We start from the raw sequence: 61,300 nt of genomic DNA on the forward strand, positions 1-61,300 counted from the left end.
TAGTGCTTTCAAATTTGAGACATTTAACATGGGGCTCAATGGCAGCTCTATAGGCACGTCAAAAGTCACTTTCACCTAGAAACTCCATTCACACTTTTTATTATTCAGCTTACTGTGGAGACACATGCTGGAACTTTTTTTTATTTTTATGTTTTGTAGTTTATGAGTTATTTAACTTAAACGCCCAATGCATTCTTAATGGCAATAGCACAAACTTTGGCATGCTGCTAGTCCTACATACTTACACCTAGCAACCCCATTCTAGCCTACTTAGGTTCATCTTACGGTGGACATGTTTGCCTGAAAAGGAATCTTTGAAATGTTTCATAGTTTTAGAAATATAGTGCTTTCAAATTTGAGACATTTAACATGGGGCTCAATGGCAGCTCTATAGGCACGTCAAAAGTCACTTTCACCTAGAAACTCCATTCACACTTTTTATTATTCAGCTTACTGTGGAGACACATGCTGGAACTTCTTTTTATTTTTATGTTTTGTAGTTTATGAGTTATTTAACTTAAACGCCCAATGCATTCTCTATGGCAATAGCACAAAATTTGGCATGCTACTAGTCCTACATACTTACACCTAGCAACCCCATTCTAGCCTACTTAGGTTCATCTTACGGTGGACATGTTTGCCTGAAAAGGAATCTTTGAAATGTTTCATAGTTTTAGAAATATAGTGCTTTCAAATTTGAGACATTTAACATGGGGCTCAATGGCAGCTCTATAGGCACGTCAAAAGTCACTTTCACCTAGAAACTCCATTCACACTTTTTATTATTCAGCTTACTGTGGAGACACATGCTGGAACTTTTTTATATTTTTATGTTTTGTAGTTTATGAGTTATTTAACTTAAACGCCCAATGCATTCTCTATGGCAATAGCACAAAATTTGGCATGCTACTAGTCCTACATACTTACACCTAGCAACCCCATTCTAGCCTACTTAGGTTCATCTTACGGTGGACATGTTTGCCTGAAAAGGAATCTTTGAAATGTTTAATAGTTTTAGAAATATAGTGCTTTCAAATTTGAGACATTTAACATGGGGCTCAATGGCAGCTCTATAGGCACGTCAAAAGTCACTTTCACCTAGAAACTCCATTCACACTTTTTATTATTCAGCTTACTGTGGAGACACATGCTGGAACTTTTTTATATTTTTATGTTTTGTAGTTTATGAGTTATTTAACTTAAACGCCCAATGCATTCTCTATGGCAATAGCACAAAATTTGGCATGCTACTAGTCCTACATACTTACACCTAGCAACCCCATTCTAGCCTACTTAGGTTCATCTTACGGTGGACATGTTTGCCTGAAAAGGAATCTTTGAAATGTTTCATAGTTTTAGAAATATAGTGCTTTCAAATTTGAGACATTTAACATGGGGCTCAATGGCAGCTCTATAGGCACGTCAAAAGTCACTTTCACCTAGAAACTCCATTCACACTTTTTATTATTCAGCTTACTGTGGAGACACATGCTGGAACTTTTTTATATTTTTATGTTTTGTAGTTTATGAGTTATTTAACTTAAACGCCCAATGCATTCTCTATGGCAATAGCACAAAATTTGGCATGCTGCTAGTCCTACATACTTACACCTAGCAACCCCATTCTAGCCTACTTAGGTTCATCTTACGGTGGACATGTTTGCCTGAAAAGGAATCTTTGAAATGTTTCATAGTTTTAGAAATATAGTGCTTTCAAATTTGAGACATTTAACATGGGGCTCAATGGCAGCTCTATAGGCACGTCAAAAGTCACTTTCACCTAGAAACTCCATTCACACTTTTTATTATTCAGCTTACTGTGGAGACACATGCTGGAACTTCTTTTTATTTTTATGTTTTGTAGTTTATGAGTTATTTAACTTAAACGCCCAATGCATTCTCTATGGCAATAGCACAAAATTTGGCATGCTACTAGTCCTACATACTTACACCTAGCAACCCCATTCTAGCCTACTTAGGTTCATCTTACGGTGGACATGTTTGCCTGAAAAGGAATCTTTGAAATGTTTCATAGTTTTAGAAATATAGTGCTTTCAAATTTGAGACATTTAACATGGGGCTCAATGGCAGCTCTATAGGCACGTCAAAAGTCACTTTCACCTAGAAACTCCATTCACACTTTTTATTATTCAGCTTACTGTGGAGACACATGCTGGAACTTTTTTATATTTTTATGTTTTGTAGTTTATGAGTTATTTAACTTAAACGCCCAATGCATTCTCTATGGCAATAGCACAAAATTTGGCATGCTACTAGTCCTACATACTTACACCTAGCAACCCCATTCTAGCCTACTTAGGTTCATCTTACGGTGGACATGTTTGCCTGAAAAGGAATCTTTGAAATGTTTAATAGTTTTAGAAATATAGTGCTTTCAAATTTGAGACATTTAACATGGGGCTCAATGGCAGCTCTATAGGCACGTCAAAAGTCACTTTCACCTAGAAACTCCATTCACACTTTTTATTATTCAGCTTACTGTGGAGACACATGCTGGAACTTTTTTATATTTTTATGTTTTGTAGTTTATGAGTTATTTAACTTAAACGCCCAATGCATTCTCTATGGCAATAGCACAAAATTTGGCATGCTACTAGTCCTACATACTTACACCTAGCAACCCCATTCTAGCCTACTTAGGTTCATCTTACGGTGGACATGTTTGCCTGAAAAGGAATCTTTGAAATGTTTCATAGTTTTAGAAATATAGTGCTTTCAAATTTGAGACATTTAACATGGGGCTCAATGGCAGCTCTATAGGCACGTCAAAAGTCACTTTCACCTAGAAACTCCATTCACACTTTTTATTATTCAGCTTACTGTGGAGACACATGCTGGAACTTTTTTATATTTTTATGTTTTGTAGTTTATGAGTTATTTAACTTAAACGCCCAATGCATTCTCTATGGCAATAGCACAAAATTTGGCATGCTACTAGTCCTACATACTTACACCTAGCAACCCCATTCTAGCCTACTTAGGTTCATCTTACGGTGGACATGTTTGCCTGAAAAGGAATCTTTGAAATGTTTCATAGTTTTAGAAATATAGTGCTTTCAAATTTGAGACATTTAACATGGGGCTCAATGGCAGCTCTATAGGCACGTCAAAAGTCACTTTCACCTAGAAACTCCATTCACACTTTTTATTATTCAGCTTACTGTGGAGACACATGCTGGAACTTTTTTTTATTTTTATGTTTTGTAGTTTATGAGTTATTTAACTTAAACGCCCAATGCATTCTCTATGGCAATAGCACAAAATTTGGCATGCTACTAGTCCTACATACTTACACCTAGCAACCCCATTCTAGCCTACTTAGGTTCATCTTACGGTGGACATGTTTGCCTGAAAAGGAATCTTTGAAATGTTTCATAGTTTTAGAAATATAGTGCTTTCAAATTTGAGACATTTAACATGGGGCTCAATGGCAGCTCTATAGGCACGTCAAAAGTCACTTTCACCTAGAAACTCCATTCACACTTTTTATTATTCAGCTTACTGTGGAGACACATGCTGGAACTTTTTTATATTTTTATGTTTTGTAGTTTATGAGTTATTTAACTTAAACGCCCAATGCATTCTCTATGGCAATAGCACAAAATTTGGCATGCTACTAGTCCTACATACTTACACCTAGCAACCCCATTCTAGCCTACTTAGGTTCATCTTACGGTGGACATGTTTGCCTGAAAAGGAATCTTTGAAATGTTTCATAGTTTTAGAAATATAGTGCTTTCAAATTTGAGACATTTAACATGGGGCTCAATGGCAGCTCTATAGGCACGTCAAAAGTCACTTTCACCTAGAAACTCCATTCACACTTTTTATTATTCAGCTTACTGTGGAGACACATGCTGGAACTTTTTTATATTTTTATGTTTTGTAGTTTATGAGTTATTTAACTTAAACGCCCAATGCATTCTCTATGGCAATAGCACAAAATTTGGCATGCTACTAGTCCTACATACTTACACCTAGCAACCCCATTCTAGCCTACTTAGGTTCATCTTACGGTGGACATGTTTGCCTGAAAAGGAATCTTTGAAATGTTTAATAGTTTTAGAAATATAGTGCTTTCAAATTTGAGACATTTAACATGGGGCTCAATGGCAGCTCTATAGGCACGTCAAAAGTCACTTTCACCTAGAAACTCCATTCACACTTTTTATTATTCAGCTTACTGTGGAGACACATGCTGGAACTTTTTTATATTTTTATGTTTTGTAGTTTATGAGTTATTTAACTTAAACGCCCAATGCATTCTCTATGGCAATAGCACAAAATTTGGCATGCTACTAGTCCTACATACTTACACCTAGCAACCCCATTCTAGCCTACTTAGGTTCATCTTACGGTGGACATGTTTGCCTGAAAAGGAATCTTTGAAATGTTTCATAGTTTTAGAAATATAGTGCTTTCAAATTTGAGACATTTAACATGGGGCTCAATGGCAGCTCTATAGGCACGTCAAAAGTCACTTTCACCTAGAAACTCCATTCACACTTTTTATTATTCAGCTTACTGTGGAGACACATGCTGGAACTTTTTTATATTTTTATGTTTTGTAGTTTATGAGTTATTTAACTTAAACGCCCAATGCATTCTCTATGGCAATAGCACAAAATTTGGCATGCTACTAGTCCTACATACTTATACCTAGCAACCCCATTCTAGCCTACTTAGGTTCATCTTACGGTGGACATGTTTGCCTGAAAAGGAATCTTTGAAATGTTTCATAGTTTTAGAAATATAGTGCTTTCAAATTTGAGACATTTAACATGGGGCTCAATGGCAGCTCTATAGGCACGTCAAAAGTCACTTTCACCTAGAAACTCCATTCACACTTTTTATTATTCAGCTTACTGTGGAGACACATGCTGGAACTTTTTTTTATTTTTATGTTTTATAGTTTATGAGTTATTTAACTTAAACGCCCAATGCATTCTCTATGGCAATAGCACAAAATTTGGCACGCTACTAGTCCTACATACTTACACCTAGCAACCCCATTCTAGCCTACTTAGGTTCATCTTACGGTGGACATGTTTGCCTGAAAAGGAATCTTTGAAATGTTTCATAGTTTTAGAAATATAGTGCTTTCAAATTTGAGACATTTAACATGGGGCTCAATGGCAGCTCTATAGGCACGTCAAAAGTCACTTTCACCTAGAAACTCCATTCACACTTTTTATTATTCAGCTTACTGTGGAGACACATGCTGGAACTTTTTTTTTGTTTTATGTTTTGTAGTTTATGAGTTATTTAACTTAAACGCCCAATGCATTCTCTATGGCAATAGCACAAACTTTGGCATGCTGCTAGTCCTACATACTTACACCTAGCAACCCCATTCTAGCCTACTTAGGTTCATCTTACGGTGGACATGTTTGCCTGAAAAGGAATCTTTGAAATGTTTCATAGTTTTAGAAATATAGTGCTTTCAAATTTGAGACATTTAACATGGGGCTCAATGGCAGCTCTATAGGCACGTCAAAAGTCACTTTCACCTAGAAACTCCATTCACACTTTTTATTATTCAGCTTACTGTGGAGACACATGCTGGAACTTTTTTTTATTTTTATGTTTTGTAGTTTATGAGTTATTTAACTTAAACGCCCAATGCATTCTCTATGGCAATAGCACAAAATTTGGCATGCTACTAGTCCTACATACTTACACCTAGCAACCCCATTCTAGCCTACTTAGGTTCATCTTACGGTGGACATGTTTGCCTGAAAAGGAATCTTTGAAATGTTTCATAGTTTTAGAAATATAGTGCTTTCAAATTTGAGACATTTAACATGGGGCTCAATGGCAGCTCTATAGGCACGTCAAAAGTCACTTTCACCTAGAAACTCCATTCACACTTTTTATTATTCAGCTTACTGTGGAGACACATGCTGGAACTTTTTTTTATTTTTATGTTTTGTAGTTTATGAGTTATTTAACTTAAACGCCCAATGCATTCTCTATGGCAATAGCACAAAATTTGGCATGCTACTAGTCCTACATACTTACACCTAGCAACCCCATTCTAGCCTACTTAGGTTCATCTTACGGTGGACATGTTTGCCTGAAAAGGAATCTTTGAAATGTTTCATAGTTTTAGAAATATAGTGCTTTCAAATTTGAGACATTTAACATGGGGCTCAATGGCAGCTCTATAGGCACGTCAAAAGTCACTTTCACCTAGAAACTCCATTCACACTTTTTATTATTCAGCTTACTGTGGAGACACATGCTGGAACTTTTTTTTATTTTTATGTTTTGTAGTTTATGAGTTATTTAACTTAAACGCCCAATGCATTCTCTATGGCAATAGCACAAAATTTGGCATGCTACTAGTCCTACATACTTACACCTAGCAACCCCATTCTAGCCTACTTAGGTTCATCTTACGGTGGACATGTTTGCCTGAAAAGGAATCTTTGAAATGTTTCATAGTTTTAGAAATATAGTGCTTTCAAATTTGAGACATTTAACATGGGGCTCAATGGCAGCTCTATAGGCACGTCAAAAGTCACTTTCACCTAGAAACTCCATTCACACTTTTTATTATTCAGCTTACTGTGGAGACACATGCTAGAACTTTTTTTTATTTTTATGTTTTGTAGTTTATGAGTTATTTAACTTAAACGCCCAATGCATTCTCTATGGCAATAGCACAAACTTTGGCATGCTGCTAGTCCTACATACTTACACCTAGGAACCCCATTCTAGCCTACTTAGGTTCATCTTACGGTGGACATGTTTGCCTGAAAAGGAATCTTTGAAATGTTTCATAGTTTTAGAAATATAGTGCTTTCAAATTTACAATGGGGCTCAATGGCAAAAATGATGAAAAACGGCGTGCTATAGTATGCCGTAAGATATGGAATATAGCCCATGGTCCAAAATGATGAAAAACGAGGATAATTTTCTTTTTCAAAAAACGATGGGCTATAACCCATCGTTTTTTTCATTTTTTTTACTTTTTTCAAATCCTCAAAAATGATGAAAAACGGCGTGCTATAGTATGCCGTACGATATGGGCTATATCCCATATCCTCGCGGTGTATAGCGGTGTATGAGAATGGGTGTTGCGGAGGATGAGAGCATTCCTCTCATCCTCCGCAACACAATGCATTCTCTATGGCAATAGCACAAACTTTGGCATGCTACTAGTCCTACATACTTACACCTAGCAACCCCATTCTAGCCTACTTAGGTTCATCTTACGGTGGACATGTTTGCCTGAAAAGGAATCTTTGAAATGTTTCATAGTTTTAGAAATATAGTGCTTTCAAATTTGAGACATTTAACATGGGGCTCAATGGCAGCTCTATAGGCACGTCAAAAGTCACTTTCACCTAGAAACTCCATTCACACTTTTTATTATTCAGCTTACTGTGGAGACACATGCTGGAACTTTTTTTTATTTTTATGTTTTGTAGTTTATGAGTTATTTAACTTAAACGCCCAATGCATTCTCTATGGCAATAGCACAAACTTTGGCATGCTGCTAGTCCTACATACTTACACCTAGCAACCCCATTCTAGCCTACTTAGGTTCATCTTACGGTGGACATGTTTGCCTGAAAAGGAATCTTTGAAATGTTTCATAGTTTTAGAAATATAGTGCTTTCAAATTTGAGACATTTAACATGGGGCTCAATGGCAGCTCTATAGGCACGTCAAAAGTCACTTTCACCTAGAAACTCCATTCACACTTTTTATTATTCAGCTTACTGTGGAGACACATGCTGGAACTTTTTTTTATTTTTATGTTTTGTAGTTTATGAGTTACTTAACTTAAACGCCCAATGCATTCTCTATGGCAATAGCACAAACTTTGGCATGCTGCTAGTCCTACATACTTACACCTAGCAACCCCATTCTAGCCTACTTAGGTTCATCTTACGGTGGACATGTTTGCCTGAAAAGGAATCTTTGAAATGTTTCATAGTTTTAGAAATATAGTGCTTTCAAATTTGAGACATTTAACATGGGGCTCAATGGCAGCTCTATAGGCACGTCAAAAGTCACTTTCACCTAGAAACTCCATTCACACTTTTTATTATTCAGCTTACTGTGGAGACACATGCTGGAACTTTTTTTTATTTTTATGTTTTGTAGTTTATGAGTTATTTAACTTAAACGCCCAATGCATTCTCTATGGCAATAGCACAAAATTTGGCATGCTACTAGTCCTACATACTTACACCTAGCAACCCCATTCTAGCCTACTTAGGTTCATCTTACGGTGGACATGTTTGCCTGAAAAGGAATCTTTGAAATGTTTCATAGTTTTAGAAATATAGTGCTTTCAAATTTGAGACATTTAACATGGGGCTCAATGGCAGCTCTATAGGCACGTCAAAAGTCACTTTCACCTAGAAACTCCATTCACACTTTTTATTATTCAGCTTACTGTGGAGACACATGCTGGAACTTTATTTTTATTTTTATGTTTTGTAGTTTATGAGTTATTTAACTTAAACGCCCAATGCATTCTCTATGGCAATAGCACAAACTTTGGCATGCTGCTAGTCCTACATACTTACACCTAGCAACCCCATTCTAGCCTACTTAGGTTCATCTTACGGTGGACATGTTTGCCTGAAAAGGAATCTTTGAAATGTTTCATAGTTTTAGAAATATAGTGCTTTCAAATTTGAGACATTTAACATGGGGCTCAATGGCAGCTCTATAGGCACGTCAAAAGTCACTTTCACCTAGAAACGCCATTCACACTTTTTATTATTCAGCTTACTGTGGAGACACATGCTGGAACTTTTTTTTATTTTTATGTTTTGTAGTTTATGAGTTATTTAACTTAAACGCCCAATGCATTCTCTATGGCAATAGCACAAAATTTGGCATGCTACTAGTCCTACATACTTACACCTAGCAACCCCATTCTAGCCTACTTAGGTTCATCTTACGGTGGACATGTTTGCCTGAAAAGGAATCTTTGAAATGTTTCATAGTTTTAGAAATATAGTGCTTTCAAATTTGAGACATTTAACATGGGGCTCAATGGCAGCTCTATAGGCACGTCAAAAGTCACTTTCACCTAGAAACTCCATTCACACTTTTTATTATTCAGCTTACTGTGGAGACACATGCTGGAACTTTTTTATATTTTTATGTTTTGTAGTTTATGAGTTATTTAACTTAAACGCCCAATGCATTCTCTATGGCAATAGCACAAAATTTGGCATGCTACTAGTCCTACATACTTACACCTAGCAACCCCATTCTAGCCTACTTAGGTTCATCTTACGGTGGACATGTTTGCCTGAAAAGGAATCTTTGAAATGTTTCATAGTTTTAGAAATATAGTGCTTTCAAATTTGAGACATTTAACATGGGGCTCAATGGCAGCTCTATAGGCACGTCAAAAGTCACTTTCACCTAGAAACTCCATTCACACTTTTTATTATTCAGCTTACTGTGGAGACACATGCTGGAACTTTTTTTTATTTTTATGTTTTGTAGTTTATGAGTTATTTAACTTAAACGCCCAATGCATTCTCTATGGCAATAGCACAAAATTTGGCATGCTACTAGTCCTACATACTTACACCTACCAACCCCATTCTAGCCTACTTAGGTTCATCTTACGGTGGACATGTTTGCCTGAAAAGGAATCTTTGAAATGTTTCATAGTTTTAGAAATATAGTGCTTTCAAATTTACAATGGGGCTCAATGGCAAAAATGATGAAAAACGGCGTGCTATAGTATGCCGTAAGATATGGAATATAGCCCATGGTCCAAAATGATGAAAAACGAGGATAATTTTCTTTTTCAAAAAACGATGGGCTATAACCCATCGTTTTTTTCATTTTTTTTACTTTTTTCAAATCCTCAAAAATGATGAAAAACGGCGTGCTATAGTATGCCGTACGATATGGGCTATATCCCATATCCTCGCGGTGTATAGCGGTGTATGAGAATGGGTGTTGCGGAGGATGAGAGCATTCCTCTCATCCTCCGCAACACAATGCATTCTCTATGGCAATAGCACAAACTTTGGCATGCTACTAGTCCTACATACTTACACCTAGCAACCCCATTCTAGCCTACTTAGGTTCATCTTACGGTGGACATGTTTGCCTGAAAAGGAATCTTTGAAATGTTTCATAGTTTTAGAAATATAGTGCTTTCAAATTTGAGACATTTAACATGGGGCTCAATGGCAGCTCTATAGGCACGTCAAAAGTCACTTTCACCTAGAAACGCCATTCACACTTTTTATTATTCAGCTTACTGTGGAGACACATGCTGGAACTTTTTTTTATTTTTATGTTTTGTAGTTTATGAGTTATTTAACTTAAACGCCCAATGCATTCTCTATGGCAATAGCACAAAATTTGGCATGCTACTAGTCCTACATACTTACACCTAGCAACCCCATTCTAGCCTACTTAGGTTCATCTTACGGTGGACATGTTTGCCTGAAAAGGAATCTTTGAAATGTTTCATAGTTTTAGAAATATAGTGCTTTCAAATTTGAGACATTTAACATGGGGCTCAATGGCAGCTCTATAGGCACGTCAAAAGTCACTTTCACCTAGAAACTCCATTCACACTTTTTATTATTCAGCTTACTGTGGAGACACATGCTGGAACTTTATTTTTATTTTTATGTTTTGTAGTTTATGAGTTATTTAACTTAAACGCCCAATGCATTCTCTATGGCAATAGCACAAACTTTGGCATGCTGCTAGTCCTACATACTTACACCTAGCAACCCCATTCTAGCCTACTTAGGTTCATCTTACGGTGGACATGTTTGCCTGAAAAGGAATCTTTGAAATGTTTCATAGTTTTAGAAATATAGTGCTTTCAAATTTGAGACATTTAACATGGGGCTCAATGGCAGCTCTATAGGCACGTCAAAAGTCACTTTCACCTAGAAACTCCATTCACACTTTTTATTATTCAGCTTACTGTGGAGACACATGCTGGAACTTTTTTTTATTTTTATGTTTTGTAGTTTATGAGTTATTTAACTTAAACGCCCAATGCATTCTCTATGGCAATAGCACAAAATTTGGCATGCTACTAGTCCTACATACTTACACCTAGCAACCCCATTCTAGCCTACTTAGGTTCATCTTACGGTGGACATGTTTGCCTGAAAAGGAATCTTTGAAATGTTTCATAGTTTTAGAAATATAGTGCTTTCAAATTTGAGACATTTAACATGGGGCTCAATGGCAGCTCTATAGGCACGTCAAAAGTCACTTTCACCTAGAAACTCCATTCACACTTTTTATTATTCAGCTTACTGTGGAGACACATGCTGGAACTTTATTTTTATTTTTATGTTTTGTAGTTTATGAGTTATTTAACTTAAACGCCCAATGCATTCTCTATGGCAATAGCACAAACTTTGGCATGCTGCTAGTCCTACATACTTACACCTAGCAACCCCATTCTAGCCTACTTAGGTTCATCTTACGGTGGACATGTTTGCCTGAAAAGGAATCTTTGAAATGTTTCATAGTTTTAGAAATATAGTGCTTTCAAATTTGAGACATTTAACATGGGGCTCAATGGCAGCTCTATAGGCACGTCAAAAGTCACTTTCACCTAGAAACGCCATTCACACTTTTTATTATTCAGCTTACTGTGGAGACACATGCTGGAACTTTTTTTTATTTTTATGTTTTGTAGTTTATGAGTTATTTAACTTAAACGCCCAATGCATTCTCTATGGCAATAGCACAAAATTTGGCATGCTACTAGTCCTACATACTTACACCTAGCAACCCCATTCTAGCCTACTTAGGTTCATCTTACGGTGGACATGTTTGCCTGAAAAGGAATCTTTGAAATGTTTCATAGTTTTAGAAATATAGTGCTTTCAAATTTGAGACATTTAACATGGGGCTCAATGGCAGCTCTATAGGCACGTCAAAAGTCACTTTCACCTAGAAACTCCATTCACACTTTTTATTATTCAGCTTACTGTGGAGACACATGCTGGAACTTTTTTATATTTTTATGTTTTGTAGTTTATGAGTTATTTAACTTAAACGCCCAATGCATTCTCTATGGCAATAGCACAAAATTTGGCATGCTACTAGTCCTACATACTTACACCTAGCAACCCCATTCTAGCCTACTTAGGTTCATCTTACGGTGGACATGTTTGCCTGAAAAGGAATCTTTGAAATGTTTCATAGTTTTAGAAATATAGTGCTTTCAAATTTGAGACATTTAACATGGGGCTCAATGGCAGCTCTATAGGCACGTCAAAAGTCACTTTCACCTAGAAACTCCATTCACACTTTTTATTATTCAGCTTACTGTGGAGACACATGCTGGAACTTTTTTTTATTTTTATGTTTTGTAGTTTATGAGTTATTTAACTTAAACGCCCAATGCATTCTCTATGGCAATAGCACAAAATTTGGCATGCTACTAGTCCTACATACTTACACCTACCAACCCCATTCTAGCCTACTTAGGTTCATCTTACGGTGGACATGTTTGCCTGAAAAGGAATCTTTGAAATGTTTCATAGTTTTAGAAATATAGTGCTTTCAAATTTACAATGGGGCTCAATGGCAAAAATGATGAAAAACGGCGTGCTATAGTATGCCGTAAGATATGGAATATAGCCCATGGTCCAAAATGATGAAAAACGAGGATAATTTTCTTTTTCAAAAAACGATGGGCTATAACCCATCGTTTTTTTCATTTTTTTTACTTTTTTCAAATCCTCAAAAATGATGAAAAACGGCGTGCTATAGTATGCCGTACGATATGGGCTATATCCCATATCCTCGCGGTGTATAGCGGTGTATGAGAATGGGTGTTGCGGAGGATGAGAGCATTCCTCTCATCCTCCGCAACACAATGCATTCTCTATGGCAATAGCACAAACTTTGGCATGCTACTAGTCCTACATACTTACACCTAGCAACCCCATTCTAGCCTACTTAGGTTCATCTTACGGTGGACATGTTTGCCTGAAAAGGAATCTTTGAAATGTTTCATAGTTTTAGAAATATAGTGCTTTCAAATTTGAGACATTTAACATGGGGCTCAATGGCAGCTCTATAGGCACGTCAAAAGTCACTTTCACCTAGAAACGCCATTCACACTTTTTATTATTCAGCTTACTGTGGAGACACATGCTGGAACTTTTTTTTATTTTTATGTTTTGTAGTTTATGAGTTATTTAACTTAAACGCCCAATGCATTCTCTATGGCAATAGCACAAAATTTGGCATGCTACTAGTCCTACATACTTACACCTAGCAACCCCATTCTAGCCTACTTAGGTTCATCTTACGGTGGACATGTTTGCCTGAAAAGGAATCTTTGAAATGTTTCATAGTTTTAGAAATATAGTGCTTTCAAATTTGAGACATTTAACATGGGGCTCAATGGCAGCTCTATAGGCACGTCAAAAGTCACTTTCACCTAGAAACTCCATTCACACTTTTTATTATTCAGCTTACTGTGGAGACACATGCTGGAACTTTATTTTTATTTTTATGTTTTGTAGTTTATGAGTTATTTAACTTAAACGCCCAATGCATTCTCTATGGCAATAGCACAAACTTTGGCATGCTGCTAGTCCTACATACTTACACCTAGCAACCCCATTCTAGCCTACTTAGGTTCATCTTACGGTGGACATGTTTGCCTGAAAAGGAATCTTTGAAATGTTTCATAGTTTTAGAAATATAGTGCTTTCAAATTTGAGACATTTAACATGGGGCTCAATGGCAGCTCTATAGGCACGTCAAAAGTCACTTTCACCTAGAAACGCCATTCACACTTTTTATTATTCAGCTTACTGTGGAGACACATGCTGGAACTTTTTTTTATTTTTATGTTTTGTAGTTTATGAGTTATTTAACTTAAACGCCCAATGCATTCTCTATGGCAATAGCACAAAATTTGGCATGCTACTAGTCCTACATACTTACACCTAGCAACCCCATTCTAGCCTACTTAGGTTCATCTTACGGTGGACATGTTTGCCTGAAAAGGAATCTTTGAAATGTTTCATAGTTTTAGAAATATAGTGCTTTCAAATTTGAGACATTTAACATGGGGCTCAATGGCAGCTCTATAGGCACGTCAAAAGTCACTTTCACCTAGAAACTCCATTCACACTTTTTATTATTCAGCTTACTGTGGAGACACATGCTGGAACTTTTTTATATTTTTATGTTTTGTAGTTTATGAGTTATTTAACTTAAACGCCCAATGCATTCTCTATGGCAATAGCACAAAATTTGGCATGCTACTAGTCCTACATACTTACACCTAGCAACCCCATTCTAGCCTACTTAGGTTCATCTTACGGTGGACATGTTTGCCTGAAAAGGAATCTTTGAAATGTTTCATAGTTTTAGAAATATAGTGCTTTCAAATTTGAGACATTTAACATGGGGCTCAATGGCAGCTCTATAGGCACGTCAAAAGTCACTTTCACCTAGAAACTCCATTCACACTTTTTATTATTCAGCTTACTGTGGAGACACATGCTGGAACTTTTTTTTATTTTTATGTTTTGTAGTTTATGAGTTATTTAACTTAAACGCCCAATGCATTCTCTATGGCAATAGCACAAAATTTGGCATGCTACTAGTCCTACATACTTACACCTACCAACCCCATTCTAGCCTACTTAGGTTCATCTTACGGTGGACATGTTTGCCTGAAAAGGAATCTTTGAAATGTTTCATAGTTTTAGAAATATAGTGCTTTCAAATTTACAATGGGGCTCAATGGCAAAAATGATGAAAAACGGCGTGCTATAGTATGCCGTAAGATATGGAATATAGCCCATGGTCCAAAATGATGAAAAACGAGGATAATTTTCTTTTTCAAAAAACGATGGGCTATAACCCATCGTTTTTTTCATTTTTTTTACTTTTTTCAAATCCTCAAAAATGATGAAAAACGGCGTGCTATAGTATGCCGTACGATATGGGCTATATCCCATATCCTCGCGGTGTATAGCGGTGTATGAGAATGGGTGTTGCGGAGGATGAGAGCATTCCTCTCATCCTCCGCAACACAATGCATTCTCTATGGCAATAGCACAAACTTTGGCATGCTACTAGTCCTACATACTTACACCTAGCAACCCCATTCTAGCCTACTTAGGTTCATCTTACGGTGGACATGTTTGCCTGAAAAGGAATCTTTGAAATGTTTCATAGTTTTAGAAATATAGTGCTTTCAAATTTGAGACATTTAACATGGGGCTCAATGGCAGCTCTATAGGCACGTCAAAAGTCACTTTCACCTAGAAACGCCATTCACACTTTTTATTATTCAGCTTACTGTGGAGACACATGCTGGAACTTTTTTTTATTTTTATGTTTTGTAGTTTATGAGTTATTTAACTTAAACGCCCAATGCATTCTCTATGGCAATAGCACAAAATTTGGCATGCTACTAGTCCTACATACTTACACCTAGCAACCCCATTCTAGCCTACTTAGGTTCATCTTACGGTGGACATGTTTGCCTGAAAAGGAATCTTTGAAATGTTTCATAGTTTTAGAAATATAGTGCTTTCAAATTTGAGACATTTAACATGGGGCTCAATGGCAGCTCTATAGGCACGTCAAAAGTCACTTTCACCTAGAAACTCCATTCACACTTTTTATTATTCAGCTTACTGTGGAGACACATGCTGGAACTTTATTTTTATTTTTATGTTTTGTAGTTTATGAGTTATTTAACTTAAACGCCCAATGCATTCTCTATGGCAATAGCACAAACTTTGGCATGCTGCTAGTCCTACATACTTACACCTAGCAACCCCATTCTAGCCTACTTAGGTTCATCTTACGGTGGACATGTTTGCCTGAAAAGGAATCTTTGAAATGTTTCATAGTTTTAGAAATATAGTGCTTTCAAATTTGAGACATTTAACATGGGGCTCAATGGCAGCTCTATAGGCACGTCAAAAGTCACTTTCACCTAGAAACGCCATTCACACTTTTTATTATTCAGCTTACTGTGGAGACACATGCTGGAACTTTTTTTTATTTTTATGTTTTGTAGTTTATGAGTTATTTAACTTAAACGCCCAATGCATTCTCTATGGCAATAGCACAAAATTTGGCATGCTACTAGTCCTACATACTTACACCTAGCAACCCCATTCTAGCCTACTTAGGTTCATCTTACGGTGGACATGTTTGCCTGAAAAGGAATCTTTGAAATGTTTCATAGTTTTAGAAATATAGTGCTTTCAAATTTGAGACATTTAACATGGGGCTCAATGGCAGCTCTATAGGCACGTCAAAAGTCACTTTCACCTAGAAACTCCATTCACACTTTTTATTATTCAGCTTACTGTGGAGACACATGCTGGAACTTTTTTATATTTTTATGTTTTGTAGTTTATGAGTTATTTAACTTAAACGCCCAATGCATTCTCTATGGCAATAGCACAAACTTTGGCATGCTGCTAGTCCTACATACTTACACCTAGCAACCCCATTCTAGCCTACTTAGGTTCATCTTACGGTGGACATGTTTGCCTGAAAAGGAATCTTTGAAATGTTTCATAGTTTTAGAAATATAGTGCTTTCAAATTTGAGACATTTAACATGGGGCTCAATGGCAGCTCTATAGGCACGTCAAAAGTCACTTTCACCTAGAAACTCCATTCACACTTTTTATTATTCAGCTTACTGTGGAGACACATGCTGGAACTTTTTTTTATTTTTATGTTTTGTAGTTTATGAGTTACTTAACTTAAACGCCCAATGCATTCTCTATGGCAATAGCACAAACTTTGGCATGCTGCTAGTCCTACATACTTACACCTAGCAACCCCATTCTAGCCTACTTAGGTTCATCTTACGGTGGACATGTTTGCCTGAAAAGGAATCTTTGAAATGTTTCATAGTTTTAGAAATATAGTGCTTTCAAATTTGAGACATTTAACATGGGGCTCAATGGCAGCTCTATAGGCACGTCAAAAGTCACTTTCACCTAGAAACTCCATTCACACTTTTTATTATTCAGCTTACTGTGGAGACACATGCTGGAACTTTTTTTTATTTTTATGTTTTGTAGTTTATGAGTTATTTAACTTAAACGCCCAATGCATTCTCTATGGCAATAGCACAAAATTTGGCATGCTACTAGTCCTACATACTTACACCTACCAACCCCATTCTAGCCTACTTAGGTTCATCTTACGGTGGACATGTTTGCCTGAAAAGGAATCTTTGAAATGTTTCATAGTTTTAGAAATATAGTGCTTTCAAATTTACAATGGGGCTCAATGGCAAAAATGATGAAAAACGGCGTGCTATAGTATGCCGTAAGATATGGAATATAGCCCATGGTCCAAAATGATGAAAAACGAGGATAATTTTCTTTTTCAAAAAACGATGGGCTATAACCCATCGTTTTTTTCATTTTTTTTACTTTTTTCAAATCCTCAAAAATGATGAAAAACGGCGTGCTATAGTATGCCGTACGATATGGGCTATATCCCATATCCTCGCGGTGTATAGCGGTGTATGAGAATGGGTGTTGCGGAGGATGAGAGCATTCCTCTCATCCTCCGCAACACAATGCATTCTCTATGGCAATAGCACAAACTTTGGCATGCTACTAGTCCTACATACTTACACCTAGCAACCCCATTCTAGCCTACTTAGGTTCATCTTACGGTGGACATGTTTGCCTGAAAAGGAATCTTTGAAATGTTTCATAGTTTTAGAAATATAGTGCTTTCAAATTTGAGACATTTAACATGGGGCTCAATGGCAGCTCTATAGGCACGTCAAAAGTCACTTTCACCTAGAAACGCCATTCACACTTTTTATTATTCAGCTTACTGTGGAGACACATGCTGGAACTTTTTTTTATTTTTATGTTTTGTAGTTTATGAGTTATTTAACTTAAACGCCCAATGCATTCTCTATGGCAATAGCACAAAATTTGGCATGCTACTAGTCCTACATACTTACACCTAGCAACCCCATTCTAGCCTACTTAGGTTCATCTTACGGTGGACATGTTTGCCTGAAAAGGAATCTTTGAAATGTTTCATAGTTTTAGAAATATAGTGCTTTCAAATTTGAGACATTTAACATGGGGCTCAATGGCAGCTCTATAGGCACGTCAAAAGTCACTTTCACCTAGAAACTCCATTCACACTTTTTATTATTCAGCTTACTGTGGAGACACATGCTGGAACTTTATTTTTATTTTTATGTTTTGTAGTTTATGAGTTATTTAACTTAAACGCCCAATGCATTCTCTATGGCAATAGCACAAACTTTGGCATGCTGCTAGTCCTACATACTTACACCTAGCAACCCCATTCTAGCCTACTTAGGTTCATCTTACGGTGGACATGTTTGCCTGAAAAGGAATCTTTGAAATGTTTCATAGTTTTAGAAATATAGTGCTTTCAAATTTGAGACATTTAACATGGGGCTCAATGGCAGCTCTATAGGCACGTCAAAAGTCACTTTCACCTAGAAACGCCATTCACACTTTTTATTATTCAGCTTACTGTGGAGACACATGCTGGAACTTTTTTTTATTTTTATGTTTTGTAGTTTATGAGTTATTTAACTTAAACGCCCAATGCATTCTCTATGGCAATAGCACAAAATTTGGCATGCTACTAGTCCTACATACTTACACCTAGCAACCCCATTCTAGCCTACTTAGGTTCATCTTACGGTGGACATGTTTGCCTGAAAAGGAATCTTTGAAATGTTTCATAGTTTTAGAAATATAGTGCTTTCAAATTTGAGACATTTAACATGGGGCTCAATGGCAGCTCTATAGGCACGTCAAAAGTCACTTTCACCTAGAAACTCCATTCACACTTTTTATTATTCAGCTTACTGTGGAGACACATGCTGGAACTTTTTTATATTTTTATGTTTTGTAGTTTATGAGTTATTTAACTTAAACGCCCAATGCATTCTCTATGGCAATAGCACAAACTTTGGCATGCTGCTAGTCCTACATACTTACACCTAGCAACCCCATTCTAGCCTACTTAGGTTCATCTTACGGTGGACATGTTTGCCTGAAAAGGAATCTTTGAAATGTTTCATAGTTTTAGAAATATAGTGCTTTCAAATTTGAGACATTTAACATGGGGCTCAATGGCAGCTCTATAGGCACGTCAAAAGTCACTTTCACCTAGAAACTCCATTCACACTTTTTATTATTCAGCTTACTGTGGAGACACATGCTGGAACTTTTTTTTATTTTTATGTTTTGTAGTTTATGAGTTACTTAACTTAAACGCCCAATGCATTCTCTATGGCAATAGCACAAACTTTGGCATGCTGCTAGTCCTACATACTTACACCTAGCAACCCCATTCTAGCCTACTTAGGTTCATCTTACGGTGGACATGTTTGCCTGAAAAGGAATCTTTGAAATGTTTCATAGTTTTAGAAATATAGTGCTTTCAAATTTGAGACATTTAACATGGGGCTCAATGGCAGCTCTATAGGCACGTCAAAAGTCACTTTCACCTAGAAACTCCATTCACACTTTTTATTATTCAGCTTACTGTGGAGACACATGCTGGAACTTTTTTTTATTTTTATGTTTTGTAGTTTATGAGTTATTTAACTTAAACGCCCAATGCATTCTCTATGGCAATAGCACACAATTTGGCATGCTACTAGTCCTACATACTTACACCTACCAACCCCATTCTAGCCTACTTAGGTTCATCTTACGGTGGACATGTTTGCCTGAAAAGGAATCTTTGAAATGTTTCATAGTTTTAGAAATATAGTGCTTTCAAATTTACAATGGGGCTCAATGGCAAAAATGATGAAAAACGGCGTGCTATAGTATGCCGTAAGATATGGAATATAGCCCATGGTCCAAAATGATGAAAAACGAGGATAATTTTCTTTTTCAAAAAACGATGGGCTATAACCCATCGTTTTTTTCATTTTTTTTACTTTTTTCAAATCCTCAAAAATGATGAAAAACGGCGTGCTATAGTATGCCGTACGATATGGGCTATATCCCATATCCTCGCGGTGTATAGCGGTGTATGAGAATGGGTGTTGCGGAGGATGAGAGCATTCCTCTCATCCTCCGCAACACAATGCATTCTCTATGGCAATAGCACAAAATTTGGCATGCTACTAGTCCTACATACTTACACCTAGCAACCCCATTCTAGCCTACTTAGGTTCATCTTACGGTGGACATGTTTGCCTGAAAAGGAATCTTTGAAATGTTTCATAGTTTTAGAAATATAGTGCTTTCAAATTTGAGACATTTAACATGGGGCTCAATGGCAGCTCTATAGGCACGTCAAAAGTCACTTTCACCTAGAAACTCCATTCACACTTTTTATTATTCAGCTTACTGTGGAGACACATGCTGGAACTTTATTTTTATTTTTATGTTTTGTAGTTTATGAGTTATTTAACTTAAACGCCCAATGCATTCTCTATGGCAATAGCACAAACTTTGGCATGCTGCTAGTCCTACATACTTACACCTAGCAACCCCATTCTAGCCTACTTAGGTTCATCTTACGGTGGACATGTTTGCCTGAAAAGGAATCTTTGAAATGTTTCATAGTTTTAGAAATATAGTGCTTTCAAATTTGAGACATTTAACATGGGGCTCAATGGCAGCTCTATAGGCACGTCAAAAGTCACTTTCACCTAGAAACGCCATTCACACTTTTTATTATTCAGCTTACTGTGGAGACACATGCTGGAACTTTTTTTTATTTTTATGTTTTGTAGTTTATGAGTTATTTAACTTAAACGCCCAATGCATTCTCTATGGCAATAGCACAAAATTTGGCATGCTACTAGTCCTACATACTTACACCTAGCAACCCCATTCTAGCCTACTTAGGTTCATCTTACGGTGGACATGTTTGCCTGAAAAGGAATCTTTGAAATGTTTCATAGTTTTAGAAATATAGTGCTTTCAAATTTGAGACATTTAACATGGGGCTCAATGGCAGCTCTATAGGCACGTCAAAAGTCACTTTCACCTAGAAACTCCATTCACACTTTTTATTATTCAGCTTACTGTGGAGACACATGCTGGAACTTTTTTATATTTTTATGTTTTGTAGTTTATGAGTTATTTAACTTAAACGCCCAATGCATTCTCTATGGCAATAGCACAAAATTTGGCATGCTACTAGTCCTACATACTTACACCTAGCAACCCCATTCTAGCCTACTTAGGTTCATCTTACGGTGGACATGTTTGCCTGAAAAGGAATCTTTGAAATGTTTCATAGTTTTAGAAATATAGTGCTTTCAAATTTGAGACATTTAACATGGGGCTCAATGGCAGCTCTATAGGCACGTCAAAAGTCACTTTCACCTAGAAACTCCATTCACACTTTTTATTATTCAGCTTACTGTGGAGACACATGCTGGAACTTTTTTTTATTTTTATGTTTTGTAGTTTATGAGTTATTTAACTTAAACGCCCAATGCATTCTCTATGGCAATAGCACAAACTTTGGCATGCTGCTAGTCCTACATACTTACACCTAGCAACCCCATTCTAGCCTACTTAGGTTCATCTTACGGTGGACATGTTTGCCTGAAAAGGAATCTTTGAAATGTTTCATAGTTTTAGAAATATAGTGCTTTCAAATTTGAGACATTTAACATGGGGCTCAATGGCAGCTCTATAGGCACGTCAAAAGTCACTTTCACCTAGAAACTCCATTCACACTTTTTATTATTCAGCTTACTGTGGAGACACATGCTGGAACTTTTTTATATTTTTATGTTTTGTAGTTTATGAGTTATTTAACTTAAACGCCCAATGCATTCTCTATGGCAATAGCACAAACTTTGGCATGCTGCTAGTCCTACATACTTACACCTAGCAACCCCATTCTAGCCTACTTAGGTTCATCTTACGGTGGACATGTTTGCCTGAAAAGGAATCTTTGAAATGTTTCATAGTTTTAGAAATATAGTGCTTTCAAATTTGAGACATTTAACATGGGGCTCAATGGCAGCTCTATAGGCACGTCAAAAGTCACTTTCACCTAGAAACTCCATTCACACTTTTTATTATTCAGCTTACTGTGGAGACACATGCTGGAACTTTATTTTTATTTTTATGTTTTGTAGTTTATGAGTTATTTAACTTAAACGCCCAATGCATTCTCTATGGCAATAGCACAAACTTTGGCATGCTGCTAGTCCTACATACTTACACCTAGCAACCCCATTCTAGCCTACTTAGGTTCATCTTACGGTGGACATGTTTGCCTGAAAAGGAATCTTTGAAATGTTTCATAGTTTTAGAAATATAGTGCTTTCAAATTTGAGACATTTAACATGGGGCTCAATGGCAGCTCTATAGGCACGTCAAAAGTCACTTTCACCTAGAAACGCCATTCACACTTTTTATTATTCAGCTTACTGTGGAGACACATGCTGGAACTTTTTTTTATTTTTATGTTTTGTAGTTTATGAGTTATTTAACTTAAACGCCCAATGCATTCTCTATGGCAATAGCACAAAATTTGGCATGCTACTAGTCCTACATACTTACACCTAGCAACCCCATTCTAGCCTACTTAGGTTCATCTTACGGTGGACATGTTTGCCTGAAAAGGAATCTTTGAAATGTTTCATAGTTTTAGAAATATAGTGCTTTCAAATTTGAGACATTTAACATGGGGCTCAATGGCAGCTCTATAGGCACGTCAAAAGTCACTTTCACCTAGAAACTCCATTCACACTTTTTATTATTCAGCTTACTGTGGAGACACATGCTGGAACTTTTTTATATTTTTATGTTTTGTAGTTTATGAGTTATTTAACTTAAACGCCCAATGCATTCTCTATGGCAATAGCACAAAATTTGGCATGCTACTAGTCCTACATACTTACACCTAGCAACCCCATTCTAGCCTACTTAGGTTCATCTTACGGTGGACATGTTTGCCTGAAAAGGAATCTTTGAAATGTTTCATAGTTTTAGAAATATAGTGCTTTCAAATTTGAGACATTTAACATGGGGCTCAATGGCAGCTCTATAGGCACGTCAAAAGTCACTTTCACCTAGAAACTCCATTCACACTTTTTATTATTCAGCTTACTGTGGAGACACATGCTGGAACTTTTTTTTATTTTTATGTTTTGTATTTTATGAGTTATTTAACTTAAACGCCCAATGCATTCTCTATGGCAATAGCACAAACTTTGGCATGCTGCTAGTCCTACATACTTACACCTAGCAACCCCATTCTAGCCTACTTAGGTTCATCTTACGGTGGACATGTTTGCCTGAAAAGGAATCTTTGAAATGTTTCATAGTTTTAGAAATATAGTGCTTTCAAATTTGAGACATTTAACATGGGGCTCAATGGCAGCTCTATAGGCACGTCAAAAGTCACTTTCACCTAGAAACTCCATTCACACTTTTTATTATTCAGCTTACTGTGGAGACACATGCTGGAACTTTTTTATATTTTTATGTTTTGTAGTTTATGAGTTATTGTGGGCTCGCCACAGCGAGCACACACTAGTTACTCTCAGTTTATATTTATTCCAATTTCCGCCACTTTTTTTGGCACCCTACTACTTCCACATACTTTATGCTAGAAATTTAGTTCAAACTTCAAACTGTTCAGCTCTTTGCAGTTATTATTGCTCCAATTAGAATTTTTACAAAGTTTTATACTTTTTATACTTTTTAACTTTTTAACTTTTTTTTTACATTCTTTATAGTGAGAGTCGATGGAAGAAAGGTCCCATTTTTCACAGTTAACTTTTTTGAGCTCTTATTACTCCGTCATACTTTCACTTTGAAACTTCATTCAAACTTTATAATGTTCATCTATCTTTGAACTTTCATTGGTGAAAAAGTTGTTTTGAAAAAGTTTATACTTTTTAAAATATTTAACTTTATTTATAGTTTTTTCCTCCCATTGACAATGTATGGGATTTATCTCTAAATCAACCTCACTTTTGCAGCCTCATTACTCTGGCATACTTTGTCGTAGAAACGTGATTTAAACTTTAGAAAGCTCACACGACTCTGGACTTTTTCGTGGTTCAAACCGTATTCGAATACGTTAAACGGTTTTTCCGAAATCGCAGTTCAATCGCAGGCCGTTTCGCCTAATTAGTGCCAACTTAGAGTGCGGGCTTCTTTCACTAGAGTGCGTAGAACAGAAAATCTTTCCTTGAAAATTTACCAAACAAATTGCCGTCCCGGCCAAAATATTCACTTTACACGCATGTTCTTTGGTCATTTTGTAGCCACACATGTCCTCTTTCACACAATGTGACCACCAAAACACAGAGACATACAGAATGTGAACTACGACCTTTTAAGTGACACAAATACAGTCAATCTGCTCATTGACATCCATTGTAGAAATCTTACGAGGAAATTATCGCGATGACAATTCTTAACTCGCTCTTATAACCACATTTTCGATCGTACCAACACCACAATCGCACATGGTGTACCTCAATATCTCAGGCCACTCACAGCGAAAGAATTATTTGCATTTGACTTTTACTTTTTGCGATAGAGCAATTTGTTCGGGCATAGTTTCCCCCCATTCAAGACCATTCAAGACCATTCAAGATCAAGACCTTCAAGTTGCGCGCCACTTGTTTGTCTTTTACACTTCCACAGCTGAGACATATAAGAGCTTAATTACAGGGCTGAAATTAAAGTTACAAGATCTCAATGAGTTGCTCTGCGATACCTTGTGGGCTTGTAGGTCTGCTATTTGTGCAATTGGATGGCCTTTACACAGCTCTCGCAAGAGCACGCACGCACGCATGCACGCACGCACACACACACCCTGTCTTCCTATTGGCTGGCCTTTACACAGCTCTCGCAAGTGCACGCACGCACGCACGCACGCACGCACGCACACACACACACACACACACACACGTTTATAAAAAAATATTTAAAAAAAAAAATAAAAAAAAAATAAAAATAAATAAAACTTAAAAAACTTAAAAAAATTAAAGAAAATTAAAAAAAAATAAAAAAAATAAAAAAAAATAAAAAAAATAAAAAAAATGAAAAAAATGAAAAAAATGAAAAAAAATGAAAAAAATGGAAAAAATGGAAAAAAATGAAAAAAATGAAAACTTAAAAATATTCTTTTTTCTTTTTTACTTAAAAAGAAAAAACTTAAATTTTTTAGATTTTTTTATATGTATACTCCATTGGATTTACTCTTTTTTTTCTTTTTCTTTTTTACCTTTTCTTAATTCATCAAGAATACATTGTAAAGCATTATTCATACATTACAAATAATTAGTAGACAGTAATACTTTACTTACTTTATTCTGCCACTTTTTGGGCATCGTACTACTTCCACATACTTTATTCCGCTTTATGCAGTTATTTATGCTTATTCTTTTTACCAATTTTTATACATTCTTTTTTAAACTTTTCTTTTAGCTTTAATACATTTTCTACTGTACATTATATACATTGCGTCTTTTGGCGAGCCCACGCAGTTTCTGCAGGGAACTGCTTTCTAGTTTAACTTAAACGCCCAATGCATTCTCTATGGCAATAGCACAAAATTTGGCATGCTACTAGTCCTACATACTTACACCTAGCAACCCCATTCTAGCCTACTTAGGTTCATCTTACGGTGGACATGTTTGCCTGAAAAGGAATCTTTGAAATGTTTCATAGTTTTAGAAATATAGTGCTTTCAAATTTGAGACATTTAACATGGGGCTCAATGGCAGCTCTATAGGCACGTCAAAAGTCACTTTCACCTATAGAAACTCCATTCACACTTTTTATTATTCAGCTTACTGTGGAGACACATGCTAGAACTTTTTTTTATTTTTATGTTTTGTAGTTTATGAGTTATTTAACTTAAACGCCCAATGCATTCTCTATGGCAATAGCACAAACTTTGGCATGCTACTAGTCCTACATACTTACACCTAGCAACCCCATTCTAGCCTACTTAGGTTCATCTTACGGTGGACATGTTTGCCTGAAAAGGAATCTTTGAAATGTTTCATAGTTTTAGAAATATAGTGCTTTCAAATTTGAGACATTTAACATGGGGCTCAATGGCAGCTCTATAGGCACGTCAAAAGTCACTTTCACCTAGAAACTCCATTCACACTTTTTATTATTCAGCTTACTGTGGAGACACATGCTGGAACTTTTTTATATTTTTATGTTTTGTAGTTTATGAGTTATTTAACTTAAACGCCCAATGCATTCTCTATGGCAATAGCACAAAATTTGGCATGCTACTAGTCCTACATACTTACACCTAGCAACCCCATTCTAGCCTACTTAGGTTCATCTTACGGTGGACATGTTTGCCTGAAAAGGAATCTTTGAAATGTTTCATAGTTTTAGAAATATAGTGCTTTCAAATTTGAGACATTTAACATGGGGCTCAATGGCAGCTCTATAGGCACGTCAAAATTCACTTTCACCTAGAAACTCCATTCACACTTTTTATTATTCAGCTTACTGTGGAGACACATGCTGGAACTTTTTTTTATTTTTATGTTTTGTAGTTTATGAGTTATTTAACTTAAACGCCCAATGCATTCTCTATGGCAATAGCACAAACTTTGGCATGCTGCTAGTCCTACATACTTACACCTAGCAACCCCATTCTAGCCTACTTAGGTTCATCTTACGGTGGACATGTTTGCCTGAAAAGGAATCTTTGAAATGTTTCATAGTTTTAGAAATATAGTGCTTTCAAATTTGAGACATTTAACATGGGGCTCAATGGCAGCTCTATAGGCACGTCAAAAGTCACTTTCACCTAGAAACTCCATTCACACTTTTTATTATTCAGCTTACTGTGGAGACACATGCTGGAACTTTTTTATATTTTTATGTTTTGTAGTTTATGAGTTATTTAACTTAAACGCCCAATGCATTCTCTATGGCAATAGCACAAAATTTGGCATGCTACTAGTCCTACATACTTACACCTAGCAACCCCATTCTAGCCTACTTAGGTTCATCTTACGGTGGACATGTTTGCCTGAAAAGGAATCTTTGAAATGTTTCATAGTTTTAGAAATATAGTGCTTTCAAATTTGAGACATTTAACATGGGGCTCAATGGCAGCTCTATAGGCACGTCAAAAGTCACTTTCACCTAGAAACTCCATTCACACTTTTTATTATTCAGCTTACTGTGGAGACACATGCTAGAACTTTTTTTTATTTTTATGTTTTGTAGTTTATGAGTTATTTAACTTAAACGCCCAATGCATTCTCTATGGCAATAGCACAAACTTTGGCATGCTACTAGTCCTACATACTTAACTTACACCTAGCAACCCCATTCTAGCCTACTTAGGTTCATCTTACGGTGGACATGTTTGCCTGAAAAGGAATCTTTGAAATGTTTCATAGTTTTAGAAATATAGTGCTTTCAAATTTACAATGGGGCTCAATGGCAAAAATGATGAAAAACGGCGTGCTATAGTATGCCGTAAGATATGGAATATAGCCCATGGTCCAAAATGATGAAAAACGAGTATAATTTTCTTTTTCAAAAAACGATGGGCTATAACCCATCGTTTTTTTCATTTTTTTTACTTTTTTCAAATCCTCAAAAATGATGAAAAACGGCGTGCTATAGTATGCCGTACGATATGGGCTATATCCCATATCCTCGCGGTGTATAGCGGTGTATGAGAATGGGTGTTGCGGAGGATGAGAGCATTCCTCTCATCCTCCGCAACACAATGCATTCTCTATGGCAATAGCACAAACTTTGGCATGCTACTAGTCCTACATACTTACACCTAGCAACCCCATTCTAGCCTACTTAGGTTCATCTTACGGTGGACATGTTTGCCTGAAAAGGAATCTTTGAAATGTTTCATAGTTTTAGAAATATAGTGCTTTCAAATTTGAGACATTTAACATGGGGCTCAATGGCAGCTCTATAGGCACGTCAAAAGTCACTTTCACCTAGAAACGCCATTCACAATTTTTATTATTCAGCTTACTGTGGAGACACATGCTGGAACTTTTTTTTATTTTTATGTTTTGTAGTTTATGAGTTATTTAACTTAAACGCCCAATGCATTCTCTATGGCAATAGCACAAAATTTGGCATGCTACTAGTCCTACATACTTACACCTAGCAACCCCATTCTAGCCTACTTAGGTTCATCTTACGGTGGACATGTTTGCCTGAAAAGGAATCTTTGAAATGTTTCATAGTTTTAGAAATATAGTGCTTTCAAATTTGAGACATTTAACATGGGGCTCAATGGCAGCTCTATAGGCACGTCAAAAGTCACTTTCACCTAGAAACTCCATTCACACTTTTTATTATTCAGCTTACTGTGGAGACACATGCTGGAACTTTATTTTTATTTTTATGTTTTGTAGTTTATGAGTTATTTAACTTAAACGCCCAATGCATTCTCTATGGCAATAGCACAAACTTTGGCATGCTGCTAGTCCTACATACTTACACCTAGCAACCCCATTCTAGCCTACTTAGGTTCATCTTACGGTGGACATGTTTGCCTGAAAAGGAATCTTTGAAATGTTTCATAGTTTTAGAAATATAGTGCTTTCAAATTTGAGACATTTAACATGGGGCTCAATGGCAGCTCTATAGGCACGTCAAAAGTCACTTTCACCTAGAAACGCCATTCACACTTTTTATTATTCAGCTTACTGTGGAGACACATGCTGGAACTTTTTTTTATTTTTATGTTTTGTAGTTTATGAGTTATTTAACTTAAACGCCCAATGCATTCTCTATGGCAATAGCACAAAATTTGGCATGCTACTAGTCCTACATACTTACACCTAGCAACCCCATTCTAGCCTACTTAGGTTCATCTTACGGTGGACATGTTTGCCTGAAAAGGAATCTTTGAAATGTTTCATAGTTTTAGAAATATAGTGCTTTCAAATTTGAGACATTTAACATGGGGCTCAATGGCAGCTCTATAGGCACGTCAAAAGTCACTTTCACCTAGAAACTCCATTCACACTTTTTATTATTCAGCTTACTGTGGAGACACATGCTGGAACTTTTTTATATTTTTATGTTTTGTAGTTTATGAGTTATTTAACTTAAACGCCCAATGCATTCTCTATGGCAATAGCACAAAATTTGGCATGCTACTAGTCCTACATACTTACACCTAGCAACCCCATTCTAGCCTACTTAGGTTCATCTTACGGTGGACATGTTTGCCTGAAAAGGAATCTTTGAAATGTTTCATAGTTTTAGAAATATAGTGCTTTCAAATTTGAGACATTTAACATGGGGCTCAATGGCAGCTCTATAGGCACGTCAAAAGTCACTTTCACCTAGAAACTCCATTCACACTTTTTATTATTCAGCTTACTGTGGAGACACATGCTGGAACTTTTTTTTATTTTTATGTTTTGTAGTTTATGAGTTATTTAACTTAAACGCCCAATGCATTCTCTATGGCAATAGCACAAACTTTGGCATGCTGCTAGTCCTACATACTTACACCTAGCAACCCCATTCTAGCCTACTTAGGTTCATCTTACGGTGGACATGTTTGCCTGAAAAGGAATCTTTGAAATGTTTCATAGTTTTAGAAATATAGTGCTTTCAAATTTGAGACATTTAACATGGGGCTCAATGGCAGCTCTATAGGCACGTCAAAAGTCACTTTCACCTAGAAACTCCATTCACACTTTTTATTATTCAGCTTACTGTGGAGACACATGCTGGAACTTTTTTATATTTTTATGTTTTGTAGTTTATGAGTTATTTAACTTAAACGCCCAATGCATTCTCTATGGCAATAGCACAAAATTTGGCATGCTACTAGTCCTACATACTTACACCTAGCAACCCCATTCTAGCCTACTTAGGTTCATCTTACGGTGGACATGTTTGCCTGAAAGGGAATCTTTGAAATGTTTCATAGTTTTAGAAATATAGTGCTTTCAAATTTGAGACATTTAACATGGGGCTCAATGGCAGCTCTATAGGCACGTCAAAAGTCACTTTCACCTAGAAACTCCATTCACACTTTTAATTATTCAGCTTACTGTGGAGACACATGCTAGAACTTTTTTTTATTTTTATGTTTTGTAGTTTATGAGTTATTGTGGGCTCGCCACAGCGAGCACACACTAGTTACTCTCAGTTTATATTTATTTATTCCAATTTCCGCCACTTTTTTTGGCACCCTACTACTTCCACATACTTTATGCTAGAAATTTTGTTCAAACTTCAAACTGTTCAGCTCTTTGCAGTTATTATTGCTCCAATTAGAATTTTTACAAAGTTTTATACTTTTTATACTTTTTAACTTTTTAACTTTTTTTTACATTCTTTATAGTGAGAGTCGATGGAAGAAATGTCCCATTTTTCACAGTTAACTTTTTTGAGCTCTTATTACTCCGTCATACTTTCACTTTGAAACTTCATTCAAACTTTATAATGTTCATCTATCTTTGAACTTTCATTGGTGAAAAAGTTGTTTTGAAAAAGTTTATACTTTTTAAAATATTTAACTTTATTTATAGTTTTTTCCTCCCATTGACAATGTATGGGATTTATCTCTAAATCAACCTCACTTTTGCAGCCTCATTACTCTGGCATACTTTGTCGTAGAAACGTGATTTAAACTTTAGAAAGCTCACACGACTCTGGACTTTTTCGTGGTTCAAACCGTATTCGAATACGTTAAATGGTTTTTCCGAAATCGCAGTTCAATCGCAGGCCGTTTCGCCTAATTAGTGCCAAGTTAGAGTGCAGGGCTTCTTTCACTAGAGTGTGTGAACAGAAAATCTTTCCTTGAAAATCTACCAAACAAATTGCCGTCCCGGCCAAAATATTCACTTTACACGCATGTCCTTTGGTCATTTTGTAGCCACACATGTCCTCTTTCACACAATGTGACCACCAAAACACAGAGACATACAGAATGTGAACTACGGCCTTTTAAGTGACACAAATACAGTCAATCTGCTCATTGACCTCAATTGTAAAATCCTTACGAGGAAATTATCGCGATGACAATTCTTAACTCGCTCTTATAACCACATTTTCGATCGTACCAACACCAGAATCGCACATGGTGTACCTCAATATCTCAGGCCACTCACAGCGAAAAAATTATTTGCATTCGACTTTTACTTTTTGCGATAGAGCAATTTGTTCGGGCATAGTTTCCCCCCATTCAGAACCATTGTAAAATAAGAGATCAAGTTGCGCGCCACTTGTTTGTCTTTTACACTTCCACAGCTGAGACATATAAGGGCTTAATTACAGGGCTGAAATTAAAGTTACAAGATCTCAATGAGTTGCTCTGCGATACCTTGTGGGCTTGTAGGTCTGCTATTTGTGCAATTGGATGGCCTTTACACAGCTTTACACATGCACGCACGCACACACACACCCTGTCTTCCTATTGGCTGGCCTTTACACAGCTCTCGCAAGTGCACGCACGCACGCACGCACGCACGCACGCACGCACGCACGCACGCACGCACACACACACACACGTTTATAAAAAAATATTTTCAAAAAAAATAAAAAAAAATAAAAAAAATAAAAAAACTTAAAAAAATAAAAAAAACTTAAAAAAAAATTAAAAAAATTAAAAAAAAATTAAAAAAATTAAAAAAATTAAAAAAATTAAAAAATTTAAAAAAAATGAAAAAAATGAAAAAAATGAAAAAAATGAAAAAAATGAAAAAAATGAAAACTTAAAAATATTTTTTTTTCTTTTTTACTTAAAAAGAAAAAACTTCTATTTTTTAGATTTTTTTTTTTTTTTTTACATTTAAAGAAAAACTTTAAAAACACTTCTACAACTTCCACATACTTTATTCTGCTTAAACTATAGTTTTTACACATTTTCATACTTTTTTTAACTTTTACTTCAGCTTTAATGCATTTTCTACTTTTCTTTACAATATGCTACAGTCCCGAAATTTTGATTATAGATTTAGAACACCAATGGTAACACCATTACTTATTAAAATTGGATTTCTTTTTTTTAAATTAAAAAATTAAAAACTTTAACTTTTTTTTTAAACTTAAAAAGAAAAAACTTTTAATAAGAAACTTAATATTATTATTTTTTTACATTTAAAGAAAAATCTTAGACCATTATGAATAATCATTGTGTTTATGCTTTTAAAGATAGGCCTATATGCTATTTGCACCTTCTTTTACATGTAAAAGTATGCTATTTCTGTTAAGCTCATGAATGCTTTTATATGTATACTCCATTGGATTTAGTCTTTTTTTTCTTTTTCTTTTTTACCTTTTCTTAATTCATCAATAATACATTGTAAAGCATTATTCATACATTACAAATAATTAGTAGACAGTAATACTTTACTTACTTTATTCTGCCACTTTTTGGGCATCGTACTACTTCCACATACTTTATTCCGCTTTATGCAGTTATTTATGCTTATTCTTTTTACCAATTTTTATACATTATTTTTTTAACTTTTCTTTCAGCTTTAATACATTTTCTACTGTACATTATATACATTGCGTCTTTTGGCGAGCCCACGCAGTTTCTGCAGGGAACTGCTTTCTAGTTTAACTTAAACGCCCAATGCATTCTCTATGGCAATAGCACAAACTTTGGCATGCTACTAGTCCTACATACTTACACCTAGCAACCCCATTCTAGCCTACTTAGGTTCATCTTACGGTGGACATGTTTGCCTGAAAAGGAATCTTTGAAATGTTTCATAGTTTTAGAAATATAGTGCTTTCAAATTTGAGACATTTAACATGGGGCTCAATGGCAGCTCTATAGGCACGTCAAAAGTCACTTTCACCTAGAAACTCCATTCACACTTTTTATTATTCAGCTTACTGTGGAGACACATGCTGGAACTTTTTTTTATTTTTATGTTTTGTAGTTTATGAGTTATTTAACTTAAACGCCCAATGCATTCTCTATGGCAATAGCACAAACTTTGGCATGCTGCTAGTCCTACATACTTACACCTAGCAACCCCATTCTAGCCTACTTAGGTTCATCTTACGGTGGACATGTTTGCCTGAAAAGGAATCTTTGAAATGTTTCATAGTTTTAGAAATATAGTGCTTTCAAATTTGAGACATTTAACATGGGGCTCAATGGCAGCTCTATAGGCACGTCAAAAGTCACTTTCACCTAGAAACTCCATTCACACTTTTTATTATTCAGCTTACTGTGGAGACACATGCTGGAACTTTTTTATATTTTTATGTTTTGTAGTTTATGAGTTATTTAACTTAAACGCCCAATGCATTCTCTATGGCAATAGCACAAAATTTGGCATGCTACTAGTCCTACATACTTACACCTAGCAACCCCATTCTAGCCTACTTAGGTTCATCTTACGGTGGACATGTTTGCCTGAAAGGGAATCTTTGAAATGTTTCATAGTTTTAGAAATATAGTGCTTTCAAATTTGAGACATTTAACATGGGGCTCAATGGCAGCTCTATAGGCACGTCAAAAGTCACTTTCACCTAGAAACTCCATTCACACTTTTTATTATTCAGCTTACTGTGGAGACACATGCTAGAACTTTTTTTTATTTTTATGTTTTGTAGTTTATGAGTTATTTAACTTAAACGCCCAATGCATTCTCTATGGCAATAGCACAAACTTTGGCATGCTACTAGTCCTACATACTTACACCTAGCAACCCCATTCTAGCCTACTTAGGTTCATCTTACGGTGGACATGTTTGCCTGAAAAGGAATCTTTGAAATGTTTCATAGTTTTAGAAATATAGTGCTTTCAAATTTGAGACATTTAACATGGGGCTCAATGGCAGCTCTATAGGCACGTCAAAAGTCACTTTCACCTAGAAACTCCATTCACACTTTTTATTATTCAGCTTACTGTGGAGACACATGCTGGAACTTTTTTATATTTTTATGTTTTGTAGTTTATGAGTTATTTAACTTAAACGCCCAATGCATTCTCTATGGCAATAGCACAAAATTTGGCATGCTACTAGTCCTACATACTTACACCTAGCAACCCCATTCTAGCCTACTTAGGTTCATCTTACGGTGGACATGTTTGCCTGAAAAGGAATCTTTGAAATGTTTCATAGTTTTAGAAATATAGTGCTTTCAAATTTGAGACATTTAACATGGGGCTCAATGGCAGCTCTATAGGCACGTCAAAAGTCACTTTCACCTAGAAACTCCATTCACACTTTTTATTATTCAGCTTACTGTGGAGACACATGCTGGAACTTTTTTTTATTTTTATGTTTTGTAGTTTATGAGTTATTTAACTTAAACGCCCAATGCATTCTCTATGGCAATAGCACAAACTTTGGCATGCTGCTAGTCCTACATACTTACACCTAGCAACCCCATTCTAGCCTACTTAGGTTCATCTTACGGTGGACATGTTTGCCTGAAAAGGAATCTTTGAAATGTTTCATAGTTTTAGAAATATAGTGCTTTCAAATTTGAGACATTTAACATGGGGCTCAATGGCAGCTCTATAGGCACGTCAAAAGTCACTTTCACCTAGAAACTCCATTCACACTTTTTATTATTCAGCTTACTGTGGAGACACATGCTGGAACTTTTTTATATTTTTATGTTTTGTAGTTTATGAGTTATTTAACTTAAACGCCCAATGCATTCTCTATGGCAATAGCACAAAATTTGGCATGCTACTAGTCCTACATACTTACACCTAGCAACCCCATTCTAGCCTACTTAGGTTCATCTTACGGTGGACATGTTTGCCTGAAAAGGAATCTTTGAAATGTTTCATAGTTTTAGAAATATAGTGCTTTCAAATTTGAGACATTTAACATGGGGCTCAATGGCAGCTCTATAGGCACGTCAAAAGTCACTTTCACCTAGAAACTCCATTCACACTTTTTATTATTCAGCTTACTGTGGAGACACATGCTAGAACTTTTTTTTTATTTTTATGTTTTGTAGTTTATGAGTTATTTAACTTAAACGCCCAATGCATTCTCTATGGCAATAGCACAAACTTTGGCATGCTACTAGTCCTACATACTTACACCTAGCAACCCCATTCTAGCCTACTTAGGTTCATCTTACGGTGGACATGTTTGCCTGAAAAGGAATCTTTGAAATGTTTCATAGTTTTAGAAATATAGTGCTTTCAAATTTGAGACATTTAACATGGGGCTCAATGGCACCTCTATAGGCACGTCAAAAGTCACTTTCACCTAGAAACTCCATTCACACTTTTTATTATTCAGCTTACTGTGGAGACACATGCTGGAACTTTTTTATATTTTTATGTTTTGTAGTTTATGAGTTATTTAACTTAAACGCCCAATGCATTCTCTATGGCAATAGCACAAAATTTGGCATGCTACTAGTCCTACATACTTACACCTAGCAACCCCATTCTAGCCTACTTAGGTTCATCTTACGGTGGACATGTTTGCCTGAAAAGGAATCTTTGAAATGTTTCATAGTTTTAGAAATATAGTGCTTTCAAATTTGAGACATTTAACATGGGGCTCAATGGCAGCTCTATAGGCACGTCAAAAGTCACTTTCACCTAGAAACTCCATTCACACTTTTTATTATTCAGCTTACTGTGGAGACACATGCTGGAACTTTTTTTTATTTTTATGTTTTGTAGTTTATGAGTTATTTAACTTAAACGCCCAATGCATTCTCTATGGCAATAGCACAAACTTTGGCATGCTGCTAGTCCTACATACTTACACCTAGCAACCCCATTCTAGCCTACTTAGGTTCATCTTACGGTGGACATGTTTGCCTGAAAAGGAATCTTTGAAATGTTTTATAGTTTTAGAAATATAGTGCTTTCAAATTTGAGACATTTAACATGGGGCTCAATGGCAGCTCTATAGGCACGTCAAAAGTCACTTTCACCTAGAAACTCCATTCACACTTTTTATTATTCAGCTTACTGTGGAGACACATGCTAGAACTTTTTTTTTATTTTTATGTTTTGTAGTTTATGAGTTATTTAACTTAAACGCCCAATGCATTCTCTATGGCAATAGCACAAACTTTGGCATGCTACTAGTCCTACATACTTACACCTAGCAACCCCATTCTAGCCTACTTAGGTTCATCTTACGGTGGACATGTTTGCCTGAAAAGGAATCTTTGAAATGTTTCATAGTTTTAGAAATATAGTGCTTTCAAATTTGAGACATTTAACATGGGGCTCAATGGCACCTCTATAGGCACGTCAAAAGTCACTTTCACCTAGAAACTCCATTCACACTTTTTATTATTCAGCTTACTGTGGAGACACATGCTGGAACTTTTTTATATTTTTATGTTTTGTAGTTTATGAGTTATTTAACTTAAACGCCCAATGCATTCTCTATGGCAATAGCACAAAATTTGGCATGCTACTAGTCCTACATACTTACACCTAGCAACCCCATTCTAGCCTACTTAGGTTCATCTTACGGTGGACATGTTTGCCTGAAAAGGAATCTTTGAAATGTTTCATAGTTTTAGAAATATAGTGCTTTCAAATTTGAGACATTTAACATGGGGCTCAATGGCAGCTCTATAGGCACGTCAAAAGTCACTTTCACCTAGAAACTCCATTCACACTTTTTATTATTCAGCTTACTGTGGAGACACATGCTGGAACTTTTTTTTATTTTTATGTTTTGTAGTTTATGAGTTATTTAACTTAAACGCCCAATGCATTCTCTATGGCAATAGCACAAACTTTGGCATGCTGCTAGTCCTACATACTTACACCTAGCAACCCCATTCTAGCCTACTTAGGTTCATCTTACGGTGGACATGTTTGCCTGAAAAGGAATCTTTGAAATGTTTTATAGTTTTAGAAATATAGTGCTTTCAAATTTGAGACATTTAACATGGGGCTCAATGGCAGCTCTATAGGCACGTCAAAAGTCACTTTCACCTAGAAACTCCATTCACACTTTTTATTATTCAGCTTACTGTGGAGACACATGCTGGAACTTTTTTATATTTTTATGTTTTGTAGTTTATGAGTTATTTAACTTAAACGCCCAATGCATTCTCTATGGCAATAGCACAAAATTTGGCATGCTACTAGTCCTACATACTTACACCTAGCAACCCCATTCTAGCCTACTTAGGTTCATCTTACAGTGGACATGTTTGCCTGAAAAGGAATCTTTGAAATGTTTCATAGTTTTAGAAATATAGTGCTTTCAAATTTGAGACATTTAACATGGGGCTCAATGGCAGCTCTATAGGCACGTCAAAAGTCACTTTCACCTAGAAACTCCATTCACACTTTTTATTATTCAGCTTACTGTGGAGACACATGCTAGAACTTTTTTTTATTTTTATGTTTTGTAGTTTATGAGTTATTTAACTTAAACGCCCAATGCATTCTCTATGGCAATAGCACAAACTTTGGCATGCTACTAGTCCTACATACTTACACCTAGCAACCCCATTCTAGCCTACTTAGGTTCATCTTACGGTGGACATGTTTGCCTGAAAAGGAATCTTTGAAATGTTTCATAGTTTTAGAAATATAGTGCTTTCAAATTTGAGACATTTAACATGGGGCTCAATGGCAGCTCTATAGGCACGTCAAAAGTCACTTTCACCTAGAAACTCCATTCACACTTTTTATTATTCAGCTTACTGTGGAGACACATGCTGGAACTTTTTTATATTTTTATGTTTTGTAGTTTATGAGTTATTTAACTTAAACGCCCAATGCATTCTCTATGGCAATAGCACAAAATTTGGCATGCTACTAGTCATACATACTTACACCTAGCAACCCCATTCTAGCCTACTTAGGTTCATCTTACGGTGGACATGTTTGCCTGAAAAGGAATCTTTGAAATGTTTCATAGTTTTAGAAATATAGTGCTTTCAAATTTGAGACATTTAACATGGGGCTCAATGGCAGCTCTATAGGCACGTCAAAAGTCACTTTCACCTAGAAACTCCATTCACACTTTTTATTATTCAGCTTACTGTGGAGACACATGCTGGAACTTTTTTTTATTTTTATGTTTTGTAGTTTATGAGTTATTTAACTTAAACGCCCAATGCATTCTCTATGGCAATAGCACAAAATTTGGCATGCTACTAGTCCTACATACTTACACCTAGCAACCCCATTCTAGCCTACTTAGGTTCATCTTACGGTGGACATGTTTGTCTGAAAAGGAATCTTTGAAATGTTTCATAGTTTTAGAAATATAGTGCTTTCAAATTTGAGACATTTAACATGGGGCTCAATGGCAGCTCTATAGGCACGTCAAAAGTCACTTTCACCTAGAAACTCCATTCACACTTTTTATTATTCAGCTTACTGTGGAGACACATGCTGGAACGTTTTACTTTGAAATGTCTTGTAGTTTCTGAGTTATTTAACTTAAACGCCCAATGCATTCTCTATGGCAATAGCACAAACTTTGGCATGCTACTAGTCCTTCATACTTAAACCTACCAACCCCATTCTAGCCTACTTAGGTTCATCTTATGGTGGACATGTTTGCCTGAAAAGGAATCTTTGAAATGTTTCATAGTTTTAGAAATATAGTGCTTTCAAATTTGAGAAATTTATAATGGCAGATAGTGGCACGTCAAAAAATCACTTTCACCTAACTCCATTCACACTTTGTAAAATTCAGCTTACTGTGGAGACACATGCTGGAACTTTTTACTTTGAAATGTTTTGTAAATCTATGTTTTGTATGTAATCTAAAGCTTGTAGAATTTTCTCTATTTTGGAAACTTTTGGAAAATGTCTGATAAACATTGGACTGTGTCCTTGAACTGTATTTCTGAAACTGATAGTTTTTTATTCAAAGGATTCTTGTTATTTGTATGAAAGGTAAAAATAAATTGTGGCCCTATTGGGAAACTTGCTGTAAAAATACCTTTCGGTCGTTCCAAGATGTAGCATTCTGCCGTGAACCTGGTTACAGTGAGTTTTAGCAGTCATAAATACCAGAAATGTTCCATTATTAGCATTATTTACATCACAAATATAATTTGCTTTAAGAAGAATCACAGAAAATGTCAGAAATCTGAATTATGTTCATTAAAATCATTACTGTATATTATGCATTAGGACCCAAAAGTCTCAAATAACGTATGTCGATAGTATTACCATGTTCAATTCACTTAACTTATTAAGCCTGATTTAAACTTCGGCAGATCTGGATCCAAAGATCCAGATCTTCAAAAACTGCCCTTATATGGTGTTCCAAGTGTGATTGTATCATTCAGCAGTGCTGAATGATAAATCACACTTGGAACACCATATAAGTGTGCTGAATCAGCACACCTGGGTAAGAAGTTAAGAACCGTTTTGGATGTTAGAATGGTTGATAAATCTGCAGAGATTTAGTTTAAGATAAACTAAATTTAAGGTAACAATAGTCTCTGGCTACGTCCTTCAGCCTGGTGGAGACAATTAAGTACAAAGCAATGAAGACACCTTACAACTCAACTGTAATTCAAATGATGTTTATTCATTAGTGCACTTTCAGTAAAAAACAAACAGCAATGGTACGTCACAAAGATTACATTACTGGTAACAGTTGCTAAACCACAGGTTTAGTCCAATTCAACCCAGAACATATTACGGTCCTCCCACCTTCAGGCGGCTAACGCAGTAGCCATGTATGATATAAATGATGTGCATTACACAGATGACTCATCTGTAAGGGTTGACTATTAAAGCTTTGAATTATGTAAGCTACTTTATATTCTCTCTTGTGGAAAAGGTGCTTCTACTGTACTTTAGTGGGCTCTGTTTGTCTCAGGTGAGTAGAAAACACAAATTGTAGTTTATTTTATGACACCAAGTAAAAAAAAAAGAAATTTGTGCATAATCTCACCTGTATCACCGAAGAGCACCCATCTATAAGAGCCACTGACTGATCCCTGCAGCCCTTCTTTTTTTTCCTATTTTTAAACCAAGTAAAGTGTGTATGTGTATCTGTTTTACTCATGTAATTAAGAAATTTGTGCAGGCAGCACGTTGGAAACAAATAAATAGATACTTAAATTAATTTCTCAACATACCTACAGAACACTGGGTAACAGAAGTGAAATGGAAGCAGGTTGGACTCTCTAACCAAACGTGTTTTGAGTAGGTCTTTTGACAAAGTACTCACAGCACCTAAACAATGACTGTGCTATTAAGTAAAAAAGAATGTACTCATTAGTGAAACTAAACAATAGTCATAATTTAACAGTACCGATATGAAAAGAGAAACAACAGTAGTGAGGACTGGTCTGGGAGGCTGAGTGTTACAGTACATGCTGTACGAGCCATGAACTTACACAGCAAGTTCAAAGACATCAACACATTAAAATGTGCTATAAGTGATATCTTTTGTTTAAAACAAAAAGTATTCTGTTAACCCATTAAAACCGCAAAAGTATGTGTCATTTTAGATTTTTGCGTTGGCTATTCCAAAATAGAGCTTGTACATCTGCTATTTTTGAACATTTTTCAAAAATCTTTAAAGTGTGAGAGCTACTGATTTAGAAGGCATTTGTAGAATCGCCCTCAGGTCTTAATGGGTTAAAACATCCCTATATAAAAAAGCTCTATAATCTGATTCTGTAATCATTCTAGTGTTAGTTCCGTAACAGGGGTCTTCAATATTATATTGTTCAATTCTTTTCACTTCTAATTTTTTTTTTTTTTCCTATATTGAGTTTTCTCTCTCTCTCAGATTAAATTGGTATTCCAATCAGAAAACGTATTTTCTGTTTAGTAAAGAGTTGGAGACGGCTGTTACTGAACAAAATACTCTATGGCTGCGATTCACCTGGGAATATAGAGCTATTGAACACTTAACAAAAACAAATATCACTAAATATCACCTTTAAGATTCATGAGAAATCAAGCATTATGTTCAAAACACGCCTCATAAAACGTACTCGCACACAAAAACATTCTTTTCATCTTTCTACATGGCAACCTGCACTACAATGTCAACTAGAGCCTCCAACAGGAGGGAGGTAGGGCGTACAGACAGTGCATAGCCATGCAGTGCACTTCTGAAATAATAGGGATTTTAGAGATTTTAATAAAATCATTTGGGTTACCACATACCACCGTATGATGGGCGATGATAAAATGTTGTCATTTTTAATTTAGTTCTGTTGATTTAGAACACCAACAGAGATGCTGAGACTGAGAAATTATGCAGTTAGCATACATTACACTGTGCCAACCCTGTAGAGCGGGGCGGCATGGGGAAGGTCAGTGTAATCAGCCAATAGAAAGCTTGGGGATGTTCCATAGAGATGAGATGCACACCCTCTCATTCTCTATCGTGCTTTAACGTAGTAGGAGTGTCTACGAAGGACCTGAAAGTGACAAACAAGATAACATTAAGGTCAGGGTGAGATGATTATTTCAATATTTCCTTAATATGTGAAGCCATATTTATTTACTGTATACTAGCAAGTAGCAACATACCAAACCTCAAATTCGGAGGCGATGGGTTCCCAAACCCATCCTCTAGCATGACAGTGTTACGGTGGGATTGGTGACCTGCCGAAATATGCGACCATTTTGTGGACTTCACATAACGTCAATGTTTGAACATAAATCACTGATGTTTGTTTAGTCCAAAGCAGGTCACCAATTTCACCTTAACACTGAACACTGCTGGAAGACATAGGGCGGAGGGAGGCGAGGAGGCATAAAATCATTGGGATCTGGCTAATGTGTTGAGCATACATGCATTTTAGTATTTACCTGACGGGGTGGTGAGGCCAGGAGGTCTGTACAGGAGTGGCAACGGCAGAGTTGGGGCTCATCAGCATGGCGCTGTAGATGTTGGCCGCTACCACCAGGATGCAGAGGAGGATGGGGCCTATGATGGCTCCCTCCAGACCCAGATAGTAGGCTCCACCTGCCACCGCCAGGCCTGTCAGGTAGGGGTGGCCACCCCTGAGTGAGGGAAACAAACACTTTAAACTTCAACATTTTCAATAAAACTTAAAAGCACCTAAATTACATTGCAGTAAAACTAAAGCCTGATTTACAAGTAAGACGCGTAAACGCAGGAAGCGAACAAAGCTTTTGTGGTAGTCTGACACATGTTCCAATTAGCCTGTCGCCAAGTCCCACCCAAGCCCGTTCTTGGCCAATACCACGTTAGAAACGGTTACTAGGTTAGGATCCTGGTCAAGCTTTCAATGCTGGTCAAAATGGTTTTGCAGTGTCAATAAATATATTTGCTGTACAGCATGTGTGGGTTTGTTTTCTTACCTTATGAGCAAACTAGTTCATTCCATGAATTATTTCGCTCCGTTGTGCAGTTTAATAGTAGCCTACATATTAGAATTAAAAATAGGCTCTCATCTACTTCCATTGTAACGGGGAAACAACTCTCAAACTCACTCTTTTAGAACACTAAGCTGATTATGACCGTTTATGACAGGAAAACTCATGCGGTTTTATTTTTAATAAAACATGTTTTTGTTTTGACTTCGGTGTTGCCACATTGTGTGAGAGATATAAGCCAACCCACCTCCAAAAACAAGCCAACTCTTAAAGCCAAATCAAGAAAAACAAGCCAAAACAAACACAATAATATGACCATATATAATCCTAATAGAAATATTGTATGCATTCATCATTATAAATACTATGTAGGCCTATGTCTATGATAACTAATGTTTTGGTAATGTATTACAGTACTAATTATTAGCCTTAAGCCAAAAGTAGCGGGAAATAAGCAGACTTGGCAACCCCGACAAGTTTGTCTACAAAACGATCTGATTGGTCCAAATCTGTACACACACTCCTGAAGTATAGCCTCGGTCCCAGACTTACCATCCAGACCGTTGGATGTAAACAAAATAATGTATCTGATCTCGTCCACTTGTCGCAAACAACATACACAATTTTGGACGTGTTTGAGGGAGAAGCTTTAGGAGAAATGTCTGGGACTGCAGCTGGGTGCATCTCAAACAGCATGGCGACTTGTTTACAAACGATCGAGGAACACCAGAACCGCTGTATATCTCCAACCAATATAGTTACTTTATAAATCTATCAAAAGACAAAAATAAAACGGCATGAGTTTTCTTGATGTCATAAACTGTCAGAATCAGCTTTTGTTGTGTTCGCTTATGTGCTAACTGACTGATTTTGAGAGCTGTTTCCCGTTACAATGGAAGTCAATGAGAGCCTATTTTTATAGATACTATTAAACTGCACAACGGAGCGAAATAATTCATGGAATGGACTAGTTTGCTCATAACAGGTAAGAAAACAAACCCTCTTTCTGAGGTCCACACATGATGTGTACAGCAAATATATTTATTGACACTGCTTCGCGTGACCAGGATCCTAACCTAGTAACCGTTGCTAACGTGGTATTGGCCAACAACGGGCTTGGGTGGGACTTAGCGACAGGCTAATTTCAGTTCGTATTAGTTTGCTCCCAATCTTTTGCCCTCTGGTGGCTGGCGGGAGGTGTTACACGCACACAGACCGTTTTGGCCATCTACTATAGTTAGTGCTCACTTCGTTCGCAATGAATATAGCATCCGAGCTCCAAGTTCACAACAAATTGTGATGCATTGTGAGCTTGTAGATCTGCTATTTTCAGTGAGTGTAAATTAACCACATGGCAGATAAAGAACTCACAATATGTTGTAACACAACACGTGAGCTTGTAAATCTGCTATTTTCGCCAAACATTTAGTGTACAGAAGGAGGGGGTCTACTATAGAGTCCTGGGGACTCTGCTTACACAGTAGAACAGTTAGTAGATCTACAGCATGCCTGCTGTAAACCGTTGTAAGGTCTACAGTAAGCTGTCCATGTTTAACATAGTCATAGTTTATATGCAGCCACTGAAGGGTTATAAGGGTTTGCGCACAGGTCATTTGAACTGTCTATAAACAATTACGGTTACAAACATTAAAATGAATAAATTGTTAAACTGCTTCTGCACAAGGCTGCAGCACCGATTTATTTCCCAATACCCACCCATGGTGGATACCACACACCTCTGACATGTCATTGTTGTGCACGCACACACACATACCCGGAGATGTCCGAGTAGATGGCTGTGTCTACAAAATAGGTTGGCAGAAGATGGCAGACAAGCAGCAGCAGAGCCTTGACCCCCTGTCCCTGAGCCAACCACAGATCACACATGGCAGGCACCGCTGCCCAGTACGTCCCTAGGAAAGGGACGGCACCCAGGATGGCAGCCAACGCTACAGAGACACAAGGAGACCGTTAGAAATGTCACTGCTGGATCTCGCCAAAAACGGCAAGTGAAGCCTGATGTATACTTGAACTACGTCATACGACGTAGTGCAATTAAGCATTACACACTCACCAGATGGGATGAAGACAATGTTGATGCCAAAGATGGTGTGCGTCAGCCACGTGTAGAGTCCATAAAAGCAAGCCATTTTCAGAGAGGCGTCAAACACCCCTCTTGAGACACAACACAAACACAAAATATCAAATATTACAATCTAAAACTCTTATATCTTTAGGGACTTTAATGTACAACATTTTAGGTGGTGTGTGTGTGTGTGTGTGTGTGTGTGTGTGTGTGTGTGTGTGTGTGTGTGTGTGTGTGTGTGTGCATACCGGATGGCCTCCTCTACAGACATGCCTATGATAGTGGAGGAGGGTCCAGGCTGAGACAGGGGTGTCAGGCTTATCACCCAGTTGACAGGTTTGTAGTAGTCCCCGCTGGAGCTCAGCAGATAGAACAATGTGGTCAGGAAGATAACCTAAATACATACATGCATAAAGTACATACATACATACATGCATATATGTCAAACATAAACTCCACTGTAACTGTAAGTAAGCCAATACAATTGTTATACCCATCAAAGATGTATCACTTGTATCACATGTATCCATGCATTGTACATTCAATCCAGAGCAGGTTTGGCACATGATTCCACATTAACATTTGTCCTCTTTTATGCATTCAGATGGCCAATCTGTTGATCAAGAGGCTGCTTTGTAACAGTTCTGTCTTCAGTGTCAAAGACAGCTGGACAGACATCTGGGATCAACGCTGATACTCTCTGTCTAGTCCACACCAATGTCACTCTTAATGACAAAAATAAATAATAATATTGTAGTTATCTTTTTGCCTATAATGCCATGCCAAAATAGGGACACCCGGGTTCAAGTGTTTAAAGGACGCTGATGGAGTCGTTTCATGTTTGGTGTCGCCACGTGATCCATCACCATTAAAACTTGGTGTCATAAAAACATACAAAACAATGTATGATAGCCACATAACGTTACCCGGTCTGACAGCATAATTATGTCAGTATATGTCTACTTAGGCATTCAAATAATGTATCGTTTCTGTGTTTTCTTATCTACCATGTTTTGGAGATGACATTGAAGGAACCAAAATGTGATACTTAATGTCCTTTAAGTTTAAACACATCAGGTCCTCAATGAAACAACCGCCAAGGTATGATTTCTACCACTATAATGTTATGAGGATGTTCTTTACCACACTCAGGACAAAGTTGAGCAGGGCTGTGCCGCTGTGGAACAAGATGGTAAGAAGCGTGGTTGTCGTAGTGATGAGCAGGCCAACGTTCCGACTCATTAATACCCACAGAGACTCCAGGATCTATTAAGCAAAAGAACGCACAGATGGCATAAACAAAAAACCCAGCAGCATGCATCAAACGGTACATGTTTTTAAACACAGTCACTTACAGAAAGCAGGGTCTCAATGTTTTCCTGCGCAAAGGAGGCGATGTCCTGCCAGTCCAGGATGTCACCAAGCCAGCTGTTCTGTCTGTTGAGCGACAACTTCTGACCTCGGTGGCGACCAGAATTAGTCACATTCTGTAATATGCACATCACACAGAGAGATTATGAGTGATGATGTTTTTGGGGTTTTTATTTTATTTTAGCAGGGGCTAATGTGCAACCCAGTCCCTTAGGTGAAGGGAAGCCCCTTACAGTATGTTACCTTGACAAACCAGGAGTGGTACAATCTGTCCCAAAGATCAAGAACCTGCTTCTCGATAACTGCAGTGTGGTTCGCCTTATCTCCTAGCATCTTATGTAACTGCACGCACAAAGAAATAGAATGAATATATCCAATCCATTAAGATCGATGAACTCCCAACGTTCCATGACAGAGAGACAAGAGACAATTATCAGAGTAGGCGCGATGCTCAGCACTCACCTTGAACGTTATCCATTCTCTGCCATGTTGATAGACGTTAGTAGCAGCCGAGTTCAAAGCCTTCTGGACCACACGTGCCTCTGGGAGCCAACTGGAGCGAGGGGCAGACATGGGGGGGGATATGGGGTGGAGGGGTAAAAATAAACTTGGATGAGATCGGGCATTGCAATTCCAAACTAGTCCGAGCCAACGATTAAGAAATCATGCTGTGTGATCTCTGAAAACGTATCTTCCAGTCAGAGTGTCATACTTGGCCCACTCAGGATGGTTGGACACGGTCTCATTGATGAGGTTACTGGTGACTTCGATCATATGAACGCTTTCATGGTGAACCTGGGAGTCAAAGACAGAGACCTAAAGTTACTTTCATGGTGAACCTGGGAGTCAAAGACAGAGACCTAAAGTTACTTTCATGGTGAACCTGGGAGTCAAAGACAGAGACCTAAAGTAACTCTGTTGAACGGGACAGAGGAAGTTAGTGCTGAACCACAGTGTGTCAGAGACATTAAATATGGCAACTTTAAAGGGACAATCTTCACCATAGCAGTGAGCAGCAGAGCCATGAGCAGTGTCCCTGTGACCAGGAGGAAGATGATGAAGATGCTGATGAGTTTGTCCAGGGATCGCTCCAACCACACAATCATCTGTTCAGACAGACAGAGAAAACAAAGATAGGGAGAAAGAGAGGTGGAGAAAAGGAAAATGGAAGACACAGAAAGTCAGCATCATTCAAAATAGGTTTGGGTATACATTGGCTGGACGCAGTCATGGAGAAACCTATATCCTTCCATTCTGAGGGGGCCGTCTCCATTTTGGATCTAAACTGCAGCCTACAACTGCCACGTTGAGGACAATAAAAGTAGACTATTCAATGGACCGAAAGCCAGAATAGTTGCACACGCACGCACGCACACACACACACACACACACACACACACACAGAATAGTAGAATAGAATAGAGTTATAGCAGTTATGTCCCCTTGCCTGTCACCTTTCCACACTCAGGTGTGCCAATTTGTCCCACCGCAATGCTGTGATTACACAGTACAGGTTTCTCAATGCCACAAGCCTGCAAGCCAGCAGCTGACTCTTAACATATTCACTGATTAGGGTGTGTTCACACTGTTATGAAGGAAAAAAAACACACTGCCACCTTTAGCTGAAAATGTATTAAAATAAAAAAGGAAGGGTGGGGACATTTTGTTCCCATAACATAGCTCACATAATTTAGAAGCCATCAGCGTGGACTAGCGGCTCTGCATTCATGGGTACTAGTTTTGGCTTTTAGTTCAAGCAGAGGAGGGTGGTGGCGGTACCACAGCTGACCGCAGTACGGGGCATACATATCACAACCATGTGTCTGAATGTGAAGACTTGTTGCAGAGGGTTGAGCCAGCAGTCTCAAGACAACAATTTGGGCCCAGGCCGTAGCGTAACGGTCTGGGCACCGGACTGGTAATCCAGTCGCAGTGTGCCGCGGGTTCGACTCCCGGACCCGACACGGCCTTTACTGCATGTCATCCCCCCATCTCTCTCCCGTTTCCTGTCAGCCTACTGTCTGTCCCTTCAAAAATCAATAAAAGGCGTAAGCCGCAAAAGAAATATCTAAAAAAATAAAAAAAGACAACAATTTGTCGTGGTTGGCCACCTGATTAAAAATCAGCCCATATCATACATACAGTATGTGCATTTCTCAAAAAGTCAACTAAATGATCAGCACCTTTTAAAGGCATTTTGTGCTATGTGGTCTCCTTTTGGTAATTCTAATAGTTATGGAAAGCCTTCACTCCCTTTTTTATTTTTTTAAGGTAGACAGTATGAACATGCCCTTAGTCTAAACTGTTTATGTACGGTACAGTATGTATGTATAGTGTGTGTGTGTGTGTGTGTGTGTGTGTGTGTGTGTGTGTGTGTGTGTGTGTGTTAAATCCAGTTATTAGTTAATGAGGTCAATTACTTGTTAGTAGATACTTCTTGGGTAGAAGTCTGTATGCTATTGGTTTTACACAAGGCTGATTTTACATGACAGTCACTGTATACACACTTAACGTCTAAAAACAAGATTATCTCATTAATTTTATACAGAGTAGGGCTGCAACTAAGATTGTCTTCTTTGTGATTATTTAACTTTGATAAATTGAAGTAGTAATACATTTGCATAATCATTTAAAAGAATGTATACAGTGTATATCAACACATTTTTTATACTGATATTTTTACTTTGACTAAATCGTCTTATTAACCACTTAAACCCTATTTTATACTGTTACATATTTTTTATAATCAACTAGACTGATTAATTTGATTAACTGTTGCACCCCTACTGCAGTATTTACATACATCCAAAATATATTCTATAGCTGCCTGTGTTAGCCAAGTATCTTTGAAAACACTTCCAAATGGGATTCTTGAACCTACGACATGTATAATAATACTTACCTGCCAACTAAAGGAGTTGCTTTTGACAAGGTCACAGTCATAAGTATAGATCATTAGATAAAGTCTCACCAGTCTCAACACTCTCATCAATGCTTTAGAATCTAAAGCATTGATGTGAGTGTTGAGTGTTAAAGTTTAGATCCTAGGAAGTCTTCTAGCATCAGACCAAGACAGTGTTTCCCCTTGCAGTACAGTACATCTGCCTAAATCAACCTCATCAGGCTATGTAACCAGAAAGAGAGCTTTTAGTTACTTTGCACATATCAAGAGAACAGACAGCTGAACCATTCAATTATCGATTGAACTGTGCTCTCAAAACTCTTCTCTTCCAATCCGTTAATCAGGGGAAACACTGACTGAGCCCCCCCCCCTCCTCTCTCTCTCTCTCTTGCCCACTCCATTACCCCCAGCCAAGGTTGCTCTGGCCCGGCTAGCACATCTCCACATGCAAATCAAACACACTCTAAAGCCAGCTCGCCATTAGGATCACAGCAGTGAAGATATGGAAGGGGTTCAGGAGCCAATGAGCTCCCCCTGCCGTAGCTTCAGATCAAGAGCAGCAGAAAGCAGGGAAGCAGGGCAGCAGTGGAATCAGTGAAGGGATTAACGCAGAGAGACAGGCTGAATGGATGTTTAAAAGATGAACACTTGAGTCAGGATGGATGGATGATGACAGTGGATGGACGAGCATCAGTCCAAGTTACTAAAAGTGCTCCCAGTTACTGTACACATACACAGACACACACACAGCTATTTTTTTCTCTCATACACGCTCTTATGCACTTCCACTAGAGCCCGACCGATGCCAGATTTTTTGGTTCAATGCCGATTTCAGAGAGCCCTAGCCCACCGAATACCAATGTTTTGAAAGATATCTTTAAAATAACATTTGAACATTTTCACCTATTATGCCCAAAATACGGATGCTAGGTTGAAAGTTGTTAAAAATCAGGACTCATCGGATGCATAATTGCCAATACCGATGTTATCTAAAAAGCCAAATTATGGCCGATATACTGTATCGGCCAGACCAATATCGGTCTGGCTCTAACTTCTGCACGCGTTGCTTTCTTCTTATTCTTTTTCTTTCACTCACACGTAGGTCTTTCTCAGCAACCCATTCCACCCCAGATCATTACCTGCTTGTTAAGCCAATGCCAGAGCTTGGGGGAAGGAGACAAAGAGACATTGGGCATTGTTATTGGAAAGATTCTGTGCAACAATCACCACATGTACCCGAGCAACTACAAGAACATGGCCGATGCTTGGGTACAGTGCAGGCAATAAGGGAATCAGGAGGAGGTGGGAAGGGCAGTGGCTGTTTCTGGAATGGGAGTATGGATCCGATATACTGTGTTGTGATAACAGTTCAGAAGAGGTGACTAGGGCAGGTCACAACAAGAAGACAACAAATACAAAATCATTTAACCCATTAAGACCGGAGGGTGACTCTAAATCAGTAATTCTCACACTTTCAAGATCTTTCAAAAAATGTTCAAAAATAGCCGATGTACAAGCTGTTTTTGAATAGCCGACGCAAAATTATAAAATGACACAGATGCTTTCTCGGTTTTAATGGGTTAAACTTCTAAAGTATCTTCTAAAGTAGTATTATAGTACCCATAAGGAACTTCTTCAGCTAAATGACCTGTGATGCAGTGTGATTTATGTGCAATTAAGTGCGTAATATATTCTCTCTTCGATACACCCCTAACTGGGATCTCACCGGCAGTTTTCGCTGTAGAGCAGACAGGCTTTGACGGTCATCAGGGACAGTGAAGGACGTTGTTTATGATGCATGTTCTGTATGTGTCAATGGAGGAGACAGAGTGTGTATTATGTGTGTTGATGAGGAAGTTTCAAACCAGGAAGAGGAAGCCAGAGGCATTACCTTGGTATCAATTCGGAGCATAAACAGAGCAAGGCCTTTGATTGGTCCGGGCATAAGCGCTTCCTGACGCTCACGTCCAAACTCCTCCAGACCAGCCCACCACGAGTGAAGTGTCCGCTCAGCAAAGCTCTTCAGACCAAAGTGGACCACCAGCTTCTTTATCATCCACACTAAGACACATTAGACAGTCAATTAATGCTACGTACATTACTCTTTAGTGTGATCAACCATCTCGCAGCTAGGCTACAGATGTAAACTTTTATATTTGGCAGCGTGGGGTACAAGGAGGGGCTTTCAAATGGCCGGCGTCTCAAAAAGGTACTGCTTTTTGTACTACAAATTGGAGGACACGTGGTTTCCCTTATCCATGATTGATGTCTGCTGTGTCTGACAAGTATGTTAACTATATTATGTAACATTGTTCTGGCATCTAGGCAGTTTGTAACTGAACGTTTACTTATTGTATGACTGCACTGGCAGTGTTTATGTCCTTCAATGTGTTCTTGTATTTCTGTTTATGTGGAAATACAGTACATATTTGCTGTGTGTGTGTGTGTGTGTGTGTGTGTGTGTGTGTGTTACCAGCCACAGGGATAGGCAGTAGCTGTAGGATCCACAGGTTAAGCCAGACCTGAACTAGTACAATGGCCCAGACCAGCAGGACGAAATAGATGTCACTGGCCTTGCTAGGGCTCTTCTCCTTTTGGAAGAGGCCGCCCAGCGTTGGTCGGGAGCCCCTGCGGAAGCCTGGGGCGGTGGGGAACGAACCAGGGCCCACGGTGTCCACAGTCTCTTTGCCTGGAAAGGATGTCAGTGATTTATTACTTGCGCAAGCAGAGCGCGCAAGTAATAGTTTCGCCTGGGACTCGTATGCACCGTCCCAGCCAACCCGCCCTTTTGATGCGTATGCACCGTCCCAGCAAATTGTGCCTGATTTGCTGGGACCAGATTACATGGTGTGTATATGTATAACTAGCTCTCAATGATGACGTAAGAAATATGTGGATTAAAGGACCCAATGCCAGAGTGTAATTGGTTTTTGATGGTGACGTAATGACGATATGTTTTAGTGTTGGGAGGATTAAAGGTAATGCTCCTGTGTATACATGTATGTAATCTGGCACCACTGCCGTATCAGGCACAATTTGCTGGGACGGTGCATACGCATCAAAAGTGGCGGGTTGGCTGGGACGGTGCGTAGGCGCAAAGTAACCACAGTATACCGCTAATCAACTTACAAATGACATATACATAGCATATGTATAACTAGCTCTCAATGATGACATAAGAAATATGTGGATTAAAGGACCCAATGCCAGAGTGTAATTGGTTTTCGATGGTGACGTAATGACAATATGTTTTTTACACCTAATAATTAGAATTTTCAAACGTTCCTTCACAGAGATACTGAGATTTGACAGTTTATAGCGGTCGAAAGTACTTGCGCACTAGTTGGCAATTCATGGCCTACTAGTGTGCAACAAGCAAGTATGCACTCGACAGAGTGCAGTTCTAGTTTTACTAATGTTTGCTAAAAAATTAAGACAGGAGGGTAAATGTATCGTCTCACATTTAGGCGAGGCTTCTGATTTCAGGCGCATTTTGCTGCAGGAGATCGCCATGTAGATGGTGCTGGCAGCAAATGACAATACCTGTCCTGACAACTCTCCTAGAGAGAAAGAGCGTGAGGAGAGGAAGGATTAAACAAAGTAGTGGATATACAGAGCTCCAGGCATCAATGGCAGATCGTGTTGGTGATGGTGTTACGAACCACAGTATGACTGTGTGTAGAATCACCATGGGTAGGCCTTCATCGTTTTTGTACTACTGCGTTAAACACTTTCAAACTAGCATTATTTTGGGCATGTCATTGCCCATTTGTCATTCAACAAATGATTTAGGGCCTACAATGTATAATTCTACCAGTCTTATGGACCCAGTTCAGATATATAGGGGCTTGACTGACCAACCCAAGCTGTCATGAATAAAGTGATCCTTATTATTTTGGGATCTTCCTCTTCCTCTCATGTTGCTGTACAGATGGAGAGTATAGAGTTCATATGTGCCTATCTGGATATAGCAGCATGCACATGTGCACAGAAGCATGTGTTTTGTAAGTATGCCTCTGTGTCACAATCTCACCTTTCCCAGGAACAGGCGGTTTCTCTTGGTAGCCCACAATGAGGAGCGCGACCACAACCACAAATATTGGCACTCTCCACGAGCCAGTGAGGGACACTAAACACAGTGAGCACATGTGTCAGTTCAAGCACCTTTTATTTTTTTCTTCTCAGTTTTTACTTCTCCTGTGATTCTCATACACAGCAGAGCCAAACCAGTCCCATCTAAATTCCGGTGAGGTCTCAAACACATTTCACATTTCAGGCTTTAAGGTTAAAAGGTTGGCACTACTCAGTGCATCACATGCACCTAAAAATACTGACCGGCTCATCTGGCGCTAGAATTCAGAAATAGAATGTGTGTGTGTGCGTGCGTGCGTGCGTGCGTGCGTGCGTGCGTGCGTGCGTGCGTGTGTGCGTGCACCCAGCTCAGTGGACTTCTGGTCCTTTGGACAGTGTGCTTTATCATAAGTATAGTTTGTTTGGGGTTTGATATACCATAACTTTCAAACTTGCATTACATTTGGCTGGCTTCATTCACAATGTAAGCTTGCAGAGACAAGTTTGTCAAGACTCTCCCAAAGTTGAAACTGCATTAAAGATGAATTCCTTGACTCTGTCCTACTAGCCTGTCTCAACAGGCTTCCTAAGCCTCGTCTCCTTCTTGTCCTCCTCCTCACCCAGGAAGAACAGCAAGATAGCCCAGACAGGAACCGACACGGCCCTCAGGTAGCGCTCTGTACTGGGGCCCCACTTAAAGGCTACTGCCAACACGTAGCCCATTACCACAGTACACACCTGGAGAGAGGGAAAGAGAAAGAAGCATGGTGGAGATGAGAGTGATAAATGGATAAAATGGGAGATAGGATATTGCTAGAGCGGCTGATAAAACGTCTGCTCGGCGCTCTATCATTCAAAGCCTAATGAATATTTACTACCCGGCGTACCCGCTGTCTATCACATATTAAGCACAATAGCTTCATTGAAACAATTTGGTATGGAAGCCATGTAATGTGATGCCCCTGTCAGCTATCAATTCACCACCATGAGCTGGCTCTGCTTCACACAAAGAACTTTCCATTAGGGCTGCACAATATATCATTTCAGCATCTACAACATCTCGGTGTATGCATGTTGTGCAATAGTAACATGCAAAGGATGCAATGTGGCTGACATAAATTGAGACAGTGTGTCTCCAGGTTGGCATTTGTTATGACTACTGTGGAAGAAAAACAGCATATACCATATGATAGTGGTAGATAACATCATTTACTCTGCTAACTGGTCTGATTTAATCAGTTCTTGGTTGTTGAGTCAACCAGAGCAACTGCTTTATTTCTGCATCTAAAATCACCCTAATTATTGCAAGAGTGGAATAATTTAGAGCTATTGAAGTGTAAATGTATCTGGTGAAATTACGTAAGTTCTATTCAATTATTGCAATACATATTGCAAAAAAATAAAAAAAATTAAGAAAAATAAATAATAATAATAATAATAATGCTTCAACTAAGCTATTTATAGAGATTATGTGGACAGTGGATAGACCAGTAGATAGATTTAATATAATTTGCATCACGTTGCTCAGACACAAAGAGAACCCTGGTACATTTCAGCATAACGTGCTATTGATAACTAAATTGCTGGAAATAAGATCAACTGATGGATGAGGTAAAGGTAACAGGATAAGTGTCGTTTACCACAAGTCTATCTGAAATGAGGTCAACTAAATCAATCAAAAGATATCTTGTTCCACAGGGTTTGTACATGTGGCTCACTGCACAGCAGAATTCGGCATGTTAATTTAACTTTAGTCTATAAAATGGACTTTTATATTTGGGCACTCTCAAGAGTTACATTGGTAGTCAATGTTAAATGAAATTGGAAGTCTGTGTGTATGAGTTTTAATACTGCTTGATGATTTCAACCAAATGTGTAGGCTGACCCCAGGACAGGGTACAGACACAGAGTGACACAGTCACACAGCTTTGTTGTTACAACAATGTTTATTACAATGTTCCCTGGCTGACCACTGACTTAATGTATTTACAATACACAACAACATATTTGCATATAGTAGCCTATATAATATCAGCTAGGATATTGATATAAAGTTATTATTCCCATTGCAGTCCTGTAGAATTGGCATGTAATTATGTAACACATGTAAGCTACTCCCCATGGCACATGACAAAACATATGCATTCTGATATTTGACTCCGCAGCCAATTTTCCAATGTTATAAAAGTAGTCATATATTTTGCTTTAATTTTACCCCTCTACCTTTAATTGACCTGGTCCCTGAGTGTACAGAATGGAACCAAATGTACACTTCACAATTCCAAAAAGTTACATGAACATGAGGATTTGTGTACTAGGTCTACTTCACTCACCCAGTTAATGATTGATACTGCTGACACGGAAAAGTAGGGTATGTCCGTAATTCCGAGAACTCAATGTTCATAACTCTCCAGACTCAGAATTGTGAACATTGACAGTGTGTGCTTGCCTGCCACTCACCCACACGGAATGAAAGCAGTCCAGAGCGGTTCCGATGACCATGCAGATGTACTCCAGGACCACCTGCATGCCAATGACGCTCCAGAACAGGTAGAGAAAGTAGATTATTGGGGCTCCCGCCCCGATCACCAGCAACACCGTGAGCCTCTCCAACACCAGCTTCCCCAACGCCTCCATCACATGGTTCACACACCACACGGGGATCAGCAGCGTCCCCACGACGATCGGCGTCCCGGTGTCCTGCAGGCCACTGAGCCACGAGCGACCGAGTCGGGCCAGGGAGTACTTGAACGGATGGAGGAAAGTACCGCACAACACGGCCCAGAGCAGCGGCCGGAGGAAGGCCTCCAGGATGAAGTAAACTAGTACCGTGGCTCCGCAACAGATAGCCACGAAGATCATAGCCCCCGTGTTGTAGAAGGCCTGCTTGATGTTTTTGTCGAATTTGAGGGACGACGGCTGGGTGAATAGTTGGTTCACCATGTCTACGGCCGGTTGGACGCTCTCGGAGAAGGACACGAAGTGCGCCCGGGCAGTTAGAGGGCTCTCCGGGGGGGAGACAGGTGCTGTCTCTGGCCCCGAGTCCTCCTCGTCTGCCATCTTCATCCAAGTCGGAGTCGTTCCGCCCTCCTCCTTTCCCAATTCCTACCACACGAGGCAGCAAAACAGCAAAACAAATGACGTAGTTCTGGTGCGGGGAAGGCTGGGTAACGTAGTCTAATTCGTTTTACTCTCTTAAGCCTACATATTACATAATGTAGTAATTAATTGAGTTAATAAAGCTCATAATTCACATTGTCTTGTGGCCGTTTTCATCTAATTGTATTTGGTAACTACCTAAGCATCTGTGGCTGAAGCCACAGTTTACTGAAAACAAAATGTATTGATAACATGTGTATTGATTACAAACACAGGCATATGGTATAACACTTCTTTAATTGGGAAGCATTGCAATATGGAACAGTAGCCTATAGTACATTTATAAACTTTAAATAAGTATGCTTAGCCTACTTCAAATTGATAGGCTACAACATTAAACCCATGGGAAGAACTTTATCAATATGCAAATATGTCATCCACAGAATCCGAGAGTTCAGAGTGTTATTGCTTCAGTAAGACTCACCAAACACTTCACAGCTATTGTTCTCTCTCTCTCCCCCCTCATCTCTCTCTCTCAAACACACACACACACACACACACACACACACGTCACACACACACACACACACACACACACACACACACACACACACACACACACACACAGAGAGAGCGAGTAATGATAAACTAATTAACTAACATCCCCTATGCTATAGGTGTCAAACATACAGAAAAGGTGAAGGTGTGTTAAAGGCTTAAATACTCTATTACAGTAAATACCTTGTCCTCTGGACTATACTTATATGGTTTGCCAGGCCAGGACAGAGCTTTTACTTTAGTCCCCTTATCTGTTGCCATGATGATGAAATGTCCTTTGTTATCTATTAGTCAATTCCCGCTCTGTCCCATGATGATTCTTATGAGTTCATCATTGACTCATGTAGTGCACACGCAGGTTCCAGAGTATAGCATGTAAATGTAAATAATCTTTACCTAAAACTATAATGCCACTATCTTATTGTACCTTGTATGTGAATGCACTGCAGATCTATACCAAACCTGAAAGATGGAGTACCGTGCTTTTTCCCACCCGGCTAAAACATGATCATCAAGTATTATTATTATATAATATAAGGAGGAAGAAAAAGTGTACAGTATTTGTTCAAATTATGTTTTTTATGTGGACATGCCCACCAGACCATTAAGTATGCCTGGTTTGCCTGGTGGGTGGTGATGGGTGGTGATTCACCTGAACTGAAGCTACACCCACAGCTGTTGTCGCATGATAAAGGGGGAGGGGTTAGGGGAGGGGATGAAATTGTGATGTCACTATATCACAGTTTTTTTCATTGGCACGTTTGACTGTCAAGGTTTCAGCCTCCAGGAAGAAACCCTAAATTAAAATGGAAGACATCATTGCACATAACAACCACACCAAGAGGTCTAATGAAGTACTGTCACCTCATAAACACATGAAAAACTTGAAAAATACATTGGCACTCCATCTTTCATATATATATTAAATATTATATATTAATATAATCCATATATTTATTGTTTTGTTTATGTCGTCTAGTCTCCTGTGCAAATTGTATACTCGATGGAGGCTGTGTGATTAGTTATACATGGAAAATACTCTTATTGCTGGTTTCTCTCTGATTTCTCTCCTCTCATCTTTTCTCTTCTCCTTTTTTCTCTTCTCTTCTCTTTTTTCTCTTCTCTTCTCTTCTCTCCTCTTCTTCACCTATCCTCCTGTGATGGGTTAGGGTGTTCCCATCAGCAGGTAGAAGGTGAGCGCTACAATGAGGAGCAGGCAGAATGGAGAGTTGAAGGTCTGGTAGGCTGTGGAGGGCATGAAGATGTCCTCGTACTTATAAATACTGATCATGTGGTCACTGACGGGGGGAGCGTCAATGTCATGCCTTGTGATGGAACCTGTTGGCAAAGGTAAGATGACATACTGTAAGATGGGAGCAAAAATGAAAATAAATAGCGTACATTTATATAAAGTGAACAGCATTTTGGGTCCATTTTTACACCAAGCTAAATTCTCTACTGGAGATTTTGCTGTGTGGAGGAAACACACCTTGTATAGCAGGTCCCCAGGCAAACAGGTAGTACCATGATAGGTGCAAGTCCACAAGTGTCTCCTCTCTAGGGACATATAATGGTCGTTTGAAGCGGCAGGTCACCCGGTTATTCTCAAAAACGCCCTCCTCGTCCCGGGCTGGGTTCCTCTTTATCTCTTTGGCCCACTGGCCCACATTGTAGAAGTGATGGATCCTCACACGGCCATTATCATCATGTACACAGCCCATGACATCATCACCTCCCTGAGGAAGAGAGTGGAATTACATTCACGTGATAAAAATTTAAACATATTTTAATGAGAAAAATAAATCACATTTAAGACATCAGGATCAGATTCAGAATTACTTTGTTGGCAAAGTACATTAGACAATGCATACAAATTGACAATAAATTTTTAAAAAAAAGGTTAAAAACATTCAGATGGAAGGTAAAGTAATATATAAATAGGCTATATCCAAAAATACCAAATGAGATGGTCAAGTTTATATTTGTTCTCTTTAGTCCATCAAGAAGGAAAAGCACAATATTGCTGAAAGTTAGCATTATCTTCAGTGGCTTTATACCATGCGAGTTTTACTTTATTTTGTTTTGTATTTGAAAGCTTGTTTGTCATCTTACACATTTGAGTATGTATAATTTGGGACAGCATTTATATCTGTCATCATTTTCAACATATATTAAAATGTCAAATGTGTTGATAAATTAATAGTATTCACTATATTAATATTTGCCATGACAAAATAGGCACATGCTATATAGATGCTATAATTATGCTATATATATATATTTATATCATACCCTGAAGAAGGTATTTCGGTGCCGAAACGTTGGTTTAATAAAGGTTTGTTGCATCGTGAGTATGAGCTGTGCGACCTCTCTTTCTTTTTTCACATGCTATATAGAAACATATTTTAACCACTTGGTTAAACCTATACTTGGTTGCCCGGAGTCCCCCAGGGGTCTGTACTTGGATGCCCCCTCCTCCCTTTTCCCATCTACACCAAATCTCTTTGTTGAAAAAGCAGATCTATACAAGATTACAATGTGTTTTCTCTGAATGTTTCAATTATCACATTCCCAGAATAGGGATGTTAGGGTTCATGTGGATAAGTGTGCAACATTTGTATGCTGTCAAAGATAAATAAACAATGACGATTTAATTGTGTGGTAAGTCTCATGATGTAGATGCTCACCATCTTCTTGTCAGAGGAGAACCCTACAGCCACCCATCCATCTGTGTCTGCACTCAGCTCGTACTCCACATCTGTCCCAATGCGACGGTAACTCAGAAAGTAGTCACATGACTCAGCATCACATCCTGGCTTCCCGTACCTGGACATAATACACAACATGAGCACTTATAAAACGTATTATACCCACAAAGGTTGACCACCTATAACTGCAATGTCAAACCAATATAACAGGAAGTGTGGGCACCTTAACCTCCCAGAACTATTGCTAAACTTAACCTCAAACTAATATAAAATTTGACTAAACATATTTTGGGTGGGGGAAAGAAATCATATAAATGTAGTTGCATTCCAGTAATACGCATGCCAGACAGGTGCAAAATGCGTTATATGAACGCAAAGACACATTTTGGTGCCCAGATTTCCCCTTGTGCCCTCTCTTTTGAGGTCTGGTGCCCACTCTGTTTTGGTGCCCATATTTCCCTAGTACCAAGAATGTTTTGATTCCTACTCTTCCTGTTACCAAGCTTATTTAAATGAATAGGATTCCACAGCATGATGCCTTTAACTGCCCAGAGTAGATACTCGAATGAGCCTGTATTCTGCTGGAGCACTGTCTGTCTCTCTCTCTCTCTCTCTCTCTCTACACTGGACAAGAGCCCTGTCTTACTTAGGAAGCAGAGGGGAGCAGGTTATAAGAGAATGAGAGACAGAGGGCATATTTTGCTAACCTGATGCAGCCCTTAGTTACTCCACAGTCGACGACTTTGATCTTGGCAAAGGGATCCACTGGTGGGGCTGTAGGGAAGGGATAGCCTGCAAAAGGTAGAAACGGGAGTCTAGTAGATTGCATACAAACACACTTGAATGTATTGAGGCAATCAACAACAGTTTGCTCAGACTGTGTGTGTGTGTGTGTGTGTGTGTGTGTGTGTGTGTGTGTGTGTGTGTGTGTGTGTGTGTGTGTGTGTGTGTGTGTGTGTGTGTGTGTGTGTGTGTGTGTGTGTGTGTGTGTGTGTGTGTCAGTGTGTGTGTGTGTGTGTGCGTGTGAATGAGCGCGCCCGCATAGAAAGCCGATAAACAAAAGTGGGGGGAGGTCATCGTCATCTGCTAGCAGGGAGCTGGCCTTGGTGCTGAAACCTTGGGGTTGGTGTTTTTGGTTATGAATGTGCAGAATATAACAAATACATCAGTAAATACAACATAGATCGGTCCCTGTATATTTTATACTGCAGTTCAGCACAGATCTTGCAATAACATATCGGCTACTGCATCTTGAAATTAAATCTTAATGAGAATAGCCTACTTGCTTGACAACGCTCAAATCGTCACATATATAGGCCTACTGTTACAACTAGACACTTCATTGAATACGATTCTTACCATCATCTGATAGATATCTAGATTCAAGGAACTCGGAGGCGAATGTGCTGTATGAATCCTTATGCGGTTCCTTGTGTCCAGGTTCACCGTGGCCTCCGTGCCGGAGAGCACCCTCATCGGTAGGGCTTGGCACGACCCCCCACCACCAGATTGTACTCAGTGCCGATAGATGGACAAGCTTTAAGGAATTCATGGCCCAATAATACAACTAAAATGCCTAAAATAACGATAAATCCGACAACATCCTCATAGACTGCGTGTCAGTGTCGGTGTCTTCATAGACATCCATCGCACCGTCGAATCATCTTCGCATCGTTATTGCTTTTGCAGTTTTTTCCGGCGAATGCAGCGTTTGTTGACCATAATATGACCACGTCCACGATGATTAGATGGATCCAAAACTCAATTAGCCAGATCTACCTATAATCTTACATTTACTTTGGCAACACATAATCCTCGTGGGCTAGTTCCCTACTAATCTGAGGATACGAATTGCATCTAGAATTAATGGTTTCGTCCTGAATGAACGGTCTCATCCCCCCTCAGTCAGTCACTGTATAGCGTCCAATAGGGAAAGACTACGTATTGTTAATGCGATCGATCAATTGGGTTTTTTCCCTCCGGGTCCCGACATTTTCACTAGAAAAATAATCAAATCTATTTAGCGCGGTGGAATTCAGTAAAGCAGGCATCGCCGGTACAATGAACTGATTCCATGTATGTTTATCATTTTTGATTGGTCTGCCCAGTAAAGGCAACACTTGTAAATCCACCAAAGGAGACAATTAAGTGATTGAGAGAAAAGTAAAAATGTAATAGGAAGGACATGGAGTATAGGAATTGGGGAAAGAGAGCATTGTCTGGAATTTAAATGTGCCTGCCCTATAGCCGAATA

General features: G+C 38.1%; 2 protein-coding genes across 2 annotated transcripts; both read right to left on the reverse strand.

Moving 5' to 3' along the window:
* Positions 1–39,450: 39,450 nt before the first annotated feature.
* tmem245 (transmembrane protein 245) lies at positions 39,451–55,762 on the reverse strand. The gene is made up of 17 exons (XM_083760801.1): positions 55,142–55,762; positions 53,302–53,419; positions 52,644–52,739; positions 52,072–52,170; positions 51,084–51,299; positions 50,502–50,671; positions 46,710–46,814; positions 46,421–46,503; positions 46,171–46,261; positions 45,952–46,050; positions 45,693–45,824; positions 45,481–45,603; positions 44,586–44,731; positions 44,326–44,426; positions 44,026–44,200; positions 41,721–41,915; positions 39,451–41,326 (listed from the first exon to the last, which is right to left on the reverse strand). The coding sequence occupies exons 1-17, from the start codon at positions 55,745–55,747 to the stop codon at positions 41,281–41,283; spliced, it is 2,601 nt and encodes an 866-aa protein (XP_083616927.1). The 5' UTR covers positions 55,748–55,762; the 3' UTR covers positions 39,451–41,280.
* A 1,741-nt stretch (positions 55,763–57,503) lies between these two features.
* On the reverse strand, positions 57,504–60,598 carry frrs1l (ferric-chelate reductase 1-like; the record flags this gene model as incomplete). Its single annotated transcript, XM_083762146.1, has 5 exons — positions 57,504–57,676; positions 57,828–58,074; positions 59,026–59,164; positions 59,754–59,838; positions 60,406–60,598. 5 exons carry the CDS (start codon positions 60,596–60,598, stop codon positions 57,504–57,506), a joined length of 837 nt encoding a protein of 278 aa, XP_083618272.1.
* Between the last annotated feature and the right edge of the window lie 702 nt (positions 60,599–61,300).

The sequence above is a fragment of the Protomyctophum parallelum genome (genome assembly GCF_964188405.1).
Source record: "Protomyctophum parallelum genome assembly, chromosome: 3".
Taxonomy (NCBI): Eukaryota; Metazoa; Chordata; class Actinopteri; order Myctophiformes; family Myctophidae; genus Protomyctophum; species Protomyctophum parallelum.

Excerpts from the sequence above, each read along its gene's own strand:
- tmem245 (XM_083760801.1), bottom strand. The coding sequence starts at position 55,747 with ATGAAGATGGCAGACGAGGAGGACTCGGGGCCAGAGACAGCACCTGTC. Across the intron at positions 50,672-51,083 it reads ACTGCCTATCCCTGTGGCTG|TGTGGATGATAAAGAAGCTG; the intron begins GTAACACACACA and ends AATGTGTCTTAG. Across the intron at positions 44,201-44,325 it reads CATTGTCTTCATCCCATCTG|CGTTGGCTGCCATCCTGGGT; the intron begins GTGAGTGTGTAA and ends GTGTCTCTGTAG.